This window comes from Humulus lupulus, chromosome 7 (assembly GCF_963169125.1).
Source record: "Humulus lupulus chromosome 7, drHumLupu1.1, whole genome shotgun sequence".
Taxonomy (NCBI): Eukaryota; Viridiplantae; Streptophyta; class Magnoliopsida; order Rosales; family Cannabaceae; genus Humulus; species Humulus lupulus.
The window spans coordinates 74,929,490-75,001,578 of NC_084799.1; the positions used below are offsets into that span (position 1 = coordinate 74,929,490).

The window sequence follows — 72,089 nt, forward strand, 5'->3', positions numbered from 1 at the left end:
AAATTATCATAATTGTTAGTACCTATTTATGGGTAGTAACCATTGAGAAGTCTTCCATGAGAAAAAATAGTGAGATAGAAAAAATAAGAATATAGAAAGTGATTAGAAACAAAATAATGAGATAATAAATGATGAGAGAGAAAATAAGGAGATAAAAAGTGATGAGAAAGAAAATGATGTGAGAGAAAGTGAGGAGAGAGAAAGTTATGTGAAATAATAATAATTAAAAATATTATGTGAAAAAAAATTGAGAACAACTAAAAACAATTTTTTTTTGTTCTCAAAATTTTCTGTTTTTTGTAACTTTGTTTTTAAAAATTGTTTTCTGAAACTAATATCAAGCATCCCTATTTGTTTTCAGAAAACAGTTTTTAGGTTTTAAAAACAAAAACCTGTTTTTAGTTAAGGAGCCAAACACCCTATAAAAAACTTTGATATTGTTTTTTTATTTTTATTTTCAAGGTTGTGTTTCAGAAAGTGAAAATAGAAAATAATTTTTATAGTTTTCAAAAAAATAATAAATGTTTGATTAATGTTTTCTAAAAACAATTTTTTAATTTTTATTTATTTTTTTAAAAAAATCTTAGATACATATATTTATAAACAAGTTTTTTAAAAAAAAAAAGTTCATAAATGAGGTAAAGTAATGTGAAATAAAAAGTGATGAAAAATAAGAAGTGAGAAAGTATGAAATTTGGATGAAAGATAAATTGAAAAGAGGGAAACTGATGCTAGAAAAAATGAGAGAGAAAGTGATGAGAAAGAAAATGAAGTAAGGAGAGAGAAAGTAATTAGAGAAAAAATGAGAATATAGTAAGTAATGAAAGAGAAAATGATGAGATTATAAGTGATGAAAGAGAAAATGGTGAAAAAGAAAGTGATGAGAGAGAAATTGATATAAAAGAAATCGATGAGAGAGAAAGTGATGTGAGAATAAATAATATGAGATAATAATAATTAAAAAATTGATGTGAGAAAAAATAAAAATTGGACAAAAAATATTTGAAAAAAATAATAATAATAATTAAAAAATTGATGTGAGAAAAAATAAAAATTGGACAAAAAATATTTGGAAACAACAGAAAACAACTTTTTGTTTTTCTCAAAATATTTTATTTTTTATAACTTGTTTTTTAAAAATTGTTTTGTGAAAACAATGTCAAACACCTCTACTTGTTTAAAAAAACAGTTTTTAATTTTTAAAAATAAAAAACAGTTTTTAAGTTAAGGAGCCAAACTGTAACGCTCTGGTTAGCCATGACCATTATACTGTGTGTTTAAAATTGTACATAACTCGCTAAGCGAGTCATTTGGACTTAAATATGTAATTAAATACTAAATCAAAGTTAGATATTAAAAATTTTGGTCAACGAAGTAATCATTTTTCATTAAAAGTGTTTAGTTTATACATGGGATCCCAAAAAGTGATTACAAACGTATAAAAGACAAATAAAATACACACTAGTCGTCCTAGACAGCAAAACAGAGTTCAACCATAGCTCCTCGCAAGTTATCCTGGCCGTGGCAATCGAGTAGGCTGCATATGTACAAATCGCCCCCGAAGTTCTCCAACTCATGGCTGAGCCAGCTTACCCTTGCACTTACCTGCACCACAAAGCACCCGTGAGTCAAGGCTCAGCAAAAAAAACTTAAATAAACAAATTCAACAAGTACCAGAATATAAACAACAAGCTTAGCAGCAACAGTCTACTCAAACAAACACATAATCCAATTTAACAATCAATGAGTTAGATAAGTATAATCGACACTTCTGAATATTTAGGTGACATTCAGACCCAGCTCTCTTAGGTCGAGCTTTCAGATCATATTGTCGACCTCGACTCTCTTAGGCCAAGCTGTGTTTCGCACACTTGATGTCAGTCCCTGGCACCTTTAGGCCGGGCTTTAAGATTTTAATCAAATATATAGATTTCATAATACACAATCAGATGCATCATAGACAAGCATGCTTAATCGAGTAATCACATTTATAACCACACTCATATCCATTAATAGGGGTCTAAGCCCCGATTACAACCCGGGTGCAGTTTTCTTACCTCGAGTTCCATAGGATAGACGATACGGCCTCAAGTACGATACTGGTCCCGAGCCTTGCAGTAATCTAGTCACAACACACTCTTATTAGGGATTAACTCCAAATCCCGAGCCTCACCCCAGACCTAAATTCTTAAGATTACTATTTTCAGTTGTCGAGACGTTAGAAACGTCCCCCGAGCCCCCAAGTGGGCCACCAAATGGATTCCCGAACTTCCCAAGCCCTAATCCTAAAAATCAGCAAAACCACATTTCAGGACACCTAGCGCAGTCACGCCTGCAGAAAGTTTGGGCTTTTTGGGGTACTTGCGCGGTCGCTCCCTAGCCCAGCACGATCGCACCCCTAGGCTCGGTACCCCAATCCCAACCAAGTTCTCTGGTTTCTGGGACACTAGTGCAGTCACGCTAGGTCACCAAAATCCCTAAAGTTTCCCAAAAACTTAGTGTTCTTCCCCACTTCATACTTACGAATTCTCCCTAAATCTCAAACCCAAAAATCATAAAACATCTCTAATAGCCTAAACAAACAACAACCCATAACAAGATACCCCAAATACACACTTAAACCCCAAAATTTGAAGATTCAACATTGTGGGAGTTTGAGTTTAGGAGCTTACCCCAAATCCGAAAATTTCAAGTTTGAAGTGGGAATTGAAATTGAATTCCAAGCTTGATAGAGCCTCCCAACACGATTCGTCCAACAAAATCTATACTAAGACCTCCTAGAAACCTCAAATCAATACAGTTTGATGTTAGTCTTAAATCAACCAAGAATATCCAAGCTTTGAACTTAAAACTTGAAGAAGAAGAGGCTTACCTTCCAAATTTCAAAATTCTTGTTTGAATGAAGTTGTTCCACAACTGCTAACTCCCTCAAAATCTCCAAGTTCCCTTGGTGATTCTCAAAATTTCCTTAGCCTAGCTTGAATGTTGCTCTCTTAGAGAAGTGCTAGAGAAAACAACCCAAAACCAAAGTGACCATACCCCAAACATGAGCTGCCTATCCCAGCTAACACCTCAGCCAAATGGGTCAAAAGACCATTCTACCCTCACTCTATATTCCTATTCAAAGTATCCCCAAGGGAAATTTAGTCATTTTGCCACTAATCCCACTAATCCTCAAATTGCACCTCATGGTTTCAATTTGATTCATTAATCTTCCACTCATAGTTATTTCTCCTCAAATATATCTCATATTCCATTAATTTCAAAATACCAAAATACCCCTTGGCTCACCCCGAGCAGGGTATAAATCCCTGTTGTGACTTTTCCGCTAAACTACTCACTAGGACCACCTCGAGCTACAGATCTCAAATATATCCACATAATATTGTGGTCTCACTAATAAAGCATATATAATACAAATATACCCTCAACGGGTGAAAAATTATGAAAATACCATTTTAACATAATCGGGTCTTTAAGCACATTTAATACACCTAAACATGCATAAGCTGTCATATCATAATATAGCTCATATAATTCACCTAATCGCATATGTATAATCACAATTAACACATAAAAATCCGATTAAGCTCTCCTAGTACAGTAATCAAGGCAATAAGCCTTATTACTAGCGAATTTAGGACGTTACACAAACACCCTCTAACTTTTTAGTATTTTAAAATATAATAAAGAAAAAAAGTCTTTTGCATTTTTCTTACTTAGAGCACTCCCAATGAATGCTCTATTCTATTTTTTCAAATACATAACCAAAACCATACTTTTTCTATTTTACATCAAACATTTACATTACACCATACATCAGTTTCTCGATATTTTTTTTACATCATTTATATATCAATTTTTTTATTCATTAATATACTAAACTAGGAAAGAAAAATAAACAAAATCAAATAAAATATATCTAATATAGAAAGAGAAAGAAATAAATAAAAATAATAAAATTATTTTAACTCAATGAATATTGTCTCTACCTACAGAGTAATATTATTCATTAAGATAAAAAATGTGTAAAATAGCTCAAATTTAGCTTGCCCATTGGAATCTCATTTTTACCATTTGATATCCCCCAATAATTCACCTTGCGGTCGCAGTAGTGAACGGGCTATGTCGTATCCACAAAGATGCAAAACACAACTAAAGATTAGATAAAAATAGAAAAATCATAGAATTAAAGAGATAATTTTTTGTGAAATTAAATTGATAGATTGAAGAAATTGATCAGATAATGAGCACGGCAAGGTAGAGATGCAATGTTGTATGTTGACCTGTGAAATTGGCCAATGGTCGTATGTTCAGTATAAGACACCTTTTGAACGAAATAAATATAATATACAACAGAGTACAAATATCTTAAACAAACACACATAAATTTTATAGTGGTTTAGCCCTGTTCTAATGAACAGTAATAACCTAATCCACTTAGTTTTTAGTATTGAATCACTCAATAGAAAATTACACTGATGAATAGAAATATTCACTCGTTACTAATTTGCCCAGAGTTTCTCCCCAAATATTCGTCAGATCCCCTTCAATAGAGCCCTAGGTCCTTTATTTATAGTACCCAGGGGTTGTTATATGATCAATAATACTGGGATCGTGGTTTGGTACACGATTATTAGGTAGTAGAGATACGTGTCCACCTTCCCATGATTATGAGATCGTGGGTCTTCTCCTTATTTCTCTGGATTGTGGTAGACAATGCACGATTGAAACCTCTAGGAAAATGCTAAGTTTCGTTGGTCTATGAGACTTAGGTGCTAGGCCCGATGACCCTTCAGAGCTTGGGTGCTAGGCCTGATGACCCTCTGGGTGCTAGACCTGTTTGATCCTCTAGGTGCTAGGCCTGTTGATCCTCCGGGTGCTAGGCCTAGTCGACTTCCCTATAGGTCCTGGACCTATCTTTTTTCTTTTCAGTCTTTTTTCAATACTACATCGTTTTTCCCTGATTTGTGATGCCACATGTCACTTTCTCATTTGCCACGTCATCCCTAGATTTTCGAGGGATAACATTTGCCCCCAAGTTTATCGTAATGTGTTCAACATTACAGTAAACTTGATCTTGGCCTGAGAAACATATCGTAGCAGTACTTTAACAACAAAATCCCTCAGGACATTACGTAGTAATTTTATCAACTATCGATAATTTTCTTAGTACGATTTTTTCAAGGATAATTGGTGATTCCTAAAAATAATTAGATTTTTTAAGGAAAATTAGTTTCCTAAAAATCTAGTATATTTTTCAAGAAAATTTGAAATCCTAAAAATATAACATATTTTTCAAGGATTTTGAAGCCCTAAAATATAATATATTTTTCAAGGATATTAATTCCTAAAAATAAAAAATATTTTTCAAGGAATTTGAATTCTTAAAAATACCATATATTTTTCAAGGAATTTGAAATTTTAACCATATGAGATATTTTTCAAGGATTTTGAACTCCTAAAAATATATGGTTAGCCTGAGAGGCTATAAGTAGGCTTCACTTCTCACTTCTTTGCCCTATGTGCCTAAGCTATAGGATTCTCCAAGCGTGATTTCTCCCATTCTTCATCAAACTTAGATCTTTACTTGGGTAAGTGTTTTCTCCTAATCTTTACATCTTTGATGAATCTGTCTGAATCTCCTTACTTTTCTTTATTTTAATCCAAATTAATTGACATGTTTGAATCAAGTGATTTCCCTATGATTTCCTTAGCTTGGACGATTTCCAAGGTTCTAAACCCTAGCATAGGCGATTTCAGGTTCGTAAAACCCTAGACCGACCACTTCTTTGAGACTCACTAGCTTGGCAATTTCCAGGGTTCCAAACCCTAGCATAGGCGATTTCAGGTTTGTAAAACTCTAACCTAGGTCGACCCCTCTTAGTCTCCCTTGGTCTGGCGATTTTCAGGCTTGTAAAACCCTAGGCCGACCACCACACTCCCTGGGTGATTTCCAGGGATCCAGGGTCTAGAGTGGTCGGCCCAAGCATAGGCCGACCACCTGGGACCCTAAAAAATACTTTCTCCTCCTTTATTGATCTCTTTGGGGTCTTCCTTGTACTATACAATGTATTGGAGACTTGAACCCTAGCCTTTTTGTGATTTTCTGGAGCTTAAATCCTCAGGGTGGTCGGCCTAAGGTGGTACGCCGACCAACTTAGCTCCTCTTTGTCTCCTTGATGCGCCAAAGTGTTTTTTATCCCTAGGATGGTCGGCCTAAGCCTAGGCTGACCACCTAGTCTTCTTTTTTTGCACGTTATTGAGTCTCCAATATCCTAGGGTGGTCGGCCTAGGCCTAGGTCGACCACCTAGGTCTTTTCTTTTGTGTTTTGTAAGCTCGGGGACTCAGGGTGGTCGGCCTAGGCTTAGTTCCACTAGGCCGACCCCTTCTTTAAGACTTCAATCAAATTTTCCAAATCTAGGGGAGTCCTATGGTGATCGACCTGAGCTTAGTCTCACTGGGCCGACCCCCTATATAGATTTTTCCCTTGATTTCTTCATTTTTGCTCCTTAGTAATAGACATGCTCCCATCTACTGGCCTATATGGTCCGTGGTAGGGAGCTTCATTATGTCGATATACTAACTTTACTCTTTATTTTTTCTTCATTCCAGATGTCCAGCTCATCTTCGTCAGATAAGTCTGTAAGCGAGCATACTCCACAGGCGTTCTTGGAAAGGTCTAGCTCAATGGCGAGAGTAAAACAGACATCTTGGCAAGCTTCTGAAGATAATCCTCTTATTGCTCGACACATCACCCAAGGCTCTTCGCCTGACTCTTCTTAGCATAGTACTTCCCATGGCTCTCAGGGAAAATCACAGCGAAGTCATTCTTCCCAGCGGAGTCTGCCCAATCAGCGAGACTCCTTGCAATGCCCTTGGCATCGGGATACCAGTCAGGTTCCCCATCACTCTTCTTCTCAGAGAACATATTGAGGGCTCTCAGCGCCAAACTACTCATCCTTAGGATCGTTTTATTCAATGGTTCCGCGCAGGAATGCTCTGCCATCAAGTTTGGTGCCCTACTTCCTCTTGGTCCATACTTCCGGAGTGTGGCAGATTATTTTGGTCCAACTTTCGTTCTGAGCTTGAAGCTATCTGCCATGAGGTGCTGGGCCTTAGGCGAGTTCTTGCCTCTAGGGATGCAGACATTTCTTTGAAAGATGAAGGGATCAACACTCTCTGAAGTACCATGGAGCTGAAACAGTAGGAAGTGACCCAGTTGACTCTCAGGATAACCCAGATGGAGGGGAAACTTGACAATCATCTCCAACAGTCTAAAGCTAAGAAAGAGAAGCCGATTGCTGAAATGGACCAACTTTGGAAGGATGCTCTTGTCGAGAAGGAGCAAGAGGTCAAGGCTATCCGGGACAAGGCTCGAGAGGAGTATTCAGAGACAGATTTATCTTGCTTCTACTTTATCTGGAATTCCAATATAGATCTTAACTTTGATTTCTTTCCCGAGAAGACGCGAGCGAAGGAGCTTAGGAAGTGTCTGGCTTGTGAGGCTGCCGAGGGTCAGGGTGGTCTTTCAGATGATACTCCTCGCCCTAGTTAGTCTTCTTTTGGTCTTTTACTCTATCTTTCCTTTCATGCCATTGGTGGGGCACCTTGTACTTGACAATTCTTACGTATGACATTTTATGCCTTTATGCTTTTTTGTTATGATTACTCAGTGTATTGATTGAAGATTTTTATTTCCAATGCTTACTAAGTATATCAACTCACAACCCTCATTGGTTCAAGTATCAATATAATCTGAACACATGTATTTCATGTGCTATACTAACCTTACTCTTTTATGTTTTTCATGCTAACAACCATGGTAATGTGAGTAGTATGATACTTCACCAAGTACCATGAACAAAACAGGTCAGGTCGACCACCCCACGGGTGATAGGCCGACCACCAATGCATTTTTTGTTTTTTTTTTTGCACTTTCAGAACATATGCCGAACAAATGTCCTAGAAAAACTTGACCTTGCTTAGTACTTAAGGTCACGCTCTCATTGCTTGTGTATACCCCGATCGGTACTATATGCCCCCCAAGTGATCATGGGTTTAAAAGCCTTGGTCACTTACTACTTGACCATGCCTTGCTTCGAGCGTTTAGACACATAGTACTATCATTTTCACCCAATGATGCAAGCAGAAAATACTTGTCCCTCATTGGTAGTCAGGTGATGATTTCATATTCATTTGTAATGAAACATATACACAGATGCATATTATGCAACAAGTGTCAATCACGATCTACGTAATCTCTTGTGTGCTCGTTATAATGATTGTAGACAGAAGTGTCTAAGTTGGACCAACCATGTCTAGATAGGCTAATCAAGCCTGTAATGAGTCTTAGATCAAATTATCAATCTGTCCCTCAAGGACCAGATTCGATTATGATATGATGATGGCGACTGGTCTTCGGACCAGTCTTTTTTTTTATCGTATGGGTCGATAGGTTCCTCAAGAACCAGGATCGAATGTGATCAAATAATGGCGATTGATCCTCAAACCAGTCTCTTTTGTTGATCGTATAGGTCGATAGGTTCCTCAAGAACCAAGATCGAACATGATCAAATAAGTTGACGACAAGGTCCTCGGACCAGTCTCTTGTTTGGATTGTATGGGTTAATAGGCTCCTCAAGAACCAAGATCGAACATGATCCATAAATTTAGCAACAAGGTCCTAGGACCTGTCTCTCGTATGGGTTGATAGGCTCCTCCAGAACCAAGATCGAACTTGATCCATAATTTGGCGACAAGGTCCGAGGACCTGTCTCCCATTTGGATTTTATGGGTCGATAGGCTCCTCAAGAACCAAGATCGAACATGATCCATATTTTGGCAACAAGGTCCTAGGACCTGTCTCTCGTTTGGATCGTATGGGTCGATAGGCTCCTCAAGAACCAAGATTAAACATGATCCATAATTTGACGACAAGGTCCTAGGACCCGTCTCTCATTTGGATCGTATGGGTCGATAGGTTCATCAAGAACCTAGATCGAACATGATCCATTAATTTGGCGACAAGATCCTAGGACTTGTCTCTCTTTAAGATCATATGGGTCGATATGTCCCTCAAGGTTCAGAGTCGAACATGATTCGATGGGGTTGACAGGTCTAAAGTGACCAATCCCTCATTGAAAGAAATTTAAGAATTAGTGAAACTTAAGAAATTAAATTCATTCATTCATTGAAGCACCATGGTTGTTACATTGATCATTCAACAATAATACATTTGCCTCCTACTCGGCTACGCTTCTTTCCGCCAAGTATTCGACAAGAATGATATTCATGGTGTCCACATCTTTGGCACTGACAAGCTTGGCTAAGGCATCAACATTGACATTTTGCTCTCTCGAGACTTGTATAATTGAGTATTTCTTGAACTGCGCCAACAAGTCCTTAACATTGTTCAAGTACTGCACCATCCTAAGTCCCTTGGCTTGATACTCCCCCAGTACCTGTTACACCACTAGCTAGGAATCACTGAATATCTCCAGGGACTCTACATGCACATCTTGAGACAAGCGTAATCCTGCTAATAATGCCTCATATTCAGCCTCTTTGTTTGAAGCATTGAATCCAAATCTGAGATCGCAATAGATTCAATGATTTTCTGGAGTGATTAGTATGATTCCTACGCCTGAGTTGTGTTCATTGGATGCTCCATCAACATATAGCTTCCATATAGGAGTATCTTCTTCCTTCTCGATATCTCCATTCTCTGATTGGTAGGAAGGGTCTTCAAGGTTGGTGCCTTCGACTATGAAGTTTTCCAATGCTTGTCATTTTATCGCCGTCCTCGAATGATAAGTGATATTAAACTGTCCTAGTTCCATGACCCACTTGAGTAATCGTCCCGAGGCCTCTGATTTCTGAAGAACTTGTCTCAGCGGTTGATCGGTTAGGACTCGAATCAAGTGAACTTGGAAGTATGGACGCAGCTTTCGAGAGGCGATTACTAAATAGTAGGCAAGTTTTTCAAGAGGAGGATACCTAGACTCCGCACCTACTAGCTTTTTGCTGATATAGTACACAGGGTGTTGTACCCTGTTCTCTTCTTTTACCAAAGCAGCGCTGGTTACATGCGCAGTGATTGCCAAATAGATGAATAGTACTTCACCGTATATTGGCTTCGCTAGGAAGGGAGGTTGAGCAAGATGCTTCTTCAAGGCTTGGAAATCTTCCTCACATTCCTCGGTCCATTGGATCTTCTTGCTTCCCCTCAGTAAGTTAAAGAAAGGGACACACTTGTTCGTAGACTTTGATATGAACCTACTGAGGGTAGCTACTCTCTCAGTTAAGCTTTGCACTTCTTTGATTGTGGTAGGTGACTTCATGTCAATCAATGCTTTGATCTTCTCGGGGTTAGCCTCGATTCCACGTGAATTGACTATGTATTTGAGAAACTTACCAGAACCAACTCCAAACGAGCACTTAAGAGGGTTTAACTTCATGCTATACTTTCTAAGTATTGCAAAACATTCCTCCAAGTCTTGAACATGCCCCCCAGCATGTCATCGACGTATACCTCCATATTTTCGCCTATCAAGTCTCGGAACATGCCATTCACTAAACGTTGGTAGGTGGCTCTTGCGTTCTTCAAGCCGAATGGCATCACCTTATAATAGTACAATCCATTGTCTGTCCGGAAGCTGGTATGTTCCTCGTTGGGAGGGTACATACTTATTTGATTATACCCAGAATACGCATCCATGAATGAGAGTATTTCATGTCCTAATGTTGCATCAGCCAGTTGGTCTATTTTGGGTAGTGGGATGCAGTCTTTGGGGCAGGCCTTGTTCAGATCTATGAAGTCCACACATGTTCTCCACTTCCTGGTTGGCTTTGGGACCAGGACGGGGTTTGATACCCAATCTGGGTAGTAGGGCTCCCTTATAAAACCATTTTCCTTGAGCCGCTCAACCTCCTCCTTCAGGGCTTGAGATCAATATTTGTCAAGTAGTCTCCTCTTTTTTTAAACTGGTGGGTAGTTCTTGTCCACATTGAGGACATGGCTTATCACAGATGGAGAAATTCCAATCATGTCCTTATGTGACCAGGAAAAGACGTCCCGGTTCTTCTTCAAAAATTCTACCAACCATGCTTTAATTTCCACCTTTACGTCCTTCCCGACTTTAATTACTCTAGTCGGGTTCTCCTCATCTAGTAAAATTTCATCAAGATCTTCAACTGGTCCTACCCCCATGACGTCACCCCCAAAGCGAGGATCGATGTCATTTCCCTCGCTTAGGGAAACTTGCTATATAACAAATCTTCGTTAAAAGGAGCTCTCGGCTCCAGTAGAGTGTATCTTTCAACGTCAACTTCCATGTTGACAACCTCATCGATTCCTTCATTCTCTCCATAGTAGGTTATGACCATGTTGTTTACACATGGTCCTTTCTTTGCCTTGACCACTGACGCATTATAGCATTCTCATGCCTCCCTTTGGTTACCTTGTATGCATCCTTGCCCTGCGCTTGTGGGAAACTTCAAAGATAGATGCCAGATAGACACTGCTGCATGTAATGCCATCAGGAGGGGTCTCCAGAGCACTACATTGTAATCCGATGAGCAATCTACCACCAGGAACTCAGTCATCACAATCTCGTGCCTGGGGACATCCCCCACCGTGACCGGTAGTCTGATAGTTCCTCCTGGTGCTATGCGTTCTCCCGTGAAACCATATATCACCTAGGAACACGGTGTCAGGTCCTTGACCATGAGCTTCATCTTCTCAAGGGATGATTTGTAGATGATATCTAATGAGCTTCCCGTATCAACCAAGCATCTCTTCACTCGGGCATTGGCGATTTGAATGGTAAGGACCAGAGGGTCATTGTGGGGGTACCTCACGTGCCTGGCATCATCCTCCGTAAAAGTGAGAGTTTCACTTTCATACTTTAGATTTTTTGGAGACCGTTCCTCGATTGCCATGCACTGGGAAGACTCCCCTACCTCATGTCTTAGGGTCCTTTCATATCGCTCACGAGCATTATTACTGTTGCCTGCTATGTGGGGCCCCCCACATATGTATCCAATGTGAAGTCTACGGCCGTTGGCTCCAATGGTGGACTCCTCTGCCTTCGAAATTCTGGATTCCTGCTTGGGTTTTGTTCTTGACTCGGTACCTCGAGAGTTTTCCTAATCAGAGTTGGAACTCTATCTCATATTTCAATTGTTTGCACTCGTTTTTGTCGTGCCCATAATCATTATGGAAATGAAAAAACTTATTTTTGTCCCTTTTCCTTCTGAACGCAAGGGTGGTGGCTTTCGGTATGGTACCTCCTGGTATGTTGCCAAGTAAATCTCAGCCCTTGATGTAATCAGGATAGTATAATTGATGAACTTGGGCTTGTAGGGCTGATGCTTAGGTTGTTTGTCGGCTGGTGCTGACTTAGCTTTCTTTTCTCCACCCTGCTCGGCCCCTGAGGTACTCCTCTTCTTATCGTTGCCCCCATTGCCGCCCTGAGGGTTTGCGCTGTTCTTATCTGCCTTGACAGTGGTCGGATGGTTTATGCCTTTTTCTTCCTTTATGATAGTGTCATCTAGCTTCATGTATTTTTCTGCTCGGTCCAGGAGCTCATGCAAGGTGTTGATGGGGTTCCTGTGTATGCTATCCCACAAGGGACTACGATAAATTATTTCTGCCAAGATGGCAACAAAATTTCCTTCATCTCCAACTGTGGATGCTCAGTTTCCCTCCCTCTTGAATCTTTGGATGTAGTCCTTCAGGGATTCATCCTTCCCTTGCTTGATATCAGCTAGCTGATTGGCATAAACTGGTAGAATTTGTCCGGCACTGAAGACCTTGCAAAATTCCTTCCTGAACTGCTCCCAGGAAGTGATGGATCTAGGCTTGAATTTCCAATACCATTCCTAAGTTGAGTCAGAGAGAGTGGTAGGGAGTACTCTGCACCTATAATCATGCTCCACACCGAGTAACTCCATCTGATCCTCGAACTTTCCAATGTGTCGTACTGGGTCCTCATTTCCAGTGTATGTTGGGAGTTTCAGGGTCTTGTATTTTGGTGGTGGTTGAGTAGCTTGGATATTAGCACTGAAGGGACTCCCACTTCTATGAGCTAGCTCAATATCGGAAGGTTTCTTTGTTAGACCCTGGACAGCCATGACGAGTGCATCTATTTGAGCCTGCACTGTTGGTGGGATCACTGCTCTAGGTGGGGTAGACGTCCCTGGTACCCCCTCCTGAGCGCTGGTCCTCTTGTTAATAACCTCCCTCAGATCCTGAGGTTGTGCATCTTTCTCGAGCCTATCGAACACGGTATTGGTGTTGCTCACCGGTTCCTTTCCCTTGTGAGAATGAGGGTGTAGGGGTGGTAGGTCTGCCTTGTCCTTGTCAGTGCGACCCTGCCCCAGAGCCTCTCCTCCTACATGACTTTGATACTTTGAGCATCCATTTCCATTCCTGTCACGCCTCTCAGATGTTTGACCCTTATCTCTTGCGTTGTTTCGTCTGTCCCCCTAGGAGGGGGCCTTTGGGTTGGTAACACTTTTACTCTGAATTGAAGTGTTATTCTTCTTAGTCATGGAGGAGGCAGTCTTGGATTGTGCCTCTTCATCTTGTATTTGGGAAAGTGGCTCTGAGAGCGTCCTTGGGGTTTGACTCCTCCCCTGGGACTCCCTGTTACTGTTGTCTCGCATTCCTGCTGCTTTGGCCTGAGCCTCCCTCACCGCCTGAGCAGCAACTTCAGCGTTAGCTTGGGCTAACTGAGTAGCCGCCTCTAGGGCCACAATAGTCTACTGGTGCCTCCGATCAGCTTCCTACTCCCTTTGGATCATCCTCTAGACCTGATCATCTATCTCTCGTCGTTTTCGTTCCATAGTCGCCCTCTGGATGGCAATTTCTGCAGCAAAGGCCTCCTGCCTCGCCAGAAATTGCGCCATCTCCTCCTGGTGAGCATCCTGTGGATCTTCTGCATCAGATTGGCCTCCAACCTCCACCTGAGGCTCGTTAACAGGAACGATGGGATCTAGAGTGGTGGAATCCCTGGGGATCGTCTTCTTTGTCTAACTATATTTTGGAGGCATCATAAAACTGATGAAAAGTGTGTTTCTTGATTTCGTACTCTCAATGAAAGCACCAAAATGTTGACCTGTGAAATTGGCCAACGGTCGTATGTACAGTATACGACACCTTTTGAACGAAATAAATATAATATACAACATAGTACAAATATCTTAAATAAACACATAAATTTTATAGTGGTTCAGCCTGGTTTTGATGAACAGTAATAACTTAATCCACTTAGTTCTTAGTATTGAATCACTCCATAGAAAATTACACTCATGAATAGAATTATTCACTCGTTAATAATTTGCTCAGATTTTCTCCCCAAATATTCATCATATCCCTTTCAATGAAGCCCTGGGTCCTTTATTTATAGTACCCAGGGGCAGTTACATGATCAGTAATACTGGGATCGTGGTTTGGTACACGATTATTAGGTAGTGGAGATACGTGTCCACCTCCCCATGATTATGAGATCGTGGGTCTTCTCGTTGTTTCTTTGGATCGTGGCAGACAATGCACGATTGAATCCTCTGGGAAAATGCTAAATCTCGGTTGGTCTATGAGACTTAGGTGCTAGGCACGATGACCCTTCAGAGCTTGGGTGCTAGGCCTGATGACCCTCTCGGTGTTAGACCTGTTGATCCTTTGGGTGCTAGCCCTGTTGATCCTTTGGGTGCTAGGCCTGATGACTTTAGCTTGAACGAGCGTGAACTTTATCCAGCAAAGTGTATTTGGGAGTTTAGGCCGACCACCTTATGAAGAATAGGGTGGGCTGACCACCCATGTGGCTTTTGAACATCTTAGGTCGACCACCCCTAGGGGGCTTGGGCCAGGCCGACCACCCCTAGGGGGTTTAGGCCTGGTCGAATTCCCTATAGGTCTTGGACTATGGTGTCCCATAATTTTTACTTAGCTAAATAGTATTAGTAGTTACTAGTAGTTTGTAGTATGTTAGTTTATGTGGATTTTGGTTCAAGCCAGGACTTAGTTGGAAACTCATAGCAATAGTTATGGATTTAATAAGTTTCACCTATAGTATAGAAATATTAATTATAACATAAGGTTTGATTAATATTGTTGGTCCTAGAAATATTATTTATTATAACCAAGGTTTAGATAGAATTAATAAGAGCATGACACTTGCAATAATCATGTTTATTAAGGATTTAAGTATTATTGATGAATAGATTAATTAAAAAAAAAGATCTAAAAGCTCTAGAAACTTCCAGCAGCTGTTAGGATCACATTTTGACTCAGTCAAAGCTGTTTAATCAATTCAAAATATGCTGAAAAAGTGCAAATACGTGTTTGATATATCAACGTATGTCGATATATCGCAGCTATAGGGGCCGATATATAGCCTACAGGAAATACGGAAAACACTTCAACTTCGCACAAACAAACGAACAGGGCTCGGGATATAGGTCTTGGCGATATATCGCCCAGGATAGGTGATATATCGCCTCTGGGAGTGATTTTTGAAAGCTTGAGGTTTTTTTTAATTTAAAAACAACCTTAACCACTTGGACCTGCCTTTGAACGATTTTGACCAAGTTCTGGGCATCTGTTGAACGAAAATTCAAATCTTTTTCATTTTATATTCAAATTAAAAGGGGTTAGTTTCACTCCTTGAACTCTATAAATAGAACCCAATACTCAGCCATCTCCTTCATTCTTCAAGCATTCTTTAGAGCCTCCAAGCTGCTAAGATTACTATAGAGAAAAACACTTGGGTTTTGGGTTAATAGCTTTTCCAATCTAAGCTTTTCTAAGCACTTGGGAAGTGAGATATAGTGTTATTTCAGAATCCAGGTGTAGATCAAGTCATAGTCATCCAAGGTATTCCTATCCTTAATTTCAGTGTTTCATGGTTCTTTAGTTTTCTTTTATTTTCTTTTAGATCCTAACTCTTGTTTATGATTCTTGGTTAGGTGTTTAAGTTTCTTGAAACTTAAGGTTTTCGGTAAGTTTCTTCTTGGATGGTTTAGTTCTCTTTTTCATCTCTTTTTCTTTAGAAGCTCACGATTCTTACTGTTGGTTTTAGGAGTGTTCCAAATCCCGTTCTTGTCTCCATATCCTGGTTTTTGGTAAGGAAAATAGGTTAGAATATATGTGTTTATATGTTTATGTTATGATATGTTTTATGTTTTATGCTATAATATGTATAAATATGTTTTGCAGTCACCTGGGGCTTATAGTTATTTAGATAGTAAACCCTAAGAATTTTTATCATTCTTATGGTTTAGAGTTATGATTTACCCTACCTCGATTAGTAGATGGGTTATCATACACTATAGTTGTGATCTAACCTACCTCGATTAGTAGACAGAGGACCTAGATGGTTTTATCACATACCATGTTAATGAGTTAATGGCCATTAATATTGTAGTCCAATATGATATACGTTTTTATAGTCCTATATTTTATAGTATATGTTTATGATATAGTCTTATGTTTATGATTTATGATATATGTTGTTAGTAGATTTTCCTTGCTGGGCATTAGGCTCATTCCTTTCTTTTTAGATGGTGCAGGGAAATGAACTTGGAATGCGGGACAGATTCGTGGCAGCTTGGCATGTGTGTTGAGGATGGATGGATTGAATGGACTGCTGGAAGATCGAGGATGTCGTTGTTTTCAAAGTATTTTAATTTATGTTTCATGTATTTCCGCACTTATTTTCTAAACAATTTATTTAAAGATTATGTTTTATGTACTAAACAATGGGTACCCATACATTATTTTGTATTTTGTATACTATTTTGGATTTTGAATAAAGTTGTGTTATTTCTTATGTATGTATTCCAAAATAGTAGCTATGTTTAGTATTTTTTTAATGGTTCGAGGTCTAGAATTAGTCGGGGCATTACAGTTGGTATCAAAGCCACAGTTCATATGCATGAAGTTCTCCTTGATACACACGCACAAGCTCTGAATCTAACCGCCAATGTAAGTGTTTATGTTTATGTTATTAGCTAACGTTTTAGCCATTATGTTTTATGTTAAGAATGGATGGAGCCTTGACCTATAAGGATATCCAAGCCATTAAGGCATTGAAAAGGATTAGAGAGCCAAGGAATACAGTAGGAGTGTTAGAAAGAATCACTCAGAGATTAATCTTATTCCACAAGGAGATAGTTCATCTTCAGACTACTAAGCAAATTATGATGAGAGCTGTGGAGCAATATGTCCTAGTAATTAGGCTTTTTAAAGATTTTCCTTCTGTAATTTCAACATTAGAAGAAATATGGGAGACTGTAGATGATGATGATAATTTACCGGTAGCCATGAGATATTATTTTCTCATACTTAGGTTCACCTGTAAGTTAGAATTTCAATTCACTAATGAGCAAAAGCATAGCATCTTCATGAATCTTCCCCGAGGTAGTTTTGAGGCTCAAGATAATGATGATTATGAAGAAATAGATGATGACATGTTAGATGAAGGGTCAGACGTAGAAGAAGGGGTGTTCATAAAACCGCACAAACCGCCTACACCGCACTATACCGCACCGCAATTTGCGGTTTAGAATCCTTCGTGGTGCGGTTGCGGTTTGTATTTTTTCCAAACTGCGCGGTGTGGTGCGGTGCGGTGCGGTGCGGTTTGCAGTTTTAAATTTTATAAATGCGGTTTAAACCACACCGTACCGCATCATTATATATATTAACTTTTTTATATTATTTTTTTCAATTTCACTCCACATAAATATTTATATAGTATAATATAATATGCACAATATCTAGAAAAAAAATATAATGTTTCATAGGAAGCTAACACATATTCTACTTCAATCTAAAGATATTCATCCTTAATTAAAATAATATTTACTTTTATATTACATTTTTTCTTTGTTATTAGTTTGTTATATTTTTATTGTTTGGCTTAAAGTTTATTAGCTTGTTGTACATCTAATTGTTTTTTTAAACACTCTATGGTTATGAGATTTATTATGAATCTTTCTTAATTATAATATTTAATTGTTAAATTATTTGGCGATAGGTATAAACCGCCCACACCACACCGCATTTTTGCAGTGCGGTTTATGCAGTTTGAGGTCTATGCGGTGCGGGTTGCGGTTTGGAAAATTGTTCAAACTGCATATGCGGTGCGGTCCAAAAATTAGAGAAAACCCGCACCACGAACACCCCTACGTAGAAGATCCTAATTTTTAGATTTACCCTAGTTATGCTAGTATAGTTTATTTTATTTATTATTTTTTCATTTATGGTTGTACTTAGTGAAACCCTTTTTCCAAATGAATATTATTGTTATTTTTGAATGACATGTATGAGTTTGATTTTCTTTACAATCATAATAAATAATAAATTTAATAAACAATGACCAAGTTCAGTGAGGATGGATACAAATCAATGAACTAGGTTCTATATTGAGAGTTTAGGGGGCCAAAGTAGTGGGAACGATTTTTACTGATCCCAGCCCTCCCTCAATATGGTTAACTTTGGAATAGTGACGAGTTTTGAGCATGAGAATTAAGTCATATAGGATGATTAGAAACAGACTTAGAAATAATAAAGATGGCTAATTTTCTAAGTATAGAAATACACCCTAATTATAAAGAAGGCTTACATAATTTTTCATAAGAAATCATAACTAATAGGTCCGAGTTATGTTTGCTTAGACTAAGTTTTGCCTTAGAACCTATTAGAGTAAGTTCTAACATGTTTTTCTCGACTGTTAGAACTTTGCTAAAGATGTCGCTCAGAAGATCTGCACGCACAGCCGGCAATGCCTCTAACGCCGCCAATGAGAGTAACGAATCCCCTCCAGTCTGAAGAAGGGTAACGCGTGCTACCAATGCTCCTACTAACAGAAGTGCACCGCCTTCGGTTGACAACACTGCTGAAATTGTTTGGCTACGGCAACAAGTGGAAGAATTACTACATCAACAATGACAACAGGCTCAGCCGCAGCCACAAACTCAGCCTCAACCGCAACCACAGCCTCAGCAAATGGCTCAAGCACCCCAACAAGTAGGTCCTTATGGGGGATGGCCAATGGAGAACTATGCGCTTTACCCAGCTCAGTACATAGAGCCAATCTACGAGTGGTTTCATAAGAAACACACTCCAAACTTTGAAGGGACAACCGACTCCTTCGAGACGGAGGAGTGGCTCAGGAATGTAGAGCCAATCCTTGCACACATGAACCTCGGCAATACGAATCGCATATCTTGCATTTCTTCTCTTCTGAAGAAGGATGCTAGAATATGGTGGGATTTAGTACAGCAGACTCACGACGTTGCCACCATGACATGGACTAGATTTGTGGAGATTTTTCAAAAGAAATACTACAACTCGACAGTTATCTCCACAAGGGTAAAAAAGTTCACCAGTCTGAAGCAGGGCAACTTGACGGTAGCAGAGTATGCTCGACAATTCTATCGACTAGCCAAGTTCACGCCCGAGTCGGTCCCAACCGATTTCCTGAGGGTTACCAAGTTCGTTAGAGGACTCAGACTAAAGATTGAGCTAGAAGTCAAGCTAGTAAATCTTAGAACCACTTCTTATGTCGATGCTCCAGAAATGGCTATAGAAGTGGAAAGGCTTCAGGCGAATGTTAGTAAGGAGGAGGCCAGCAAGCCTGAACCTAAGCAGTAGAATCAACCTCAGAATATTCAGAACCACAACAAAAATCATTACCATAGCAAAAATAATGGTCAGAAGAGAAGGCATCCTGACAATAAGCAATCTGACAATGACAAAAGAGCAAGGACAAGCAATGGAAGTAGTAGGTCGGGTTATGTAGAATACCAGCAATGCTCCAAATGCCAAAAGAAACATCCTGGCGAGCGTCGTGCAAACTCTAAAGGATGTTACAATTGTGGTCAGGAAGGTCATCAGAAGAAGGAATGTCCACAACTCAAGGAAGAAGAGAAGAGGAGCAATAAGATGGTTCCAGCCAGAGTCTTTGCCTTGACCCAGGGAGAAGCTGAAGCTAGTAACAAAGTGGTCATAGGTCAGATTCCTATCCTTGATAATATATGTTTAGTATTATTTAATTTGGGAGCAACACACTCGTATATCTCGTTAGGAATGATAGAGAAATTAGACAAACCTTGTGAAATATTTAGAACTAGGTTTGTCACAGAATTGCCTTCAGGCGAAGTAGATTGGCTAGCAAGGCATGACGCAACCGTTGACTGTAGACGCAAGAAAGTGATGTTCGAAACTCCTGACGGCCAGTAACTATGTTTTATGGGAAAGGTTTTAGGACTACAGACACCACTTATTTCATCTCTCAAAGCTCAGAGAATGATAGAGAAAGGATGTCACGCATTCTTAACAAGCGCCACAAATGTGGTAAAGGAAACACCACTAAAGGTTGGAGACGTCCGCATTATAAAGGAATTTCCAGAAATATTTCCTGACGACTTACCAGGGTTGTTGCCTACTCGGGAAATTAACTTCACAATCGAACTAGTACTGAGAACCGAGCCAATCTCAAAGGCACCATATCAGATGGCACCAATTGAACTCAAAGAGTTAAAGACGTAGCTACAAGAACTCTTAGACTTGGGTTTCATTAGACCAAGTCATTCGCCATGGGGAGCACCGGTTCTATTTGTGAAGAAGAAGAATGGAAGCATGCGAATTGATTACCGCGAGCTGAATAAGGTGAGAATTAAGAATAAGTACCCGCTACCCCGGATCGACGACTTGTTTGATCAACTCCGAGGAGCAACCATGTTTTCAAAGATTGATCTACGGTCTAGTTATCACCAGCTCAAGGTATGGGAAAAGATATTCCAAAGACAGCTTTTAGAACTCGATATGGACATTATGAGTTTCTAGTTATGTCTTTTGGTCTTACCAACGCTCCAGCTGCATTTATGGATTTAATGAATTGGGTCTTCAAGGATTACTTGGACAAATTCGTCGTAGTGTTCATCGACGATATTTTGGTGTACTCCAAGGATGAAGTTGAGCACGAGGAACATTTAAGAATGACCATGCTGTGACTAAAGGAGCATCAACTTTACGCCAAGTTCAAGAAGTATGAATTTTGGCTTTCGCAAGTAGCGTTCCTCGACCACATAGTATCCAAGGACGGAGTTGCTGTAGACCCAACTAAGGTAGAAGCTTTGAAGGATTGGCCAATACCTAAGAATGCGTCAGAGGATAGAAGTTTTCTCGGGCTAGCAAGATATTATCGAAGGTTTGTAGAAGGCTTTTCTAAGATAACCACTCCGCTTACCAACCTGACTCGAAAACAGCAAAAGTTCAACTGGACAAATAAGTGTGAAGAGAGCTACCAGTTACTCAAGGATAAGCTATGGTCAGCACCAGTACTTTGTGTATCGACACCCAACGACAAGTTTGTAGTATATTGGGATGCGTCGAAGCAAGGTTTGGGTTGTGTGCTGATGCAAAAAGACAAAGTGATAGCCTACGCCTCAAGGCAACTGAAGGAATACGAGCAACGCTATCCAATGCATGATATGGAGTTTCAGCGGTGATCTTTGCATTGAAAATCTGGCGCCACTATCTTTATGGAGAAAAAAGTGAGATTTATACGGACCATAAGAACTTAAAGTATTTCTTCACACAAAAGGAGCTCAACATGAGGCAGCGCAGGTGGTTAGAACTAGTGAAGGATTATGACTGTGAAATCCTATACCACCCAGGAAAAGCAAATGTAGTTGCTGATGTGCTAAGAAGAAAGAGTTACGGGAATCTAGCAGCAGTATCCGGAATAGAAAAGTCGCTTCAGGAAGAGCTGATCAATGCGAGAATAGAAGTAGTTATTGGTAAACTGGCTAACTTGTCCATCCAGTCAAGTCTGTTAGAAGATATACGGATCAGACAAGGGCATGATGACACATTAGTATCTCATATAGCTGCAGTCAAAGAAGGCAAGGCCACAGATTTCTCTATATCAGAATGAGGGTTCTTGAGATATAAGGGTAGGGTATGTGTGCCGAATGACTATGGAATCAAGATGAAGATTTTAGAGGAGGCACACAATACTCCATACTCAGTTCACCCAGGGTCGACCAAGATGACTCATGACCTTAAGTCATTGTATTGGTGGCCAGTAATGAAGAAAGACATAGCAAAATATGTGTCTAAATGCTTAGTATGCCGGCAAGTGAAAGCAGAACATCAGCGGCCTCCAGGCTTATTGCAACCGCTTAGTATTCGAGAATGGAAGTGGGAAGATATAGCCATGGACTTCGTGACAGAATTACCACGAACAAATAAGCAGCATGACTCAGCTTGGGTAGTAGTAGATAGGCTATCCAAGTCAGCTCACTTCCTGCCTGTCAAGACTACATACACAGCGGACCAGTACACAGACATTTATGTCTGAGAAATAGTATGATTGCACGGAATCCCTAAAATCATAGTATCTGAAAGAGGATCGGTGTTTACATCAAGATTTTGGGGAAGCTTGCAGCAAGCTATGGATACCAAGTTAAGTCTTAGCACGACATTTCATCCTCAGACCGACGGTCAGTCCAAGCGTACCATACAGATTTTAGAAGATATGTTGCGCGCTTGTGTACTAGACTTCGGAGGATCATGGAGTAAGTATATACCACTGATAAAATTCTCATACAACAATAGCTACCAGTCAACGATCTGGATGACACCCTATGAGTTACTTTATGGAAGGAGATGTCAATCGCGCGTTACATTGGGATGAGGTAGGAGAAAGGCAACTTCTTGGACCCAAAGCTGTTAGAGAAGCTCAGGATGCAGTAGCACTGATAAAAAAGTGTATGCTCGCTGCTCAGAGCTGACAGAAAATTTATGCGGATGCCAAGTGGCGTAATGTGGAATTCAAAGTCGGAGATCAAGTCTTCTTAAAGATATCTCCTATGAAAGGTGTGAAGCGGTTTGGGAAGAAAGGCAAACTTAGTCCCCAGTTTATAGGTCCTTTTGAAATATTGGACAAGGTGGGAACAGTTGCATATAGATTAGCCCTACCGCCAGCTCTAGCAGATAGCCACAATGTGTTTCACATCTAGATGTTGCGTAGATATGTGTCAAACCCATCTCACGTCCTCAAGTACGATACAATAGCACTCCAGAAAGACTTGAGTTATGAGGAATGACTGATTAGAATCCTAGATAGAGGGATGAAGGAATTACGGTCTAAGAGCTTTCCTATAGTCAAGGTCCTATGGAGTAATAGTTCAGAACGGGAGGCAACATGGGAGTTGGAGGAAGACATGTTAGCTCGGTATCCGGAATTGTTTGGTAAGTAAATTTCGGGGACGAAATTCTTTTAAGTAGGGGAGAATTGTGGTGTCCCAGAATTTTTACTTAGCTAGATAGTAGTAGTAGTTAGTAGTATGTTAGTTTCCGTGGATTTAAGTTTAAGCTGGGACTTAGTTGGAAACTCATAGCAACAGTTATGGATTTTATAAGTTTAACCTATAGTATAGAAATATTAATTATAACATAAGGTTTGATTAATATTGCTGGTCCTAGAAATATTATTTATTATAACCTAAGGTTTATATAGAATTAATAAGAGCATGACACTTGTCATAATCATGTTTATTAAGGATTTAAGTATTATTGATGAATAGATTAATTAAAAGAAAGATCTAAAAGCTCTAGAACCTTTCAGCAGCTGTTAAGATCACATTTTGACTCAGTCAAAGTTGTTTAATCAATTCAAAATATGCTGAAAAAGTGCAAATACGTGTTTGATATATCAATGTATGTTGATATATCGCCTACGAGAGATATAGAAAACAAGCCGACTTCGCATGAACGAGCGAACGAACGAACGGGGCTCGGGATATAGGTCTAGGCGATATATCGCCCAGGGTAGGTGATATATTGCCCCTCGGAGTGATTTTTGAAAGCTTGAGGTTTTTTTAATTTAAAAACAGCCTTAACCACTTGGACCTGCCTTTGAACGATTTTGACCGAGTTCTGGGCATATGTTGAACGAAAATTCAAATCTTTTTCATTTTATATTGAAATTAAAAGGGGTTAGTTTCACTCCTTGAACTCTATAAATAGAACCCAGTACTCAGCCATTTCCTTCATTCTTCAAGAATTCTTCAGAGCCTCCAAGCTGCTAAGATTACTATAGAGAGAAACACTTGGGTTTTGAGTTAAAAGCTTTTCCAATCTAAGCTTTTCTAAACACTTGGGAAGTGAGATATAGTGTTATTTCAGAATCAAGGTGTAGATCAAGTCATAGTCATCCAAGGTATTCTTATCCTTAAGTTCAGTTCTTCATGGTTCTTTAGTTTTCTTTTATTTTCTTTCAGATCCTAACTCTTGTTTATGATTCTTGGTTAGGTGTTTGAGTTTCTTGAAACTTAAGGTTTTCGGTAAGTTTCTTCTTGGATGGTTTAGTTCTCTTTTTCATCTCTTTTTCTTTAGAAGCTCACGATTCTTACTGTTGGTCTTAGGAGTGTTCCAAATCCCGTTCTTATCTCCATATCACAGTTTTTGGTAAGGAAAATAGGTTAGAATATATGTGTTTATATGTTTATGTTATGATATGTTTTGTGTTTTAAGCTATAATATGTATAAATATGTTTTGCAGTCACTTGGGGCTGATAGTTGCTTAGATAGCAAACCCCAAGAATTTTTATCATTCTCATGGTTTAGAGTTATGATTTACCCTACCTCGATTAGTAAACAGAGGACCTAGATGGGTTATCATATACTATAGTTGTGATCTAACCTACCTCGATTAGTAGATAGAGGACCTAGATGGTTTTATCACATACCATGTTAATGAGTTAATGGCCATTAATATTGTAGTCCTATATGATATACGTTTTTATAGTCATATGTTTTATAGTATATGTTTATGATATAATCTTATGTTTATGATTTATGATATATGTTATTAGTAGATTTTCCTTGCTGGGCATTAGGCTCATTCCTTTCTTTTTAGATGGTGCAGGGAAATGAACTTGGAAGGCGGGACAGATTCGTGGCAGCTTGGCATGTGTGTTGAGGATGGATGGATTGAATGGACTGCTGGAAGATCGAGGATGACGTTGTTTTCAAAGCCTTTTAGATTATGTTTCATGTATTTCCGCACTTAGTTTTTAAACAATTTATTTAAAGATTATGTTTTATGTTTTATGTTTTATGTACTAAACAATGGGTACCCATACCTTATTTTGTATTTTGCCTACTATTTTGGATTTTAAATAAAGTTATGTTATTTCTTATGTATGTATTCCAAAATAGTAGCTATGTTTTGTAATTTTTTAATGGTCTGAGGTCTAGAATTAGTCGGGGCATTACATTGACCTATCTTTTTCTCATTGGTCTTTTTTCAATACTTCATCGTTTTTCCCTAATTTTTGATGCCACGTGCCGCTTTCTCATTCGCCATGTCATCCCTAGATTTTCGAGGGATAACACTGTAAATCTTATTCTAACATTGACATTAATTCAAAACACTGTTGCAATTCTACACCATTAATTGCAATTGGAAGATATATATGTTAAAATCACAAATTAATTGATCTAGATTAAATTGAATCTTACTTCTAATTTCATAGCATATCATATCATATATCAAAGAGCGACAAAATAACTACAATGACAGAATGCAGTAAAAGACATACAATATAATAAATATACTAAAACAAATTAACAATCTAAGTTACATAAGAAAAGCATGACTGAACTTATGTAAAAGATGCTAAATAATTTTAGAAAAGAAATTAAAAGATGAGAAACAAAATAATTAATGAGATATGGAGATGAAAAACTAAAAAGAATCAATATCACTATTAAGAATGAAAAGTACAAAAACTACACTCTAACCTCGCCAATATTTATAAAATAGTTCACTCATTTTTGTCACCTAAACACAAGCAAAACTAAACTAGAAATAAGAAAAACAACAAAATTACTAAGTGTATTTTTCTCTCCAAAATCTAATCTTTTTTTCACTTGTTTTGGTTCTCTATTTATAGAGAAAATTTTGATCCCAAACTAGTATTTTTCGTGCATTAGGAAGTAGAGAAATGACTGCAACCTTTTGACCGAGTGTAACGACCCAAAAATTACTAATAAGGCTTAAGGGCCTTGATTAATGTGCCGGGAGGGCATAATTGGAAGTTATGTGAATTAATGGTGTGATATGCATGATTATGTGAAATGCATGTTTATGAGTATTGGATAAGCATGCGGGCCCTATTTGGTTGTGGGGGCATAATTATAATTTTGGCCCGTTAGGGCATAAATGTGATTTTGTGATAAACTATTAAGACCACATTATTATGTGGATATATGTGTTGGCAGCTTTCGGCACGAGGCGATCCCAGAGAACAAGTAGCGGGAAAGTCACAACGGGACCTGGTACTTGACTTGGGGCAAGTCAAGGGGTATTTCGGGTATTAGATGATTATTTGGGTTATCGGGTTATGGAAATAAATAATTGGAGATATATTTAAGATTAGGAAGCTTAGGCGGGAACATTGGGGAATTTTACCATTTTGCCCTCGGGGACGTTTCCGGTACCGCGAGCCTCGGGATTGACTTAATTAACTAAGGTTAGACTAAGTAAAATAGGAAATAGTAGAAACTCAATGAGCCGACCCTCTCCATTTCCTCTCCTCCTCTCTCTTCTTCTCTCCCAAGGAAACATTGCAAACTAAGGGGATTTGGCTGGGAATTCAGAGTTTGAGCTGAGGAATTGGAGGTTTAACTCAGTGGAAACTAGGGGAATCAAGCTAGAAACAAAGGTAAGAACTTAATCATACTCTTGATCATTAGAATTATGTTTGTTTGGCTGGGTTTTGAGATGTTTATGGATTTTGATATTGAAGGGTCGAATTAAAGCTAAAACTTGGAAGTTAGCTCAGGAATCCTTTAGAGAATTGGTTCAACAGAGAAGGTAAGCTCCAATTCTTGATTTAGTGTTTGAATTATGAGCATTTATGACTGGTTTTCTTGTGTTCTTGAGCTGTTGAGTTTCAGAAATTAAAATGGGATTTTAATGAGTTTCTAAGCTAGGTTTTTTTTTTCTAGATTATGTTACTAGAATCATGTTAGAAGTTTTGTGATCAAAGGATTTTGGAATTAGGATGGTTTGGGGTGGTTTTGAGCAAGGTTGGGATGCTAAAAATGGTGGATTTTCTGGGCACGAGGGGCTGGGCCGTGGCTCTGTTCTAGAGTGTTGCGGCCCTGCGAAGCAAAGAAGAGCCAAGGAGGCTCTACCGAAGGGAAGCGTCGCGACGCCACAGGGCAGGGCCGCAGCGCGTGTCTGTGATCAGAGAGGCCTAGCCTCTGTTTTTTGGGGCGGGCCGTGGCGCAGGTTTTTAGGGTTGCGGCCCTAAAGGGCATTTTTGGCTAAATGGAGGTTTTAAGCGCGGGAACCTAACCTAGGATGCTCAGGATCGATTCCACCACCGTGTTTGGTGGAATTCGATGTCCCGAAAGCTAGAACTCTACTCGGAAACCTTTATTCGAATATTAATGGAATTCCTTATCTTGGTTGTGACTAGGTAAAAGCTAGGGCTCGGGAAACAGATCACGCTCAAAGGGCATTTCTTGTAATCATAGCGTTTGGAAATTAAAGGTAAGAAAACTGCACCCGGTTGTGGATTTGTATTGGGACTAAGGGTTCCCTGTTTTGTATGCTCTTTAAGAGGATTGTATTATGCCATGTGAATTGTAAATGGATGGTATCATGCCATATAAATAGTAAACGAGCGGCCTAAGAGTGCCGGGGTTTACACTTGCGCACAGGGCGCGGCTCGGCCACTGGTAGCTAAGGACAGCTTATTATGCACTGAGCTCGGTTTAAGCGGCCCGGAGTCAGTGGGATAAACAGAGGGTGCAACCTAAGTTGTCAGCCCTAATTATCATGGGATTTGTTTGTTACTATTCTGATGAATATGATATGCCGATTGTTTGAATGACTGATTGTTAGTTTGTCGATTGTTATCGTTGAATAGGTGAATGTTGAGTACTTGGTTGTATCTTGTGAGAAAGTTGGTTATTAATGTTGATTGTGTTTTAAATGTTATATTTTCTTGCTGGGCCTTAGCTCACGGGTGCTATGTGGTGCAGGTAAAGGCAAGGGTATGACGAGTTGACCATGGGTTGGAGAGCTCTGGGGGCGAGGTGTACACGTCAGCTGCTCGGCCGCCACGGTCGAGGGATGGTACAAGGACGGGAACCTAAAACGCGTATTTTTCCATTAGAGTGGCTTGGTTATTTATAAGTTTTGGGAGATTCTGTAATTACGTTATTTAAACCTTGATTTGGGATCCCATGTGCCAAACATATATTTTAATGAAAATTATTCGTTTATAACCAAAATCTTTTAAACCTAACCTGTTTGTATCGTTAGATTCACATTTTTAATCAAATGACTTGATTAGCAAGTCTTGCACTATTTCAAACACACAGTGTAACATTCTTGGTTATCCAGGGCGTTACACCGAGCCTCTCAGCCTTTTGTTGTTCTGACCATGCTCGGACACAGTAAGAACGTGGCAGGCACTGAGGCGAGGTGGCAGGCACTGGTGGGTGGCTGTCAATCAAGTGGGCCCCATGCGTCAGCTGCAAAAGGAAAAGACAGCTCGAGACACGTGTCAGCTGTAGGTGCTTCAGCATGGCTTGGGCTTGACTGCGATTTGGGTCTGATTTTGGGCTTGATCTTGTCAAAAATGCAATTTTTTCATTCCTTCTCCAATTATATATTCTTTTGTTCTTCTTTCTTTTTCTTTGTGTCAAAATACATTTTATTTCCTGAAAATTAAACACAAATTAAATTAAAATTAATATTTTCAAATATAAAATATAGGGTAAATGATCATTTGGTACCTTGTGTTTTATCGAAATACAAACTTGGTACCCTCTGTTTCTAAAAATTATCAATCGATACTCTCTGTTTGCAAAATCTACATAGTTTGGTACCCTCCATGCATTTACATTTTTAATATTCCTAGAGTACCCCTCATTTTAATGATTTATTTGATTTTCAATTATTTTATTAATTTTAAATAATTTAAATATATTTTTCAGAATTCATAAAATAAAATAAAATAAATGTTTAATTAAAACTTTAAAATAATTTTAATAAACAAAATTATTTATAAAATAAATTTAATTAATTAAAAAATTAATTAAAATCTTATTAATTAACTCTACATAAACCTAAATTTTAATTTAATTAATTAACAAATCAATCCAACTTTGAAACAAAAAAAAAATGTAGGTGAGATTGGAGGGGGACTGAGGGAACTAAGATGGTGATGGTGAGATTGAGTGAATATGAGTTTTTTTTCATTAATTAAATTAAAATATAAGTTTATTTAAAGTTAATTAGTAATATTGTAATTAGTTTTTAATTTTTAATTTTTTAAGACTAATTTTTTTAATTAATTAATTTTTTTAAAATAATTTTTTTTATTAAAATTATTTTAAAGTTTTAATCAAACATTTATTTTATTTTATAAATTCTAAAATTATATTTATATCATTTAAAAATAATTGAAAATCAAATAAATCACTAAAATGATGGGTAATTTGGGAATATTAAAAATTTAAACACACGGAGGGTACCAAACTATATATTTTTTGTAAACACAGGGTATCGATTGATAATTATCATAAATAGATGGTACCACTTTTGTATCTCGATAAAATATAGGGTACCAAATGCGTATTTACCCTAAAATATATTGCAATAAATTCATAAAAATATTAATTGAAACTTAATTTATTTTAAACTTTAAAACTAATAAAATTATATTTTAGAGCACTAATCAACATTTTCTCTATATTTTTTAAAAATTAGCTAGTTTAGCTCATCAATTATGATGCTCTTAGCATATTTGTACCACAACATTAGAGACTTCTCTCATAGGCATAGTATAAGGATAGAATTATTGATTTATTTTATGATATATATTTTAATTTAAAATATTAAAATTATTAAATTAAGTAGCGTTATCTAATTTTTTTTTTTACATTAGAGAAAAGATACCTTAATATTATAAAATATTGATAATTTGAACATTAAAAAAAATGGTGCTCCTGAAGAGACTCCTTAAAGAAGTTATAGACATAACAAAGTTGATAATAATTAAAGCCTTTAAAGTGGTTATATAGGCACTTATAAATAATATACATGATTAACAAGTATGTTGGAAATAATGAAATCTCTTTAAGTGATGTCAATATGGGAGGAAACTATCATATTAAGAATTATTGTCGACAATACAAAATGTTTGCATATGCAATAAACTAATAATATGAGATAGCAAGGATCATGATATTAAACAGGTCAAGAATTATTGACATATATATAGTTTTGGCCAAAATTATATGACGCAATCCAGGCAGTATAAATTTACTCACATAAAGTGAAGTAAAACCTGTAGGGGTACAAATAAATATTTGTACAAGAAAATGTAATTCTAATGAGAATTTTGTATATTTGTACACAAATGAATTATTGTACAAAATCTATATAGACAAGAGAATGATTAAATAAATACATATACATATTGTTATGAGAAATATAATCAATATTTGATTATAGCCTGGAGTACATATGTTTTATGGGAATTGATATGTGTCATATAAACGTTGCAACACAAATTATTTATTTGGAGCTCCTAGTAATATGAGAATTTAAAATATGCCTTACCGAAAAAATTTCAAAAGAATTTAACAAGTCTTATGAGATATAAATTCAAAGTCGCATGCATTATACAATAAAGATCTTTGTCTGGATTAAAGACATATGTGAATAATTATTTGAAATTACAAGTATGGTTGTCTATGCAATGTGAATTTGTAAATAATACGTTGTAAAAAGCTCTTGAAGAGCTCCTGATTATTTTATAAACTATTGAAGAAAGATTTCTTATTCATCTTGTAGATTGGGAATTATTAAATATATACTTTGTTTATAGATTAAATTATGAGTAGAGAAGTCCCAAAGAACTTCGTATGCATAAAGAATCATAGTGTATATGATCACTTGATGTAGAAATTAAAGAACATGTAACGAGAATGCAACAAATATATGGTCCTGAAGTATCATCTTTATTGCAAATGAAAATTGATATTATCGCAGATATTCATTCATGTGATCATATTTAAATTTCAAATTTTGGATTGAACATAGTCATAGATAATGAATATCCACAAATATGATGCATATTATAACATTGTTTCTATGATATGATAATGAATAAGGTTATATACATGATTGATTTAATATGTTGGATAAATATTCATATTCCATTCTACATATATGCTCCAGAAGAGTTATAGTAAATATGTGATCATAGATAATTTATGGTGATTTATAATTATAATGAAAATCATATGAGATATTTGATCACTAAAGTTACCATGGATATATGCATGAATGAGAGATATATACGTGTTGCACTCTTTTTCCCTTAGTTCAGGTTTTGTCCCACTGGGTTTTCCTGACAGGGTTTTTAACGATGCAACTTTAAATCATGTTGAGATACTTACAATTCATGAGGCAAGGGGAAAATGTATGATTGAGATCAACGAAACAACATATTTGCGGAACATGTTGATTATCACCCGATAAAGAAATACCAACAATTCTCTATAAAGATAATGATGCATGTACCGCTCAAATAAAATGATAATACCTTAAAGAAGATATATTTAAATACATTTCATCGCAATGCTTCTTCACACATATATTCAAAAGAGTGGTGATTTGATGTTCATTAAATTTGATTAAGTGACAATCTTGCAGACTTATTTACAAAGTCATTACCAACATCAACGTTCGAGAAGATGGTACATAAGATCATAGTGCATCAATTAAATGATCTTCAAGAGTTTCGAAATGAGGGGGAGTAAATAAACACTACACTCTTTTCTCCTTGGCTGAGTTTTTGTCCTAATGGGTTTTTCTAGCAAGATTTTTAATGAAGCAATTTTCATAGACATCCGGGGGAGTGTTATATAATATTACATATATGGATGTCCATAATAATGACGAATCATTAGATTACCCAAAGTAAAATATCGACATTAGTTCTTGATTGTATTCAAAGTAGTTACCCGAGATTTTCTTAGGACTTATTTATCTGTATAAATAAGGATCATTCCCCCATTGAAATAACACACAAGAGTTTAACTCTCTCATTTCGTTTATCTATTTCTTTGTCAATTTTTTTTATTTATACTTTACATTTCAGTATTCTTAATAGTTTTATAACATGTATATATTATTATTATTATTTATTTACTTATTTAATAATACATATAAGACAAACTGAGCACACGAAATTTTACATATATGGATAAATAGTTTAAAATCTTCCAAATTGAGTTACCCTCTTTCGTAAATTTCAAGATAGCCAATCAAATTAAATCACCAAATTTGAGATATATGTATCTTCACTTACTAATTTAATTACCACCAAAAATAAGGCTTACGATTACAATAATGAACCACAAAATCATGTGAAAGGTGGTCACATAAAAACTACTTTTCGTGAAGGCTCAAGCAAAATGAAGTAGAAACATCAATGGATTGTTTGGTATACAGCAATATGGAGACGAGAATGATAATTTGAAGATTTTCTCATATTTGGTAATAAGTTTGAATTTTGTAACCCGTGAAACTGTACTCTAGAAACTGTACTCTAGGGGTATTTGTTATGAAGTAAAATAAATGTGAGAATGAGAATCTAAATCTCTTCTTATGTTTGGTTCAATTTTAATGGGATAAAGTAAATTTTAAGGGGATAAAGTTAATAATTTGTGTGAGCCTCACATGTATTTTAAAGATAAAGTGAACCATTTTGTACACAAGAGTTTAATATTACATCCATTCAAAGTCTCTCTACACTTTCTAATGCAACTCAACTACTCAAAACAAACACCCCTAGGAGTTTTAACTTTTCTTGATTCTGGGTTCAAGTAAAACTCACATGACAAATGGTTTTTAAATACTCAAGAATGTGAAACACTTCAATTTTTTTTTTTAAAAAAAAAATCTTAAACTAATAATTTTTTAGTTAAAGATTTATTTTATTTTTGAACCTTATAATATAAAATCGAATATAACTATAAAATGATAAATAATATTTGTTTATTTAATAAATTAATACGTAAAGCCTATATATTATTAATTTATTTTAAAATTACAAATGAAATATTATTAAATATAAAATATAAAAGTATTTTTGTATTTTTAAAAATTATACTAGATTCTAGCATTTAATAACTGTATTTTTAAATTTTGTTAAAAAAATATTTAATAAGTAAAATTGTTTATAAACACAGGTACCAAATAAGTATTCACTGTATAAATTATAATCTAAGGGAAAATTTGGTAATTTAAAAAAAATCATTTGCTATTTATAATTATATTATTTATTATTTTGATAAAATATATTATTATATTAATTTTTGAAAAATATGAAAATTTGACAGATTCTTATGTACAATCAAACATAGAAAGTGATATTTTCATCAGAAATCATAGATTATATTCCAGTATATAACCAAACACAGTGATGTAAGTTTCCAGACTATTAGATTACCCTCTTCAACTTTCCCATTAATATAAAATTTATGAACTCATCATATCAAATGCTCCAAATGCTTTCTTATTAACATACTTTTTGAGAAAAAAAAATTTCAATGTTTTCATTGTATTTTTATTTAACAAAAATGATTCTTCAATATTCAATCATTAAAATTTGAAAATATATATATATATTTTTTAAATTGTACTTATATATAGAGAGAATAAGACAAAGGAAAAGAGACAAATTATTATAATCCCAAACGACCTAGCTAAGATAAACTGTGTTAAAATATTAAGCTTATAATAAGCTAGCCACGCATGCATGGGAATGGGTAATCTCTTATTTATCTATATATCTAATTATATTTGTCTACATCTTTGTGGATCATATTGTATGGTGTGGATAGCGTGGTCCACTCTCAAAAGTAAGAAAATAAATAAAGAGCAGCACATATTATGTAGAATAGTATATAAGTTGCAATAATTATGTATATATGGGTTGTAACATAACACATTTACGAGGCTACCGACCTGAAACTCCAAAGAATACGCCAAGAAAGAAAGTATGATTTCCAAAAATTTACCGCCCTAGGAAACCGTTTATATATATGATCGATATTCTACTAAAGGCAGCCAATTATACATCACCACGTGTCCACTTTCTATTTCTGTAGCCTATATATAAGTTCCACTAGCGATACAAACCAAAGCAGTTATTATTGAGTATTGAGAGAGTTTCTTGTAACGCTCTGATCTTTTGCTTCAGTTTCTCTCCATTTTTTTTTCTAATTTTCTTAAGAAATATTCCAAGAAAGTGACGGAAAATGGGAACAGCAACCTTCATAGACATCATCATTGCCATCCTCTTGCCACCTCTTGGCGTCTTCCTTAGATTTGGATGCCATGTACGTTTTTTCTTAGTCTTATTTTCTTTGATATTTCATTTACTTTTTATGTATATATATACATACGTTATATAGGTTTAGTTGAAGAATTAGACAAGTTATTGTGCTGTAAATTTATTTTTATCTTTGTATTGATTGTTCTTTATATGTATATGCAGGTTGAATTCTGGATCTGTTTGGTCTTGACTTTGTGTGGGTACCTTCCTGGGATTATCTACGCTATCTATGCTATCACAAAGTGACGAACTCATTTGGTAAGTATGTCTAATTCCTTTTATTTGTCCTAAAATTGCATATATAATAGGGTTTTTTGTTATTTTTAATTCCTCACAAAAACTTTTTCTAAAAATATATGTTTGCTGTAATTTAAAATTATAAAGATAACTGAAAATGACTTGTTACCAACTTTTTTAACTGATTGCCGCCTGATCTATATGTTTTCCTTATCAAGTGTTCATAAAAAAAAGTGAGAATATATACATATATATATATAAATATACTTTTATATATTCGTATTATAAATTTGCGGCTGATAAACATTTCTTATTCGTTTTAATATGCTCTTAGAAAGTTCCCTTTAAATTAATTGGTATTGATGGAATTAGGCCATGGGCCTAGGTGAATATGACCTCCACTGAGCACATATAATTTAATAAAGATATTTCTTGAGTGTACTAATTATGTTATTTTTCCCTTTTCTTTTCAGAGAGTTTGATCGATTGTGAAGACCATGTTTGTCTTGTTATTGTTTGTGGATTTATTTTTAAACGTTGGATGGACAGTATTGGTGTAGTGGTATAATGGGCAGAGATGAACGGTTGATCCTTCATCTTGAGTGTGTGTATGTGTCAGTATCATATATTCAAGGCCTCTTCTCTTCAGTTTCTTTTGAATAATTTTTTGCTATCTTTATTCGATGTAAGGTTTGGTTGGAAGGACTACCGATATATTAGGATATTTTATTTTTATTTTTGTAACTGTGATTGTCTTCTTATCCATATTAATTTGCCTTTGGAGGAATTACCTTAAATTGCCTCCACTTAATTAAAGCAATTTTTTTTTAAAAAAAAGAAGAAAATCCATATCAGACAAAGGAGATTAATTTGTGCATTTTTTTATGATTAAATAAAATATAATAATATAGGTATATAGAACTGTCAGATAATAAGACAAAAGAGTTGAGTTTGATTATTGCGGTCATTAAGAATATCATAGTTCTGTGTAATGACTTTTTTGAGGGCAAGTTTCAGTATTGTACTGGAACTGTAAATGGGGTTGCCCATGCTTTAGTTCGTTTGACAATACTAAACGGTGGTCTAGTTCCAATAATTTTTGTGGCAGTCTTTTCTCTTGGAGATTTTAATAAGGTCATTTAAAAAAAAAATCTAATTCATTATTATAAGTTTGGTTTGAGATGTGTGAACTCTATACAAAATAAAATATGTTATTTAAAAAAAAAACTATATATAAAACGATAATTTTTAAAATTTTAATACCTATAAAAATAAAGGTATTTTTCTAAATATTGAGGTGTCATTGCGAGGCAGGGCCGGACCTATGATCAACGATAAATGGTGTCAAAATATTCGACCCTTAGGTATGATATATGATTAATTTTGTATGAATCATCATAATTCTATCGGAAGACAAGTTAATTGGGTTTCCTTTACTATCACTTCGCTTAAACAAACTAAGGGAGGCAGTAGCTACTTTATTCGTAGGTCCCATAAGATAATATTCCAATTCTAGGCAAGGGAAGCCATGGATGAGTTTGCTCTTATAAATTGAATCTTAAGTTTAATACTTTAATTCAACCATGCATGACAACTATATTAGTATTCCTTTTCGGTAATCGATCCTAGTACACATTATGAGGGTGTTTGTTTTGAGTAGTTGAGTTGTTTTAGAAAGTGTAGAGGGGTTTAGAATGGAGACAATATTAAACTCTTGTGTACAAAATGTTTCGCTTTACCTTTAAAATAGATGTGGAACCTACACAAATTAATCACTTTACCCCTTTAAAATTTGAACCAAACATAAAAATGATTTTAGATTCTCATTTCCACATTTACTTTATCCCATATCAAACACCCCATATAAGCCAATAAATTCACCGGCAGATAATATTTAGAGTAATGATATATGCACCTAAAATATGCTATTAAATATTATTTACGATGTTATAATAAATTAACTTAATTAATCACATTTATTAAAACTGTGACCAATATTTTAAATTTAATACAGATTTGAAGAACACAATCATTACTCAACCATTTATACTATTTATGAAAAAAATTATTTATAATTGTGGGTTATTATAAAAATTTAATTGAGTGAGGAAGGGAGAGGGACTACAAGGGAAATTTCACTTTTTATCTCTAATAATACCTAATATTACCAAAAAATCCCAACATTAATAATATTTTCAAATTAATGCTAAGCTTTTCCCTCCTACCGAAAATACCCTTCCCATTCAATCTCAGCCTTCTCTCTCTCAGTCTCGGTTTCTCTCTCTTTCAGTCTCACAAAAATCCCCCAAAAACCATCGAACCCCCACCTCCGTCGAGCCGTCGAGCCGCCATCTCCGTCGAGCCGTCGAGCCCGCATCTCCGTCGAGCTCCCACCTTCTCCGTCGAGCCCCCACCTTCTCCCATTTCTCCGGCGATCTCGAGCCCACTGCAAACTCCCATTTTTCTGTCAAACCCGAGACCCACGGAGCATATTTCCTTCAAAGTTTAAAAAACTAAGGTAAAATCTTGAACCCAAGTCCATATTTGCTTTATATCGTTGTTGAATCTGTGATTTGTGGAATGGGTTGTCCGATTTTGTGGGAAATTTTTCTGGGTTTGAACCAGTGGCTCGATAGGTTCGATTATGGTTCGATAGTAGGCTCGATAAGGTAGTTTGAACAGTTCGATGATGGATCGATTATGGCTCGATATGAGCTCGACATGAGCTCGATAAGAGCTCGGTAGGATATGTTGTATTATATTACAAGGGCTCGATAGGTTCGATAATGGTTCGATATGAGACTAGACTGTAGCTCGATGGTTATTTATCTAGACAGACAGATTTTTCATAGCTCGATAGGTTCGATAATGGTTCGATATGAGACTAGACTGTAGCTCGATGGTTATTTATCTAGACAGACAGATTTTTCTTAGCTCGATAGGCTCGATGCTGGCTCGATAGGCTCGATAAATTTAGGTTGTTGATATTTCTCGATGGAACTCGATAGTTTTTCGATAGTGCTCGATAGGGTATGTTTCAGCTCGATGATAGCTCGATAGAGATCGATAGAGCTCGATGACAACTTATTTCAGTGTTTTTTTGAAATTTTTTTTATTCTGTTTTCTTACAAAAAAAATTTCATGTGTTGTTACAGATGCCTAAGTTGCTTGTTCCGTTCAGTGATCACTTTCCTGGTCGAGTGACATATCGGGGTAGTAGTACTTTAAATCACATCAAGACCAGGTTTTTGGAGCTCGGGCTGCTTGAAAGGGCTAAGGAATCCCCTTTTAAGCAATTCTTTTTGGCTTCGGAGTTTAATTTCTCCGGAGTCTTGGTGCATCAACTGTTGCTGAGGAAAATCGCCAGCAACAACGAAGATGAGGTGCATTTTTTCTTGGGGTCGAAGTCTTGTAGATTCGGCATGGGAGAGTTTGCCCTGGTGACGGGGTTGGATTTCAGTGCCTTCCCGTCACCAGAAGAGTTGGAAGGGCGTAATCTCAGCGATCGGTTGATAAAGGAGTATTTCAACGATGCTGAGAAAGTAAAGCTGTCACAGGTGGACCATGCTTTCAAGACTTGTACGGTTGTGGAAGATGTGTACAAGCTTGGTCTATGTCTGTTTGTTGAGGGGGTTCTGAATGCCATTGAGGGAAAACTGCACATTTGGCGAGATATTCTAAAAATTGTTGAGAATGTAGAGTACTTCTTCAGCTATCCATGGGGGAAGTACTCTTATAGGAGGCTATTGCATTCTTGTAAGAAGGACATGGTGAAGCAAAAGGCCAACTATGATGCCAAGAAGGATGCCAAGGTGCAGCAAGAGTCCAAATACAGTATGTATGGTTATGCCCCCGCCTTACAGTACTGGGCATATGAGGCTATCCAACAGCTTGCGGTGGAGCTTGTTGTGAGCTCGGGAAACATGTTCCCGAGGATGCTTAGCTGGTCGCATCGGAAGAACAAGGATTTCACCAAGTCCGTCATCGCACCGATATTATTGAAGAAGAATGTAAGTTATGTTGTTTTTTTTTATCTATATGCTTATATTTTATCATTATTTGAGTTAACCAAATGTTTTATGTTGTTTGCAGTTAATTGTTCTTCCGATGTTGAAGCCTCGGCCAGCAGAAAAAGACTATTACTTGTCTTTGACTGAGGGAGATCTTCCCCTTTATCCTGGGCTTGGCCAGGATCCCTCGGAGACTGATGAGGAGGAGGATGCGACTTTTGAGAAAATGGCAGAGAAAGTTTCTCAGGCTGCCGAGGCAGCCAAGATATTTATTGATGCTGCCCCGGGGGAGGAGGTTGCAGGTCCCACCCCTCCTATTCCCCCAGCCTCAGCCTCAGCCCCAGCCTCAACCTGTGCCCCAACATCAGCCCCAGCCTCAGCCCCAGCATCAACCTGTGCCCCAACATCAGCCCCAGCCTCAGTGTCAGCCCCAACACCAACCCCACCACCAGCCTCAGCCTCAGCCCCTGAGCTGGCCGACTTGATTGAGCGGTTGGACAGAGTCGAGGGTCGACAGGAGACCCTCTTGAAGAACCAGTCAGTGATCTTGGACGTACTCAGTCAGATCCTGACATTTGTTAAGGAGAAACCGAGGGGGTCCAATGAAGATTCAGAGTCAGAGTCATTGGATCTTCCACTAGACTATGTTGATGATCCAACGACGCCCCCTACCATCATTGTGACACCAGATGCTGAGACTCCGGGAGTCGTTATTGTCAACCCTGAGGATGTTGCTGGGGTTCAGTTTCAGAGGGCTAGACGCCAAAGACGCAAGCCAGATTGGTTTGAGGACTATACGGATCCCACGAGGAAAAGACCTCGCACTGCTGCAGCTGCACCAGCAGACGAGGCTACACAAGAGGCTACACATGTGCTGGACCCTCTCAAGAAGCCAGATCCCAAACAGTATAGGACAATGTGCAAGTGGCTTCTTGGAGACATGCCCAACAAGACCCCGCGGGATGTAAAGACTGGGAGTCACGGTCCAGCATGGTTTCTGACGTTGAAGACACCCCAGTCGTGGCTCAATGATGGGGTAAGCAATTTATACCTAATTATGGACTATTTTCAATTTTACATGTTTTATTTTTACTGACTCGATGTGAGCTCGATAGGAGTTCGATAGTAGTTCGACATGGATGTTAAAATAGGGGTTGTTCTTTACTATTTCAGAGTGGCTCGATGTGAGCTCGATGGAGCTCGATAGGTAGTTCGATAGGGATGTTAAAATAGATTGTTTTTTTACTGTTTTAGAGTGGCTCGATGTGAGCTCGATATTAGTTCGATAGGGATGTTAAAAGCTCGATGTGAGTTCGATATGAGTTCGATAGTGAAAATTCCCTTAACAAAGTGGCTCGATGTGAGCTCGATGGAGCTCGATAGGGAGTTCGATAGGGATGTTAAAATAGGTTGTCTTTACTATTTCATGATGGCTCGATGTGCGCTCGATAGGTAGTTCGATAGGGATGTTAAAGTAGGTTATTTTTACTGTTTCATACTGGCTCGATGTGAGCTCGATAGGAGTTCGATAGTAGTTCGACATGGATGTTAAAATAGGGGTTGTTCTTTACTGTTTCAGAGTGGCTCGATGTGAGCTCGATGGAGCTCGATAGGTAGTTTGATAGGGATGTTAAAATAGATTGTTTTTTTTACTGTTTTAGAGTGGCTCGATGTGAGCTCGATATTAGTTCGATAGTAGTTCGATAGGGATGTTAAAAGCTCGATGTGAGTTCGATATGAGCTCGATGGAGCTCGATAGGGAGTTCGATAGGGATGTTAAAATAGGTTGTCTTTACTATTTCATGATGGCTCGATAGGTAGTTCGATAGGGATGTTAAAGTAGGTTATTTTTACTGTTTCAGACTGGCTCGATGTGAGCTCGATAGTAGTTCGATGGTAGTTCGATAGGGATGTTAAAGTAGTTTGTTTTTTTACTGTTTCATACTGGCTCGATATGAGCTCGATATGAGTTCGATGTGAGCTCGATGGAGCTCGACATCAGCATTTTATGATGGTTTTTGCTAATTTTTTTATCGTACTCTCTTTTGCAGCATATTGATGCGGCAGAACACATGCTTCGTATGCGTCGCAAGTATTTTCCCAATATATATCGACAGAATGCAGTTGTGATGAACAGTTATTTCTCACAAGTGATACCTGCCCGATATGATCAGTTCAAGAAAACAGCCGACAAAACAAAGTATTATTGGGATGCTGACATTATGTCCATGTTGACCGGCATCGAGCAGCAGTTTCTGGCATCTTGGGGAGGAGTTGAGGATGTATATTGGTGCCAGAACTATGGACAACAACATTGGTTTGCCATTGAGGCTTCCATTTCTAGTTGGACTCTGACTGTTTACGATTCAGACAACTCGGTGATTAGTGACGCAAAGCTTGAGGATATTATGAGTCCATGGTGCTTTATGCTACCTTCTCTGTTAATGCAGAGTAAACTGTTTACTGATAGCTTGATGTTGAAGATTCCATCAGCAGGAAATAGGCCGCATCAGTTCACATTGCGTCGCAAACAGAAACACGAGCTCCCTCAGTCAAAGAGAAGGTAACAAACATCATCTTCATACTAATTTTGTTTCTAACTAAATTTATAGTAATGTGCACTTAATATATTATTTTTTTTACAGTGGGGATTGTGGTGTGTATGCTATCAAGTATATTGAGCATCTAATGGTCGGTCTTCCATTGGAAGCTATCTGCGATGAAAATATGGAGGTGTTCAGGAACAAGTGGACCACAGACTTGTGGTATCAAAATTTGTTACCTTGATGATTGTATATATACAGGGTCTTTACATGTACAGTTTGTTGTTCACATTTTTTTATAATTTTCATGGGCTGTTATCGAGCTAATATCAAGCTATATCGAACTGTTATTGAATTATCAAAATTTGTTACCTTCATAAAAAGAGTTTATTAATACAACAAGTTCAAATGGGAAAAAAGAGTTTAAAGCCTAGCTTTGCCATAAACATAACTTTTCAGAAAAATCAAATAAAAAGAGTTTATTAATACAACAAGTTCAAATGGGAAAAAAAAGTTTAAAGCCTAGCTTTGCATGTAGCCCTGTTGTGGCCAAGACCACCACACATGCTACACTTGCGATGACTGGGAATGATTTCTCCATTCGATGGAGTGCGGTTTGTCTTCCTTCTTCCCACCTTATTCTTCTTCGGTCGACCAACTGGTTGTTTTTCAACGGGAACCCCAACTTGCATTTTCTCTATGTTCTCGGGAACTTCCCAATCATCCTCATTGCCAGTTGGGTAAATTGTTTCTTTGTAAGACTCCCTCCACATCTCAGTAGTGTAATATGGTGAACACAGTGAGTAAATGTTGACATTGCGCAACATGGCCGCAGCCACACCATGAACACAAGGGTAACCCATTATTTGAAACTGACCACAAGAGCATGATTTGGTCATCAAATTCACCTCACCATCACCTTCTGGGTCTACCACATGAAATTCAAACTGTCCAAGAGGATGGACTTTCAAGTACCTTGCATCATCCGCAATGCCTGAGACATCTTTCTCATATGTTGTTGCTAATTTCGATGTGCACTTCTCTACCTCCTCACGACGCGCGGCAAACCATGACTGAATTGTGAAACGAATGAATTCCACAAAAGTAGTGACTGGGAAGGTTCTTGCGTCTCTGGTTTTGTTGTTGAAACTTTCAGCGTAGTTGCTTGTCATTACATTGTATCGATTCCCAGGAAAGTATACACGAGTCCACTTATCGAAGCCAATACCCTCGAGATATTGAGCTATGGCAGGATCCATTTGCTTTATATTATTGAAGAACCTGTGAAATTTTGACTTCCGAAATGCATATGCCGCATTATACATCTCCTTGTGACAGTGATCGGTCTTGAACTTAGCGATTACATTCATACTTATGTGATGGTAGCATGCGCCGTGGTAGGCATCGGGGAAGACCAACTCAAGAGCATGAATAATGCTAGCATGCCTGTCTGAAACAAAAGACAGATTATCAACAACTCCAATGGCTTCCTTCAATTTCATCATGAAATACTTCCAAGAAGCATGATTCTCACTGTCAACAATCGCGAATGCAATTGGATAAATGTGGTTATTCGCATCCAATGCGACAGCACACAACATGTGGCCACCGTACCTTGACTTTAAGAAAGTGCCGTCCACACATATAACAGGACGACATGATGTAAATCCCCTTCTACAAACTCCGAGTGAGAAGAAACAGTAAAGAAAGCGACCGTCATCTGTGACAAAATCAGTAATTGTACCTGGATTCTTTTGCTGCAGCATGTACAGGTAAGAAGGTAACTTGGAGTACGATTCTTCAGGTGTCCCCCTAACATAACCGAGTGCCTTCTCTCTGCATCTCCAAGCCTTAATATAACTCATATCGATCCCAAAATTATTCTTCATATCCTCCTTTATGCTGTTTGGTGGATAGCTAGTGCCATCAGTAGCATATTTGTTCTTGATAAGGTGCCCAATGACAGAAGGTGCTGCTTGACGGTGGTCTTTTTGTCGCAATTCTAGTGAGCAAGTATGTACACTATTATAAACAGTGATCTCAAACATCTCTGATCGCGCTACTTTTTTCCCTCTTATTCTCCAACCACAATCAGGATCCTTGCAGGTGATATACAACACATCAGTACCAGACTTCTTAACCATAAACTCAAAATTATTCTTCATTGCAAAGAGAGCCGCTTTGGTTTTCAATTCCATCTTGTTCTCAAATGTCTTCCCAAGATGTAATTCCCCCAACGCTATACCGGATGAGGGTGATTCAGAACGACTACAAGCTATGATATCTTCTTTTGTAAACATGGGAGCACTCCATTTTCTGTGATCTTCTGTTGAACATATTGAAATGTTCCCTGTATAGTTATATTCTGTTCCACCATGACGACTAGAGCTGGTGCCAGGTGTTCGACGTCCTTGACTTGGTGGGTTCGTCCGTGCAATATGACGTATTGGTTGTTCTTGTGCTTCTTCTACTTGCAAATGTTCAGCTAATAGATCATCATCCACCGAATTGTCTCCTAATTCCTCATTGTGTTCGGCTACCGGATCGTCATTCACATAGGGGTTGTACTCATACTGGTTGTCCCTCAGGTCACCAATAGGAAATCCTAAAGTACTGGCTGCTCCCTCAGGTCCGGGAGTGGAATATGGGTCTGCAATGACAATCTTTTTAACAGGAGTGACACACAAGGCCAACCTTTCTTTAGATGTTACTCCTATGAATGCACGGACACCAAGATCACTTTCAACATGAACGGGTGTAAACGGTTGGTCGCCACAAGTGTAAGGAACCTCCAATTTCAACTCATACATCTGTTTATCAACTTTAAGTTCCTTGTGCAATATGTCAAGAAGTTGCAAGTACGTTACAGTATCCTCCATCGGTATCACCGTGCATTGAGGGTCCTTGAAAATCCACTTATTCCCTTGTAATTCCCAAACACCATTGTAGGATACAAAAACGTAGACAATAGAGCCTGTGTTGGAAAAAAAAACATTAACATTGTCAGGAAAACTGTCATTTTTCCTGAAATGCAATAAAAAATAACATTATCGAGCTTTATCGAGCTATTATCGAGTTGGAATCGAGCTACCATTTCTCAAAACAGAACATAAACCTAACCAAACCCTCCATCGAACCCCTATCGAGCTATTATCGAGTTATCATCGAGCTACCATTTTTCAAAACAGAACATATACCTAACCAACCCTCCATCGAACCCATATCGAGCTATTATCGAGTTAGCATCGAGCTATCATTTCTCAAAACCGACCATAAAACACAACCAAACCCTCAATCGAACCCTATCGAGCTCATATCGAGCTACTATCGAGCTCACATATTATAGATCCATTCGACCCCTTATCGAACCCTTATCGAGTTTCCATCGAGCACTAAACCGAACCTATCGAGCTATTATCGAGCTATTATCGAGCTAACATCGAGCTCTTACAAAGACCTTCTTCTACATACCATCGAACCGTTATCGAACCGTTATCGAGCTTCTATCGAGCAAAAAAATTGCAGAAAACCCAGAAAAACACAGATCGCGGAATCTCTAAAAAAATCCCGAAAAATACACCAATATAGGCTCAGATCTGTTCAAAATAGCCAAAAAAAATGTAAACAAATAATACCCAACACAAAATGTAAAATCTCATTACCCATGGTTTTTCTCCTCCAAAAACTCTCAAAATAGATGTTGCCTTTGATATTAACGAATTCACAGAAACAATGGAGATAACTAACAATGATTTTGACAAGAAAATTATACAAAATTGTAGGTTTTATGGAGATTTCGTGAGAATTAGAGAGAGAGAGGGAGGAGAGTGGAAGAGAAGGTTTTGTGAATTTTTGATATAATGGGAGGGGTATTTTGGGTATGGGAGGAAAGTTTAGCATTAATTTGAAAATATTATTAATGTTGGGATTTTTTGGTAATATTAGGTATTATTAGAGATAAAAAGTGAAATTTCCCTATATAATAAACGACAACCTAGAAATATGGTATGTATGGAGCACGTGCTCCAATCAAAAGTAAGAAAATAAATAAATAAAAATGGAGCAGCACATGGATATGTTATACAGACTATAGTAGTAGTAGTAGTAGTATATGCTATAATAATTATGTAAGTGTGGTGTAACGTGGCACATTTATTAGAATTAGCTGTATGATTCCAAAGAACACCCCAAAAGTAAGATTTCTATTATTTATTTATTTTTTTGAAGGAAAGATTTTCTAAACTTTACAGGCTAAGGAACCGCGTATATGATTCTTCAAATACAACCAATAAGACACCACCACGTATCACCTCATTACCTCTATATAATGACCACGCTCAGGTCTATAAACTACCAATACTAACCAAAGCAGTTTATAGTTTTATATTGACTACTGAGAGAGTGAGTTATTATTATTAGGCTCTAATCTATTCCTACAGTTTCTGCGTATAATTTTCTCGAGAATAATCCCAAGAAAGTGACAGAAAATGCCGAGCGAGGGCACACTTACCTGCATAGACATCCTTTTGGCCATCATCTTGCCACCTCTTGGTGTCTTCCTTAAGTTTGGATGCCAGGTACGCATGACCGTTCTCTCTTAATCTCTCTAGCTACCTCTGATCTTTATTTACTTTTTCATATATGTATAAATATATAATTACAAGTTAATTAATTTTTATAATTAATTAAAGAAAGGTTATTGTAGTGCTGAAAAATTGTATATATCTTTGTGTTGATGATCTGGTATGTATAAATATTCAGGTCGAATTCTGGATCTGTTTGGTGCTGACTTTGTTTGGATATCTTCCTGGGATTATCTATGCCATTTATGCAATCACCAAGTGAAACTCATTTTGTAAGTATAACTTATTCTCTTTATTTCCTTTAACTTGCATATGTTATGTGGTAGGGTTTTCTATTTTTTATTTATTTTTTTTAACAGAACAGCCTTTTCCTTTAAGAAATTTTTTGTTATTATTCAAAATTAAAATGATGACTTTTAAAAAAAAATTAAAATGATGACTGAAAATGACTTGTAACCAAATTCTTTGAACTCATTGCCTGATGTAGATTCTTATCTAACAGTCTTTAAAAGAAGTGAGAATATATATATATATATATATAAATAAAAAAATATTCTTATTGCAAATTTCTAGTTGATAAACATTTGTAATTTTAATTCACCCTCAAATATTTACTTTATTCTTATTTAAAAGAATTATTTTAATTTTGTTAGAATTCCTAATGAAATTAGGACATGTGCCTAGGTAAAGAACTTATGATCTTATCCAGCATCAAAAACATGTAATATTTTATTTTAACATTACTTAAATTAATGAGATTTCTAGTGTGCTAATTTTTTGGTGATATTTTTCTTTTCAGAGAGTTTCATCGACTACTTTGAAGACCATGTTTGTCTGGTCGTTATTGTTTATGGGTTTATTTTAAACCGTTGGATGGACAGTACTTGTAAAGTAATGAACAATTGATTCTTCATCTAGAGTGAATGTGTCAGTATCAGATATTGTGCTTCTTCAGTTTATTTTTATTCATTTTTTTTCTTCTCTATGTTTATTTGCTGTAAGGTTTGGTTGTTGGCTCTACCACAAGGGCTTTTGATAATGGGGTCTATGGTCATTGTCAAATTAGGATTTTTATTTAATATTAAAATGTAATTGTTTTGTTATCCATATTAATTTGTCTTTGGAGGAAATATATCATCGTTTTTCGTAATTATTCAATGTTATTTAGTTGCGTTCTTGTTAAGCAAAAGAAATAATTGAACTACCCTTTCTTTTGATGATATCTTTATTCTAGTTATATTATGGAACAATCTCATTATTCGGATACGGCATCAATATAATATAATCAAAGAGACAAAAGGGTAGTTCAATAATTAATAAAAGCATAAACGTTACTTAAATTACTATATAAGAGTGTGATTCATGTGGAGTCAATGTACTTTACATTATATTGTTGATTGTTGAATTGTAGAGAAAGTTTTGTAATCCTCATCCAGAAAAGAAATATTGTCTTGTCATGAGTATAAACAGTAAAGAGACCTAATATCTAATACCAACATATTTGTACATCGAGCCTTTTGAATGCGATTGATTGATTGATTTGATTTTGAGTATTGATCATGAAAAACGACAATGGAAAGTAATTGTACACCTCACGGACATGGTCCAACAACTTTCTATATGAGTTGGTTTGGTGCTTTCGCTAATTTGGAACGTTCTCTTGTCCAAAAAAAAACTCAGTTATTTAGCCCAAAAGAAAGACAACTAGAATATAGATGGTTACACTTTCTCTTCCCCCCAAATTTCACTTGGAAAACTTTTTTGCAGTTAGGAAATAATTCACAAATTTTTCGTGAAAACTTTTTTTACACTTTAGAACCGAACTCCCTAACTCGGAGAATGCAAGTGCAACACGCCTCTGCCACAACCAATTAGTAAACTATGACGTGGTATACCAAATTTGTGTTTTCGTTTCCTTTCTTGTTTTTACTTGCGATCATATCAAGATAGTTTTTTTTTAATTATACATATTGTATGCCTACATTTCGAGCTACAATTGGCCACAGAAGCCTTTCTCAATGCCAAAATACTTCGCGCACAAGAAGAACAACAACCTAGGAAGCTATAACCGTCCAAAACTTGTGAAAAGCACCAATCTTAAAGGTTACTTTGCCTCCTCTTCAAACAACAGTTAAACTATAAAATAAACAATATCAGTATTTTAAAAGCTTTTTTTTGTCTTCAGGGAGGGTTCTATGGCCAACTGTCCATGCCGTGTTGCTGTATACAAAATTAAGATATACTCGAAAGCTTTGTTGCCACATACAAAATTGATAGACTCTAAAACTTTGTTGACCCTTCAATCTCTAAAAAAAACTTACCTGGGAAATTGCGTTTGGGGCCGGGCCCGTAGTAATAAGAAAGCCAGAGACAAATGGCGTTGCCCTCTGACCTGTCCCTATACCAGTTTCAACATCTTGGAGCGAATCCCATGTAAAGGAAAAGTAACCAAAACCATATTGACAAGTTTTACTTGGATTAGAAAATTCAAAGCCGACGCGAACTTGCATAATTCAACCTTATCCATTTGGTTTTTAATTTAATACAAGTAGAAAATAAAAAGAGATTGGGAGACAACTGGAGCAGGTGAAAAGTGACACATGTAACAGAAAAAGATCAATGATAGCATTTCACAAAGATACAAAAAGATGAGGATGAAGCTAGAGAACTTATTTGCTTGAGTTATAAATCAACTCTCATCCTTTGAATTGCCATTCCCTACGGCACATGGGGCAATGGGCCTGAGAGGTCTGCGAATTCACCCATTTTAAGATACAATGAAGATGGAACGCATGGTTACATGCACCCCAAACTGCATGACCAATCAATTACTGGTCAGAAAATATTTAAGCTTATAGGCATGTAAATAAGATAAGTATTCATGCTACGAAATTCAAAGGCGAACGATTAAGTTTCAGCATCAAGTGGCCAAGTGAGAATTAACCACAAAAGATAGAAAATGATTGTTTTACCTGATAACCATATAAAAATAAAGAATGAGGTAATCGAGCATTACTCTCATCTATTTACCAGTCTACTCGTATATATCACTAATCTTAGAGGTCTAAAAGGTAAAAGATTAATTACAAATTTACAACCGGTACGACAATCCCATCTATTTATCGATCAGTTTTTTCCAAGTATCAATTTCTTAATAAGATAGACAATGTGCATCAAATAACTAAGATATACATTAAGGCACATCTAGTTATTGAAATCTTTAATATGATGAAGAAAGACAATTTGACAATATGAGTACCGAAAGAAAATGGAAGCTAGTGGATAATGGTAGCAAGTAGAAACTTACTTAAGGGGCAATCATCTCCAGGGAGTTTACAGTCAGGACAACAGCCATCAAATGCCATCCTGCAAATTCCACATGTTTCATCCTGTGCATCCCAAGTCCATGAAGCAACAGCATGCCACCTATGATTAAAAACGGCGAACATAAATTATCTCCAATAAAATGAGACACAATATAAATCAGAAACAGGACACTACTTTAATTCAACTGTAAGAACAACCCATGAATTGAAATGTTAAATGAAATAAGCAAATTGTGTAGATTGAGAGATCAACATATCCAGTTCATGAAATCAATTATAGTTTGTTCAAATAGAGAACTCTAGCATGTGTTTCACATAAATATTTATAATCCACACTATAAATAAATGAAATAGCAAGACTTACTCTGTTTGATACCGCAGCAGATATTTCAAACAAGCAGTGAGTCAAGGGAAAAACTGTTCATATATAGTGAGTGGTAACTAAGAATGAATTTGCAACAAAACTTCTGATGTTAATATTACCAATCAGGCAACTTCCAACTAGAGCAAAAGGGCTTTCCACTGTTTAACTAAAATACATACTAATGAGATAGTAACTGAAAGCAAAATATATAGACTGGTTATTAATGAAAAATAAAACCATGAAAACCATTGTAGGGCCATTGCCTTAAGTAAAGGGAAAATTGGATTTTCTCTCTCATAATTTTCTTTACAAGATAAAAAGGCTTTCCAAAATATTAGTTTTACCAGAATTAATAAATAATATAAAGTCTTCAAGCCAGATATATTCATAATGATCTTCTAAAATTCTTCAGGACTATCAGTTATGAGTATCCCCACTGTAAGCAAATTTACATGAATTTGACATCATAAAATCTAATTTAATGGGAGAGAAATATGTAGAGATAAGGAGCACTAAGATACATTGAAATATTGCATAATATAAATTTTGTATGTTCAAACAAGTCAAATAAATTATATCAATAAGGATACGCAAGACATTGACCTTCATCCTGTTCTTCTGCACTGCAACACAAGAGGTCAATTAAAAAATGTTCTTATATATATACACATACATAATTAAAAAATACATTTTTTTTCGGCTTGCTTGACATCATTTTATTTTGTGTTCTTAAATAGAATTGAATGAGTAAAATGTTCTCAAACATTTTGAGAACATCTTCATCATTCGTTTTCACATTTAAATACTAAGAACAAAAGTAATGTAAATAAGGCCTTAACTTCTTTGTTACAAAAATGAAAGCCATGATTAAAATTTGGGGAACATGAGAAATTAAATTGACTAAAAAAACGTTTGATTCTTGGAATTTGACAATTGCAAGTCAAAATGGATAATTGACTATGATTGTCTAACGCCCTACCTAATTCTTCAAAACCAAAAAAAAAACTGTTATGGATTCAGGAGAGTGGATTACAACTTTAACTATACATACTTGACCAGCAGCATACAAGCTATATTTAAACATTGGCAAATCATCAGATCACAAAAAGAAACCATGCTTTACAGCTGATGAGTATGAAAATCAAACAATGCAGTAAACCAGAGCCCTTAAAAATAACTCGGAAAAAACCAAATAGTTTCAATATGCTTTGCGAAACAGCAGCAAATTTTAATAACTAAAAAAAATATGTAAAGAAACGAAAGTAAACCTGGATGTGTAGGAAGAACAAGCAACAACAGTAGTTGAAAGCAGTGAATGATGGCAACAGCCACAGCATGAAAGGGCTGAAAAAGGAAAAGGAGAAGGAACACAACACTTTTAAAGGGTTTTTGGATGATTTGAAGCTGTCCTCAAATTTATAGAGATTTTGAGAATGAGCAATCAGCCTATGCAACTAGAGTTGTCAACGGGTATGGGAAATTTGCAGGGAAAGCTCCCCCACTCCCATCCATATTCTCTGTCGGGGGCAGGGCGAAGAATCCTCATGAGACCCCATTTAGTTAAAAAAAGAAAAAAGAAAAAGAAAGAATTACAATACAATCATTTTTTTCTTTAAAACATATAATCAAACACCTTAAATACATTACCAAAATCAAATATAATATATATATATATATACAGTCCAATATACACCCATAATTGTTCAGTTTCTTCTCAGTTTTCTTGGATCATAATTGTTTTGTATCCATTTCCTATATTTCTTGTCTGGATTTAACTAAATTATCATAAAAATGATAACATAAAACAACAATAGAGAATTGCTCGGATAAAATTTTAAAGATATGAGTTAGGTACCGTGATCTTTTTTTTCCTCTGCAAAAGGGAACTCAAAGAAGGAAACAATGTTGATGCCACTCTCCTGCTATTATCCTATTAAGAAAGATTTCAGTACTGAATCAGTTTAACCATAGAAAAGATGAAAAACACTAGAAACTAACATGATGCAAAATTTTCATGTACGTAAATAATAATGTCTTAAACATAAAGATTTCTTTGTTTTCCCATGAGATGAAAAAAATATGCATATAGAAAGAACTGAAAATGCATTCACTTGTGAATTGTGATTGTTGTCGGCTACAACTGCTATATTATAAATATTATGACTCTATGAGTGTAAGTATAAATAAACTGAAATGCAGTCTTGTACACTCTACACCACGTTTTTTTTTAACAAAAAAAAAAAAAAAGATAATGAAGTAGTACAATTAATCAATGCAATGTAAGTATTCATTTCAAATATCAAAACCATAAGCAGCAACACAATAGAAAATCTCAATCTAATTTAATAAAGTTAGTTCATTGAGGCATTTTCATAAACATATGTGGTTTGCATTCTTTAATATCATCAAGAATATATATAAAAAAATATATACCCAGTAATAGCAAAGAACAATAAATCAAAGTTGTTGTTTCAATGGTTTATCAAGTATTTTTAGTCCAAAAGAGTTACAACTTGTTCTTATTTAAGATTCAAATTTACATAAAACTGCCGCTGAACATTATTCAAACACTACCTTTTCTGTTCTTATTTTGTAAGCGGGCAGGGGCTGACTTGAAACGACGGGGTTGGCAGCGACGTCGGGGCGATCCGTGACTGGTGGCAGGCAGCTTCCTTTGTCTGAGGAAGAACTGAAAATTTTGAAGAAGATGGACAGTGTGGCGGAAAGGCTAGGCGAGTTCGGACGGGGCTAGTTAGGACCCTTCGGAAATGCTAGGCTAGTTTGGATGGGGCTAGCTTCGGAATGGCGACGGAGCACTTGGGGACTGGAAGGGGGCACCGAGCAGGGTATCTGGAATGGCTTGGGGAAGAAAGTAGAGTTTTTTGAGTAATGAGGGTATTTTTGTCATAGAATGTCATTTTCTTGAGAAATATTAACTTGAGGTTAGGTTTAGTATTTTAATGTGTACCAGGGCTAATTCATGGAGAATGGGATTCTTTTTAGCATACTTTTCTAATATTTTTTTAACTTAAAAGTATATTTTATCATTAAAGGTGTTAGGATGTATAAATTTCCCTTGGAGTTGTATAAAACATGGTGAAAAAAAATTATTAAATGTAAAAAAAATCAGATATATATATTTAACAGTTTTTTTTGTTTAAGGAATATTTTAAATAATTAACGAAATATACTTTTAAAATTAATTAAAAAAAATATTTATTAATTATATTAATATAAATTCAAATATTATAAAATATCATTATTATAATAATATTCAATACAAAATATGATATTTAATAATTATATTAATATATGTTTAAATGTTATAAAATATTATTATTATAATAATATATAATATAAGACTAAATATTTAATAATTATATTAATATAAATTTAAATATTTTAAAATATTATTATAATATATAATATATAATCTTAATTTTTATTAAAAAATTTATTATTTATATTTAAAAATAAAACATGTCATTTTTATTACTCAATTTAACTTATATAAATATATATATTTATATTAAATAACAACAAACATTATAAATATATTATATATAAGTGTCGTGTGTACACATAGTATGATTATGTAACTAATTAAAACATTAAAATAACATTTCATTTCTCTTCTATTAAAAATAAACAAGTTTCTTCTCCAATATCATAATATCATGAATGTTTTGTACCTTAAATAGAGTAGTTTATGATCTAAAAGTTTATCATATTATTATTATTTTAAAAATTATAAACAATGTTTTAGTTTAATTTTTCTTATAATATGTATATGTCATTTTTTAATAATATTAATTATTAATTAAAAATTTATACGACAATCATAAAAATTTAATCAAAATAATTAATAAATTTTCTAAATAAAACTAAACAAACGTGCATCGTACGTTCTTTACACCTAATGTATATATATAACTTTTTTTTTCTTTTAAGAAAACCTAGAAAAATATCATGTTCTTACACGGTTTCTCTCCACCACCACCGCGACCACCCCATCTATTATGGGCTCCAGCAACCCTATAACGATAAATTAGAGAATAATTTGAAATATTAGAATCATCAGAATATGTTGAATTTTTTAACATTTTATATTGGGTTTATACCTTTTTGGACCCTGTGTTTTTTCTCATTACCTGTTTGGACCCTATATTTTGACAAATTACTTTTTGGACCCTATGTTTTGTAAAATGGTTAAAATAGAACCCTAAACCCGATTTTGGTCAATATTTTTTCAACTAAAATCATAAATAATTTACCAAACTAACAATTCAAAACAAAAATAAAATCATTCTGCTTAAAAACTGTGTTGTTATATTCAATTTTTTCTTCATCAAAATTGAGTCTAGGGTTCTATTTTAACTATTTTACAAAACATAGGGTCCAAAAAGTAATTTATCAAAACACAGGGTCCAAACAAGTAATAGAAAAAAACACAAGGTCCAAAAAAGTATAAACCTTTTTATATTCTTGCATTATGTTGTTTGTGGGTTGAAGACAACAAGAGATTGAATCTAAAAAAGGAGCTTTGTTTGGATTGATTTAGACTATCTATATTGTTTTCCTGCGGAGTAATTTACATGAATAAAAGATGGTTTGGTTTTCGTTTTAAAAACTATTTGAATATTTTGCCCTTTTATATGAAAGTTACACAACTATTTTTCTTGTAATGTATTTGAGTTTTGTTTTATTGTATTTTTTGTTTGTATTGCTAACATAATTGGAGCATGATTTTTTTTTATATAAAAAGGTAAGATCTAAGGATTTCATTCATGCATGAAAAAAACGAGGATTAAGTTTATTACAACATCTCTTTGATAAGCCAAAATGGCAAATTACTACCTCTAAGGCTGAGCAAATGATAACATATGCCAAAGACTTGCATAAAATGACACATACGCTAAAGTTATGGTCATTATCAATGTAACGCTCTACTAATCCAAAACTTTTACAGTGTGTGTTTTAAAGTAGTGCTTAACTTGTTAAGCGAGTTATTTGGACTCAAAAGTATAATAAAAGTTAATTAAAGGTTTAGGTATTAAACTTTTTGGGTCAAAAACAAACTTTCCATTAAACTTTTAAATATGTACAAGGGATCCCAAAAGAGTTAATTAAAACATAATTATAAACAAATTTTACAAAATAGTCGACCTAAGCGACAAAATTGGACTTATACTCCAAGTCCCTCAAATTAACTTGGCCGTGACGAGCAAGCAGGCTGAACATGTAAGCGCCGCCCTAAAGCCCTCCAACTCATGGCTGGTCGACTTTTCATTTGCCATTACCTGCACCACATAGCACCCGTAAGCCAATGCCCAACTAAAAAACCCAACTTAGCATAATAATTAGCCAATTAAACATGAATAGCTAACAATATGCTTCACATATATTAGATAACTCATTTCAGTACATAAACAGGGTACACGACCTATGCCGAGCGAAGTGCTTCTCCTGGCACTAACTATACGGCCCTATGCCGAGCGACTGTGTACAACACTCCATAGTGGTCCCGCACCATCACGACCTGCATTTCGCATGTATTGCCGAATACGACACATGCCGATCAATCACAGACAAATTCATAATGCAAATTGATGCAACATATATAATTACAAAGCATGTGTAACGACCCGGATTCGTTATTAAGGCTTAAGGGCCTTGATTGGTGTGCCGGGAGGGCATAACTGGGATTAGAATGAATGTTATTGATTTAAATGCGTAGATATATGATTAATTATGTGTTTATGATAATTGATGATATTATCTGATGATGTGATATATATGTTTGAGATATATGCGAGAACCACATTATGATGTGGATAATTCTGCAGCCAGCGACTCGAGGCGATCCTAGGGCTAGATAGCGGGAAAAGTCACAACGGGGTATTATAATTGACTTTGGGCAAGTCAGGGCTATTTTAGGTATCAGGTAGTGATTTAGACTATCGAGTGATGGAAATAAATAATTGGAGATATATTTGAGGTTAGGATGTCTAGGCGGGATTATTGGGGGATTTTACCGTTTTGGCCTCGGGGACATTTCCGGCACCCCGAGCTTTGGGACTAGTCTAATAATCTAAGGATATACTTGGAAGACTTAGAAAATACTAGACAGAAAAGTATAAACCGACCCTATCTCTCCTTCTCTCTCTTAGCAAAGGAAAACTACTGAAATTTTAGAGGGAACTGCTGGAATTAAGCTGTGTATTTGGGAATTGAAGGGAATAATCGGGAGGATTAGCTCAGGAACTGATCAAGGTCTGAGCTAGTGTTAAGGTAAGTTTTGAATTTTCGTTTTTGGGGTTAGGAACTTAAAGAAATGGCTGAGTTTTAAATAGTTATGGTTTTGACATTCAAGGTGGAAATTGAGGCCTGAAACTTTGAAGATAGGTCAGGGGACTCTTGGAGAAACGATTCTACAGCTGAGGTAAGGTTTAATTTAAAGTTTGATGGTTGAATTTGAGAGTTTTCATGGCTGGTTTTGAGTTCTGTGGGTTTGAAATTTCAGAAATTAGAATTGGGATATTAGTGAGTCTTAGGCTGGATTTCTGGTTGGATTGTGTTGTTTTAATCATTCTAATGTTGTTATTATTAATTGGTTTTGAGTTGGGGGCTTTGGGATGGCATAAGGTAAGGTTTAGAGATTGAAAATGGTGGTTTTTTCTGGGTTCGAAGGGTTGAGCCGCGGCATGGTTCTTGGTGAGCCGCGGCCCTTCAAGGTTGTTGCATGCTGAGGAAGGAGGGCGGGCCGCGGCATGGTCCAAGCAATGCCGCGGACCTTACCTGTTTTTGTGCCTTGGATGGCTCTGTTTGGGGGCCATGCCGCGACGCTTAAGGGATTTTGGGATTTTAAGATTTTAGGCTTGGGAATTTAACCTAGGGTGCTCGGGGTTGAGTCTTTTACCATATTTTGTGAAGTTCAATGTTCCGAGTGTTGGTTTTTATTGATCAAATCAGAGATTATGCGCAGCGGAACAACAATCAAATTGTCAGATTAATCCCATAAGATTTCTAGATCTACTTCTTCACACTCATATATATATATATTGAATCAAGGACAATAATAGAAACATTACCTCAGGTCCTTCCTTGCTGCTATCTTTTCGTATGGCTGAATCCTTGAGATCTCACACCAAGATCTTCCAAAATGTTCTCAGTCACCCAAAGAACGAGTGTGGGCTCGCTATACAAATAATAGGCAATAACTATTTATCAGATATTCTCAACACATGAGATCTGATAAAGTTTGGACCTAGGTTTTGTGAAGAACAATGACCTTTGTTTTTGTCACTGATCTTTTTCTCTGAGAGAATCCTAGATATTTTTCTATCCCTGAAAACTTACGTTCTGTGAAAACTGATATCCAATATTTAATAATATCCAATATATTAAAATATTTGTTATTTTAAACAAATTCAAAATAACTGATCAGTTATCAGATTTTTGTTTAAATAATAATATTTAAATCAAATCAAAATATCTCATTATTTATTTAATATTTAAATAACTAAAATTGTGGAATCAAGAGACCAAGTCTATCTCTTATGCGTGTAGCACAGTGCTTGTGCACTGTGCCACACGTGTACCACATGCATGTGCAGGCATGTGATTTTTCCCAATTTTATTATTATTTAAATACCAAAAATCCCAAAAATAAATTAATTCAAAATTAATTATATTTTTGTTTAATCAAATAATTAATTAATTACACATAATTAAACAATAATTATGTTTGATACATAGAAAAATATTTTACTTATCACATAAGTCATTTTTGCCCATTTTTGTATTTGCCTTTGACAGTGATTGTTTGAGCCATTCTGGGGACCATGGACCTATAACATTAAGCTCCAATAAATTGAAACTAAATAATTAAACTCTTTAATTATAATAGTTAATTTATTAATTATGATATTACTCCACTATAAATTCAGAACTGCACTCTTTATGTTATAGATATACTTTTACAGAATTCTTTTTCTTAAGTCGTCCATTGATATAACCATCTTTCAATAGTTCAACCCTCTAATTAATTAATTCATAAATTAGAATGGAAGAATTACCATTTAACCTTTCTAATTTACTTCTTATTCCTTAAGTACCATTAATTCACTAGTGAATAATTAATCTATAATCTAATTATAGATTTGAGCTCAAAATCATTCAGTTCCAGAATTAACCCTTAAGGGAACTAATATACGATCCGTTAGGAAAGATTAGATTTCGTATTGTTGATACATGTTCCCAGCCATCCATGATATTAAATCTCCAAAACAAAAGTCATTAGCCTCATTCTTTGAAGAGACCTTAACGAGTGAATCAAAAGATTTAATAAATATGAACAGGAGTTCATGAACACTTAGGATTTAGGTTGATCTATAAATGATCATCAGTTATGATATGAATTACAAGTCTTTATTGTTAAATGGTATTTGGATAAAGACTTTAATTCATATCGGTCCATGTCATATATAATCATATTATATAAAGCACCTTTACCGAGATGTCTTTCCACATCAATAATCTGAATCTAGATTATTTGTATCATTATGATACTCAGTAAACCGTACTTACAACTCCAATTAAAGAATTCCATAACTTTAATTTGTTGTTGTTGACTATTTTTATTCATTCATGTGATCTTAATTCTCTAGTACTAATACAAGATCACACCCTCAATAATGAATATGGAATTTTTATGATACTTACAAAATTATTCAAACAATAATTTAACAATCTAAATATGACAATAATAATAAACAATTGTATTTATTTATTCACAGAAAAAACAAATGTTTTTACATGCTTTTAGGACACACTCCTAACACCGAGTACTAGAACTTGGCTTGGAAACTCATTTAAGGTTGTTAATGGTGTCTTTCTTCATGGTTGTGACTAGGTGTTAGCTAGGGCTCGAGGATCAGATCGCGCTCAAGGAGTGTCGCCCGTAACTAATTCATCTGAAAGCTAAAAGTAAGAAAACTGCACCTGGTTGAATATATGTGACGGGACTAAGGGCTCCCTATTGTAAAAGCTTGAAAAGATGGTATTATGCCATGCAAGCCATTTAGTGAAACAACGGCCTAAGGGTGCCAAGGGTCTCACTAGCACACAGGGCGCGGCTCGGCAACTGGTAGCCGAGGACAGCTTATTATGCACTGAGCTTGGTATAAGCAGGCCAGAGTCAGTGGGTTAAATAGAGGGTGCGGCCTAAGTCGTCGACCCTGAATATTACGTGACATGAACAGCATGTGTGATAGAATATATCTTGTATTGGATTGTACATGTTGATTATCTGTTGTGGATTGTCTGATGGGTATACATGCTTGCTGAGCTATTCGTCTGTTATTATTGTTTGAGTTATCTATGATGTTTTCTTGCTGGACCTTAGCTCACGGGTGCTACGTGGTGCAGGTAAAGGCAAGGGCAAGTTAGATTAGCCCTGACTGGAGAGCTCGGCGAGCGGAATGTACATAGCCAGGTGCTCGGCCGCCACGGTTGAGGTCTAGGCAAGGACATGGAACCTAAAGACTGTCTGTTTTGCCTTAGTATGGCTAGTGGATACTCATGTACTTTTGGGAGTCTGTAAACTTATTTTAACTTTGTTTTGTATGGGATCCCTTGATTACTACAGTTTAAATATATTAATGAGTCTTTTGAGACCAAAACCTTTTTAACCATAGATCTTACATGTTTAGTGACACGTTTTCAAATTAATGACTTGATTAGCGAGTCCTGCACCTTTATAAGTACATAGTGTAACAGTCTTGGCTATCCAGGGCGTTACAGCATGGGTACATAATCCTAAGTATACTCCTCGAATGGTTATGACCGCGTTCATAGGTCGAGGCCAATGCCCTACTCTTGGTGTGTGTTCCAGTTTTCTTACCTAGATTCTAGAATTAGCGGCAAAGCGACCCAAGTGCGATCTCGTTCAAGCGCATTTAGTCAAACCAAATCACAATCGATTGAACTCGATTATCACAAACCTTGGGTCATAATTCTGACTAAAAACTAATTACAACTAAACTTGGCTTAGGTTCTAGGATTGTAGGGCTTTTCACAAGCTTTCCAACCATATAAAGTGTTATGATTAATGCCCTAAAAGCATGTAAAGACATTTTATTGAATTAAATAAAAGAGCAATTTTATTATATTTGAATATTATAATTATTGTTTGAATTATTTATATGATAATATCAAGAAAATTTTCTATTCATTCATGAGAATATGATATTGTATTAGTACGAAAGAATTAAGATCATATATAATGAATAAAATAGTTAGTATCATATTAAAGTATAAAATCTTTAATGAATGGTTACTAGTGTGGTTTACTAAGCATACGAGATGCAAGTGATCTAGATTCAAATTACTGATATGGATAGACATCTTAGTAAAGATGTTGTATATAATAGAGATTATATATGACAAGACCGATAAGAATTAATTATCTTTATAAACTTTCCATTTGACATAAAGATTTGATTCTTATCATAATAGATGATCATTTGTAGATCAGTCTAAATCCTGAGTATTCATGAACTCATATTTGTATTTATTGGATATTTTGATTCACTTGTTAAGGTTTCTTAGTATAATGACCAGGGTATCAAGAGAAAATTGAGCTGCCCGATAGGTGCAAGGAATATATTGAGCAGTAGAGAAGAAGATGTGTTGACATATACGACCAGATCTACTCGTAGGACCGAAGCCAGAATTCAGGGACGGTTATGAGTTAGATATTTCTAGGATATTTGATTCTCTTTATATGTAAATATCATTATTTTTGTTATTATTTAAATATGCTTGCAGAACAAGTCAAGGATGGCCCATATGTACATCCTTGAGCCTATAAATATGACTCATGGGATTCATTTAGGAGGGGGACAATAATTTTTATTCAGAGAGAACAAGTGTTTTTATACATGATCTTTGTATTCCATTTCAGAGCTGGTTAAACTTAATGAACCCTAGTTCGCTAATCGCAGGTTTCAGAGTTTACATCAATAAAAATACTACGTGAACGTAGGTCATTACCAATCTCTGGGGCCAAACCACTATAAAATAGTTGTGTCGTTTTAGTTCTTGCATTCAGCTCTATCATTCTAATTGTTTTTTGTGACTTCGTGTCATTGACTAATTCAAGGGTCAACATTTTGGTGCTTTCATTGAGAGCTGAACTCAAGAACTTTAATATAACAATGGCAAAGAACTCCAGGAGAGCGGGTCAAACTAGACAGACATCTGAAAGTGTACCAAATCCACCTCCTCCACAAGGTGTAGCAGAGGACGAGCCATAAGTGGAATTGGAAGAGGAGGAGATCGACGCTGAAACCTTGCGAACAACTTTGGTAGTGTTGCAAGAGGAGTTAACTACTCTAAAAGCTAACCAAGAGAATGTGGCTGAAACTATGGTGATACAATAGATGGAGATCGCTCGGCAACGCCGAGAGCTGAATGAGTGGCAGGCCAACATGGATCGTCGGCAAAGAGACACTACAACGACTTTAGAGGCAGCCATGCAGTTGGCTCAAAGACAGCCTATTCCACCTGCACCAACCTCTCAGCCAAATCTGCCAGCAAACTCTCACCCTCCTCAAAATCCACAATCAGATCACCCCTAGTGTCCTCAAAATCCACCACACCCAAGGAGTCCACAAAGACCAGACCAACCTCCAGTTGCTTAGCAGAAAAGGCGAACCCATAATCCTAACAGAAATAACAAGCAACAACCACCCTTTCGTGCTGGTCGAGATAATACTCAGCAACACAGATAGAATAGGGGCGAGCAGTGTCCCAGAAGCCCTAGACGTCAAACAGCTAGAGAATAGAACCCTCCTAGCAGGGGACAACGTCCCTCAAGAAGCAGGAGGCAAGTGGACTCAGGCTCTGCGGTCCGGGACCCCCCCCCCCCCCCCCCCACAATAGAGCAATGTTAGAGGACCCAACGACCAGCACATGCCTCCACCTGTTTACCGAGACAGACCAGGGAGAACAGAAGGGAACAATGTGTATAGCAGGTCGCGCACTCATATGTTGCAATTCAGAGACAGCCATGATTACAATGAAGCAAACTCTGGTTATGATAGGAGGAACAATGGACGATAGCAGGAGGAAAAGAACGAGTAGCGAAATCCTCTTCCGATTGATAACCGACCAACAAGCCAGAACGTTGGGGGCAGCCCAAACAACCTAACGTCTTTGACTGACTAGGTGCCAGTGAGCAGAGACATAGGGATGAGGATTTAAGGGACATACTTAATGACCAAAGGGAAAGGTACGATGAGTACTTCCCCCCAGCTCCAGTCGCTCCTACCATACCAGATGATGTTCAGGCTCAAATAGATTCCATGAATCAAGCAGTGCAGTAGCTGGTCAGGAATAAAATGTCCCACATAGAATATGACTGGAGAAAGGGCACCCCATTCGTCAACAACATTTGCTGTGGCAGAAATCCCAAAAGAATTCAAAATTCCAATACTGCCCAACTTCACTGGAAGAGAAGATCCGATATTTCACGCAAATAAGTTTGAGATACAAATGGACATTTAGAAGGTGTCCGAAGATGCTCAATGCAGGATTTTTCCTGCCACTTTGTCTGATTCAGCTCAGGAGTGGTGCTTCAAGTTTCCATCGGCCAGCATAGTTTCATTGGAGATGTTCGTAAAGGAATTCTACGAACAGTTTTATGCTGGTTGGATACATCCGACAGAGGCCAATCAGTTGGTCGATATCCGATAGAAGGAAGGAGAGTCTCTTAAGGAGTATATACAACAGTTTATGAGAGCAACTGCTCGGGCCCAAACAGTTGAAGATGAGGGAAATATGACGGCCATCACAGTTGGAGTGCAATGCCAATCTCCCCTTTGGAGCAACCTACAGAAAAATGGAGTCAAGAACACTCAAGAATTTATGGATCAAGCAGACAAGTACATCAAGCTGGAGGAGGCTATTTCCAATGAAGGAAAGTCCCCAAAGGTTGTTCAAGGCAAGAAGGAAGAATCAACCAAATCCACCAGTGGGTCTGGCAAACCTGACAACGACAAAAGTAATAATAAGAATGGAGGAAAAAGGGTAAATAGTGAACCGACAAAATTTGAAAACAAGCGTTGTAAACAGAACAGATATGAGTTAAGGTTCACCAACTACACGACCCTGGTTGATAGTCGAGCTGAAGTGTATCAGGCCAGTCATAACACAATCCCTTTTAGGTGACCAGCCTCAACCAGGAAAGACATATCCAAGAGGGACACAACTAACTTTTGTCATTTCCACAACGTCGAGGAGCGAACTCCCAAAAAAGCTCTAACAAAGGAAGAGTTAATAACTTTCTCTAAGCTGGACGCACATCATGTCCAATTCCCCCACTCAGATCCTTTGGTCGTAGATGTGAAATTTTCCAACATGATGGTGAAATGAGTGTTGGTGGATACTGGTAACTTGGTAAATATTCTATACAAGTCTTAACTGGAAAGAATGAAACTATCAGTGCAAGATTTAGAACCAGGCCATCTATGGTTTTTCTGGCAAGGGGCTAGCTCCAGCAGGGTCAATCAGACTCCTGGTCACGTCAGGAACAACACCCATGAATAGGAAATTGCTTGCTACTTTTATAGTAGTTGATTGTTCGCCTGCATACAACGCTGTGATTGGACAACCCATTCTCGTCGATCTACGAGCACTAACTTCAGTCTGGCATATGGCCATGAAGTTTCCAACCGATGCAAAAGTTGGAAGCATATTGGGAAATCAGTGAGAGGCCAGAGAATGTTACAAGTCCTCGATCACAAACGCAAGAAGAGGCGGATCTTGGAGCACAACAGAAAAAAGGTTGCTGGTGGTAAATGAATCACTAGCCCAATCAGGTGAACAAGTCACCAAAAAGGGCGTTACCCAAAGTGAGGATAAAGACTTAGATCCTCACTTTTGGGATTCTGAAGAAAACATTGGACTTGTGGAGGACCTTGAGGAGGTCCAACTAGAAGAAAAAGATCTGACCAGAGTTGTGAAAGTCGGTAAAACCTTAGAGACAACAATAAAAAAAGAGCTGGTGAAGTTTTGAGGAGGAACCAGGAGGTATTTTCTTGGTCGCATAAAGACATGGTTGGGATAGACCCAACAGTTATTAGCCATGTCTTGAATATAGAAAAAAACCATCCACCAGTGCAACAAAAGAGAAGGCTGCTCGACAAAGACATATCTAAAGCTTTAAAAGAAGAAGTCGAGAAGCTGAAGGAAAATGGATTCATCAGGGTAGCGCTTTATCCATCTTGGCTCTCTAATCTCGTACTAGTTCCTAAACCAACTGGTAAGTGGAGTACATGCGTAGATTTCACAGACCTTAATAAAGCCTGCCCGAAGGATTGTTTCTCACTTCCAAGAATCGATCAGCTGGTCCATGCTACATCAGGACATGAAGTTTTGTCATTTATGGATGCATACTCCAGCTATAATCAAATTACTATGCATCCACCTGATGAAGAGCACACTAGCTTTCGACACAGATACGGGGCTCTACTGCTACAAAGTAATGCCCTTCGGTTTGAAAAATGCTGGTGCGACTTACCAGTGACTAGTCAACCACATGTTCAAAGATCACATCGATAATAACATGGAGATTTACGTCGATGATATGATGGTCAAGTCGAGAAAGGCTGGTGAACACATCAAGGACCTACAGGAATGCTTTAACATCTTGAACAAATATCAGATGAATCTTAATCCTCTCAAGTGTTCCTTTAGAGTTGGAACATGAAAATTTTTGGGATTCATAGTAAACTCGCGAGGAATCGAAGCAAATCTCGACAAGATTTGAGCACTGATTGAGATGCAATCACCAGCCAAAGTTAAAGATGTACAAAGCCTGGCAGGGAGAATCGCGGCTCTGAGTAGATTCATATCTAAGTCTACGAACTAGTGTGTCCCATTTTTTAATCTACTCAGAGGAGACAAAAAGTTCAAGTGGACAGAAGAATGCAAACAAGCTTTTTCAGGCACTTAAGTCTCATATGTCGCGACCACCCATATGTCTAAGCCGGTCCAAGGAGAGACTTTGTACATCTACTTAGCCATAACAGAGCATGCTGCCAGTGTTGTTTTCATCAAGAAGGAAGACAACATTCAAAAGGCATTATACTACATAAGTAAAAGGCTAGTGGGAGCAGAATTACGATATCCGGCTATAGAGAAATTGGCTTACTACTTGATACTGGCGTCAAGAAAACTACGACCCTATAACGTCCCAAATTACCTAATAAGGCTTAGGGTCTTGATTAGGGAGCCAGGATGGCAAATTATGGAAATTATGTGATATATATATGTGTCTATCATTATATGATTATGTGAGTTATATTATAACATGACTTGATATGCATGTGTTAGATGTATTAAATATGCATGTGGGCCAATTTCTCATTAAAAGGGCAACTTTTGTAATTTGTCCTGTTACGAGTATATTTGGCATATATGTGATATATGTGTGGAACCACATCATTATGTGGATATATTTGGATTATTTGGCACGAGACGATCCTAGCGAGCAAAGTAGCGGTTTAGTCACAACGGGGTCAAATACCGGGCTCGGATTGAGCCTAGGGGTAATTTGGTAATTTAGTACATTATCGGGATCGGGTAATGGGGAAATGATTTGGTAATTATTTGAGTATATTGGAAGTAATGGGAATTGTGAGACATTAATTATGATTAACGAGATAAGTGGCAAATCACAAATTTACCCTTGAGGCCTTAAAAGGGCAAGGCTTAGGCTAAGGGCAATATGGTCATTTTGGTGCCAAGTTAGTGACTTATCACTATTTCCCTCAGCAAAAGGAAACTTCACAGCATCAAAACAAAGCACTCCCTCCCTCTCTATCTCGACTAGCTCTCTCTCTCTCTCTCTTGGAAGTTTTGATTGAAAGCTTGGGTTTTGAGGGATTTGAGCTAGGAACTTGTTAAGGTAAAGCTAGGTGGCCATTTCAGATATTAAGGTAATGATTTAAACCTTTGATTCCCTGAGTTTCAGAGTTTTCTGGTGGTGTTCTTAGTGTTTTTGAGTTTCAAAAACTCAAGTATTGATATTGAGTATTAGTGGTGTTTTGATTGTGTTTAAACTTGGGATTTGATGAGGTTGGTGTACTGATGAGGTTTTGGTGTCAAATTTTAATTTTGGATGGTGTTTAGATGAGGTTTTGGTGATTGGAACTCTGGGGAAAACGCAGGGGAAGAACCAGAAGGTTCTGGGCTGTAAGGATAACACCCCAGCGCTGTCCTGGGCGCCCCAGCGCTAGGCAAGGGAAAACACAGGGGTGGCTCTCTGACTTGAATGGCGCGCTTGCACTATTTTCAGTGCCCCTGCGCTAGTCCAATTTCAGCAAAGCCTATTTTTAGGGCTTGGGAGGACTTTGGGGGCTCGGGGGTTGGTTCCACCACCACATTGGGTGGGATTGGAAGTCCGAGATCACGGGAGTGGTCCCGGAGTTTATTTTTAATGATTGAATCTTATGAGATTATTATTTATGGTTGTGACTAGGTTATTGCTAGGGCTCGGGACAGGATCGTACTCGAGGGTCATTCATATTTAACTGGTGCTTGGACCAAAGGTAAGAAAACTACACCCGGTATGTGATACATGTGATTATGGCTTGGCCTGCATTGTTGAACAAGAACATGAGTAGGGCATGAATGCCTGAGAATGTGTATGATTATGATTATGCTTGTGATTATTGATTAAGTATGCTGAATGCTTTGTATTTGGATATTTGATATACAATATATTCTGGTCTGCCTTATCTTATTGAGAGAGGCTAGACTTATTACTCAAGGACGTCAATAGCGCTTAGGGCTGGTCGTAAAGTTTGACTTATCACTCAAGGACAACAATAGCGCTGGTCGTAAAACATTGACTTATTAGTCAAGGACGACAATAACACTGAGTGCTGGTCGTGAAGCATTGACTTATCAGTCAAGGGCGGTAATAGCACGCTGACCACTGGTCGGGATGGTTATGCTTAAACAGGAGCGCACCATACGCTTGATTGATCAATTGGTCATGGGAAAACTCAGCGCCAGGTACGTTGGGCCAGCTCCAAGGCTGGTTATCCAAAGGATAGGGCAATGGGCCCCGGGGTGACTTATTAGTCCCATATCCTAGGCTATGGCTGGGCCCCAGACTTGAGTTATGAGTCAAGAACAGCGTTATCACGGTGAGTGTTGGTTAAGAAGCATTGACATATGAGTCAAGGATGACCTTAGCATACTAAGTGCTGGTTGAAAAGCATTGACTTATGAGTCAAGGATGACCTTAGCACGCTGAGTGCTGGTTGTAAAGCATTGGCTTATGAGTCAAGGATGGCAATAGCGCACTGAGCGCTGGTCGTTATGGTTATGCCTAACCAGGAGTGCATCATACGCTTGACCGACCTATTAGTCGTGAGAAAACTAGAGCGCCAGGTACGCTAGGCCAGTTCCAATGCTGGTTTTATAGAGGATAGGGCAAAGGGCCCCGGGGTGACTCATTAGTCTCATATCCTAGGATATTGAACCCCAGTATGGCTTATTAGTCATGAATTAGGGCACTGAGCCCCATTATGATATATTAATCATGTATTTTGGGCATTGGGCCTCAGTATGATTTGTTGATCATTTATCATGGGCTATTGGTCCCATATGACATTGTAGTCATTTATATGAATGGTATGCATGCCTGAGTGGGGTTATTACTGCTAGGCATGCTTATTATGATTCAGTAATACGTTATTGACTGCTTATGAGCATGTTTAAGTTTTCTTGCTGAGCCTTGGCTCACGGGTGCTTTGTGGTGCAGATAATAGGAAAAGAAAGTTGGATCATCCTTGAGTTGGAGAGCTTAGGTGATGATGTGTACATATGCGGCTGCTCGACCACCATGACCAAGGGTTTAAAGAGGAACTAGCGTCAAACCTTATTTTGCCGCTTAGGTCGGCAGATTGTAACTTTTCATCGTAGTTAACCTTTAAAATGTATGTTGGGATCCCATGTATGAAGTAAACGTTTTAATGAAACGATGGTACCTGTGACCAAATTTTTTAACCCTAAACTGTTAATCACGTTTAGTTACACGGTTATGGCCAAATGGCTCGTTTAGCGAGTTTAGCACTATTTAAAATACATAGTGTAACGGTCCCTGAGTAGTAGGGCGTTACAACTTGGTATCAAAGCGTGCCAAGGTTAAGGGATCCTGAAGACAAGCTGGGAATGTACACTCGTCACTAAAGACAAGTTCCACGCAGGGTATGGTGACTATTTATGTGGTTATGTGTTTAACTGCTTAAATAGAATATAAATGCTTTACTAGCATGCCTTATTAGGAAGTATGAGATATTTTGATAGGGTCTGGCCCTTGACTGTTGATATGATTATGTGTTTGCCTGCTCGGTTGATATATGAATGTGTTATCTGCATGCTAGAGTTAAGAGCATGAGATTCTGTTGAAAGAGCAGGGGTTATTGATTGATGCATGAAAAATCCCAGCTTTCCCGAAACACCAAAAATCGAATTTTCACTTCGATTTTGGACCCGAAATCAATGTCAATATACCCTGTATTACTTCTAAACATTGTTTTGCACATTATATTGCCTAAAATACCTATTCTAGCATAGTTATTCTATGTGTTTTTTGCCTAAACCCGATTTACCCAAAAACTTGCCAAGAACAGTGTAAACCCAGTTATGAAAACATGTAAATCAGGGTCAAAATGCGTACTACAAAAGTAAGAGGATGAGTTTAAAAAGTTACTTGAAAGTCTGGATTGGGGGAGGATTCACGAAGGTTTCGCTCGAAGATGCCTCAGATCGAACTGAAGTCTATGGGTTTCTTGGAGGTTTTTCTGAGTGTTCTTAGAAAAAGACAAAGCTTGGGTAAAAAATGAAAAGAAGTGAGGGGCTTATATTTATACTGCTCGGGGAGGTAATGGAGAGTAATGATGAGAATAGAGTTTCAATGTATGGGGAATCACAATAACTGTTAGAACATGTCTGGAGAACCGAAAAGGTGATGGTTACTTACATTTTTGAGAAAGTAAGTACTGGTAGATGCGGGGGTCAACTGGTCGAATAAGTTTATTAAATGTTGATTGCATTAAAATAAACTTAGGGGAAAATGTTTTCCTAAAATATTTGCATGATGACGTGGCATGCTTAAGATGCACAGGGACAACATATGACTGGTTATTGATGAAGACCTGGTTGACCAACGACCAAGGTATCAAGAGAAAATTGAGTTGCTCGATAGGCGCAAGGAATATGCTGAGCAGTAGGGAAGAAGATGTGCTGACATATGCGACCATATCTGCTCGTAGGACTGAAGCCAGAATTCAGGGACGGTTATGAGTTAGATATTTTTAGGATATTTGATTCTCTTTATATATAAATATCATTATTTCTTGTAGCGTCCCAAATTTGCTAATAAAGCTTAGGGCCTTGATTAGTGTGCCTGGAGGGCAATAAATTATTTAATTACGTTAATATGTGAATTTAATGATTATATGATTATAAATGCATGTGTTAGGTGAAATAATATGCATGTGGGCCCCATTTGGCTATTATGGGCATATTTGTAACTTGAACCCATTGAGGGTGTGAATTTGCGCTTTGTGCGGTGTTTCTGGCATGAGAAGATCCTGTCCCGTAGTGTTAGCAGAGAGTCATGAATTTGGTGTTTAGTTGTGAAACTGGTAACTACTAGTAACCTGAGAATTAGTGTTGTTACTAAAATATTAAGTAAAAGGTGTTATTTTTGCAAAGAGTGAAAGGACTAGGTTGCCCTTGAGGTTTAGTAAGAAAGTGAGTTAGAGGGAGGGGTAGAATAGTCTTTTGGGCAGTAATTAGATAACCTTTGGCTGAAGGAAGCCATACACGTTTAACCCATTTGGTTCTTAGGAGCTCTAGAGGGAAAAAAAACCAACAACAAGCTTGAGGCAGCTGTATTTTTAAGGAATTGGAAGTGAAGTTCAAGTTGTGGAAGGGGAGTAACAACCATTCACACTTAGGAATCTCATAATTTAAGAGGAGGTAAAGATTTCACTTCTGTGGTTTAGGTTCTTTATGTTGTTCTTGAGAAATATGAGTTTGATTTCTGAATTTGGATTTTGGGATGAAGTTTTAAGGATCTTAAGCTTGGGAATTTGAGGAATTGAAGCTTGGAGTGGCATTGGAGGCAACCTAGGGTCGAATTCCTCTCTAAAGGTAAGGATTCCTTTAATCTTTTGAGAAGTTTATGGTTTAGTTTATGCTTTGAGAAATTTTATATCATTGAGTGATTTGGAGTTTGGACGTGAGGTTGGGTTTGATTTTGATGCATATGTGTTGTTTATGTTGCTTATTTGGAGTTTTGGGTCCATTTGGGACTTGGGTACACTTGGGGAATGATTTGGGTAAGCTTGGGTTCGGAGAAATGGTGGAAAAACCAGAGTTCATTTCTGGGTTCTATAAGTAGCGCTACAGTGCTACTCATTGGGCGCTACAACGCTAGGCATAATTCTGGAAGGCAATTTTTTTTTTCTTTCAGTTTTTGAGAATTTGGTACAGGGGCTCAGGGGTCGATTCCACCACCCCGTTTGGTGGAATTGGAGTTCCCAAGAGCATGGGATTGGTTCCGAAATTGGTTTATGGAATCGAATTATAATGAGGGTGTTATTTATGGTTTGTGACTAGGTGACCGCTTGGCATTGGGATAGGATCGCACTAGGGGCCGTCTCTTGAAATCTAGTGCTTGTGAAAAAGGTAAGAAAACTGTTATACTCGTAGAGCAGGGCGTGGCCCTATTGTTTTTATTGCAGGGCATGTCCCTATGTGATTGAGTTGGAGGGGGTAGCCCTATTGTTTATATTTAGTATATGTTTAAATATATGTTGATTTTATGTTGTGTAATGCATAATTGTGAATGAACGGAGAAGGCCCGGAAAAGCGAGGGCCGGGAACGGCGAAGGCCTAGAACGACAGAAAGTCGAGTACGGCAAGGGGCCGGGAATGGCGTTGAGCACGTGGAGTGCAAGTCGTTAGGGTGAGACTCACCTAGGATGCAGGAGTCATCCTCTCGGTGAAGATCGCGAATCCAGGGCCTGGTAAAGCACCTATGTCGGCATGGCCGCTATGTGTTTAGCATGTTGGCTATTTTTTTATATGTTGTTATTGTATAAGCATATGTTATTTATTTTATGTTGAGTTTTTTTGCTGGGCTTCGGCTCATGGGTGCTCTATGGTGCAGGTAAGAGCAAGGGAAAGGTTGACCAACCATGAGTATGGAAAGCGTGGAGCGACGGGTACATGTTCGGCCTATCTAGCTGCCACGGCCAGGATGATTTTGGGGAAAGTTCTGTAATGGTTGTTTTGTCGCCTAGGTCGACTTTGGTCGTATATTTTGAGATGTAAAGTTTTTTTTTTAAAAAAAAAATAGTATTTTGGGATCCCAAATGTATAACGCTTTACGATTTCAATGAATGGCCATATTTTATACCTAACGTCTTTAAACAACTTTTATTCCAGTTTAGTTACACTTTTATCCTAAAACCTCGATTAGCGAGCTAATAGCATGTTTTTGACTCACTAAGTAATGACTCTAAAGGAGTAGGGTGTTACAACTTGGTATCAGAGCGAGCCAAGGTTTATGGTTCCTAGAGATCGACCGAACATGTACGCTCAGTGCCAGTGAAAAGGTCGGCTCAGGATTGATTGGTAATTATTGAATTATGTGTTTAAATGCATGCTAAAGTGCTCTGTTTGCCTGAGTATTTTAATAGAGCATGATGAATGAGTTGATATATGCATGATGTTAGGGCATGGCCCCTTGATTGTTTTATGTTATCCGTGTTATGTGGATTGTTGATTGTGGTTGGTTGATGTGAATTGGGAGGTGGTTTTGGATGTTATTATCATGCCCGATGAGCATCGTCATTGATTGCAGGCATATTGTTGTGATGCCTCGACAATCAATCAGACTCCACGGCAATAGGGCCAAGGATGATGACCAGGGTCAGGACCCTCCACCTGCCCCACCGAATTGGCAAAAGTTACTTACCGAGATGGAACCTAGAGTTCACGGAATGGAGGAAGAGCTTCGACAGTTGAGGCAACAGGCCCTTCCTCAAGGCATTGGGTTGCAGGTTCCACAGGTTGTGGCACCAGTGCCAGTCCAGCCTGTTGTGGAGAATAGGTGGGAACCTTTGTATGAGATGTTCAGGAAGCAACATCCTCCCACCTTCGAGGGTGGACCAGACCCACTGCGAGCAGAGCAGTGGATGAATATGATTTCTTCCATCCTGGATTTCATGAGGGTGGAAGGGAATGAGAGGGTAGCTTGCGCTAGCTACATGTTTAGAGAAGATGCTCGCATCTGGTGGGATGTGGTGTCTCAGAGAAGGAATATTGCAGTTATGACCTGGGAAGAGTTTAGAAACATTTTCAATGAAAAGTACTATAGTGTCGCAGTTCAAGCTGCGAAGGTTGATGAGTTTACCAACCTGACTCAGAACCATATGACAATAACTGAGTATGCATTGAAGTTTGATCAGTTGACAAAGTT

The 72,089-nt window shown here is 37.1% G+C and overlaps 3 protein-coding genes and 1 long non-coding RNA gene across 4 annotated transcripts; 2 read left to right on the top strand and 2 right to left on the bottom strand.

The window, feature by feature from the left end:
* Positions 1-34,066: 34,066 nt before the first annotated feature.
* LOC133788299 (hydrophobic protein RCI2A) lies at positions 34,067-35,434 on the top strand. The gene is made up of 3 exons (XM_062225730.1): positions 34,067-34,457; positions 34,616-34,711; positions 35,164-35,434. Exons 1-2 carry the CDS (start codon positions 34,377-34,379, stop codon positions 34,697-34,699), a joined length of 165 nt encoding a protein of 54 aa, XP_062081714.1. The 5' UTR covers positions 34,067-34,376; the 3' UTR covers positions 34,700-34,711; positions 35,164-35,434.
* A 10,065-nt stretch (positions 35,435-45,499) lies between these two features.
* LOC133788301 (hydrophobic protein RCI2B-like) lies at positions 45,500-46,976 on the top strand. The gene is made up of 3 exons (XM_062225731.1): positions 45,500-45,820; positions 46,005-46,098; positions 46,626-46,976. The coding sequence occupies exons 1-2, from the start codon at positions 45,731-45,733 to the stop codon at positions 46,086-46,088; spliced, it is 174 nt and encodes a 57-aa protein (XP_062081715.1). The 5' UTR covers positions 45,500-45,730; the 3' UTR covers positions 46,089-46,098; positions 46,626-46,976.
* A 1,309-nt stretch (positions 46,977-48,285) lies between these two features.
* LOC133791855 (anaphase-promoting complex subunit 11) lies at positions 48,286-49,557 on the bottom strand (the record flags this gene model as incomplete). The annotated part of the gene is made up of 3 exons (XM_062229764.1): positions 48,286-48,638; positions 49,134-49,252; positions 49,517-49,557. Coding segments are annotated over 3 exons (276 nt in total), but the record flags the coding sequence as incomplete, so codon positions are not given.
* Positions 49,558-50,866: 1,309 nt separating this feature from the next.
* On the bottom strand, positions 50,867-52,394 carry LOC133788302 (uncharacterized). The gene is made up of 3 exons (XR_009873181.1): positions 52,091-52,394; positions 51,372-51,446; positions 50,867-51,033 (listed from the first exon to the last, which is right to left on the bottom strand). It is a non-coding gene; the product is annotated as an uncharacterized LOC133788302 (long non-coding RNA).
* Positions 52,395-72,089: the final 19,695 nt, after the last annotated feature.

What these genes read in the sequence shown, in the direction of transcription:
- LOC133788301 (XM_062225731.1), top strand. Translation starts at nt 45,731, where the DNA reads ATGCCGAGCGAGGGCACACTTACCTGCATAGACATCCTTTTGGCCATC. An exon ending in TCCTTAAGTTTGGATGCCAG is followed by an intron (nt 45,821 to 46,004) that starts GTACGCATGACC and finishes ATAAATATTCAG; the next exon opens with GTCGAATTCTGGATCTGTTT.
- LOC133788299 (XM_062225730.1), top strand. Translation starts at nt 34,377, where the DNA reads ATGGGAACAGCAACCTTCATAGACATCATCATTGCCATCCTCTTGCCA. An exon ending in TCCTTAGATTTGGATGCCAT is followed by an intron (nt 34,458 to 34,615) that starts GTACGTTTTTTC and finishes ATGTATATGCAG; the next exon opens with GTTGAATTCTGGATCTGTTT.